The sequence below is a fragment of the Ranitomeya imitator genome, chromosome 3 (genome assembly GCF_032444005.1).
Source record: "Ranitomeya imitator isolate aRanImi1 chromosome 3, aRanImi1.pri, whole genome shotgun sequence".
Taxonomy (NCBI): Eukaryota; Metazoa; Chordata; class Amphibia; order Anura; family Dendrobatidae; genus Ranitomeya; species Ranitomeya imitator.
This window is the reverse complement of record NC_091284.1, coordinates 28301085-28373173: the sequence shown is the minus strand read 5'-3', so window position 1 is coordinate 28373173 and position 72089 is coordinate 28301085. Positions and strand designations below refer to the sequence as shown.

The window sequence follows — 72089 nt, the reverse complement described above, 5'->3', positions numbered from 1 at the left end:
ATAGTGATAACTTTGATTGCTCTTTGTTCATTTTTACGATCTTGAAATGTGACATAATATTATTCTTTCCTCTACATTTTAGAAACTTCCCTGTGTTTTTTTTCTCCACCCGAATTCTGTGATATCAAACTTTGACGAATGCCAGGTCCTTTGTTAGGTGACATCCGGGCAGAATGTTTGGACGTATGTGTCTGTAATCTGAAGGATAATACATGAAAATTCTCATTTATTATGGCACAGAACAGTGAAGATAAGATCCATGAAATGCTTTTTTATCCCCTTTTAGACTTGTTTTGCATGGCGAATAAGGTCACACTTTAGAGGCCAAATATCGGGAGTTCTTCTGGCCATGGAGTTCCGTGTCTCATTTGGTGCACTAGACCCCTAGTTGTGAGGATATTGAGATACCATTACAGAGGCGGACTATATACCATCACATGAAGAAAAATCCAGAAACCTGAGATTAAAGCCCCCCCCCCCCCACACACACACACACACATTGGGCCGAAGTCTACAGTCTAATGTGTATGTACAGTTAGGTCTATATATATTTGGACAGAGACAACATTTTTCTAATTTTGGTTATGGACATTACCACAATGAATTTTAAACAAAACAATTCAGATGCAGTTGAAGTTCAGACTTTCAGCTTTCATTTGAGGGTATCCACATTAAAATTGGATCAAGGGTTTAGGAGTTTCAGCTCCTTAACATGTGACACCCTGTTTTTAAAGGGACCACAAGTAATTGGACAATTGACTCCAAGGCTATTTCATGGACAGGTGTGGGTAATCCCTTCGTTATGTCATTCTCAATTAAGCAGATAAAAGGCCTGGAGTTGATTTGAGGTGTGGTGCTTGCATTTGGAAGGTTTTGCTGTGAAGTAAACATGAGGTCAAAGGAGCTCTCCATGCAGGTGACACAAGCCATCCTTAAAGGGAACCTGTCACCTGAATTTGGCGGGACTGGTTTTGGGTCATATGGGCGGAGTTTTCAGGTGTTTGATTCACCCTTTCCTTACCCGCTGGCTGCATGCTGGCTGCAATATTGGATTGAAGTTCATTCTCTGTCCTCCGTAGTACACGCCTGCACAAGGTAATCTTGCTTTGCGCAGGTGTGTACTACGGAGGACAGAGAATGAACTTCAATCCAATATTGCAGCCAGCATGCAGCCAGCGGGTAAGGAAAGGGTGAATCAAACACCTGAAAACTCCGCCCATATGACCCAAAACCAGTCCCGCCAAATTCAGGTGACAGATTCCCTTTAAGCTTTGAAAACAGAAAAAACCCATCCGAGACATTGCTACAATATTAGGAGTGGCAAAATCTACAATTTGGTACATCCTGAGAAAGAAAGAAAGCTCTGGTGAACTCATCAATGCAAAAAGACCTGGGCGCCCACGGAAGACAACAGTGGTGGATGATCGCAGAATAATCTCCATGGTGAAGAGAAACCCCTTCACAACAGCCAACCAAGTGAACAACACTCTCCAGGAGGTCGGCGGATCAATATCCAAATCTACCATAAAGAGAAGACTGCATGAAAGTAAATACAGAGGGTTCACTGCACGGCGCAGCCACTCATAAGCATCAAGAATAAAAAGGCTAGACTGGACTTTGCTAAAAAAAATCTAAAAAAGCCAGCACAGTTCTGGAAGAACATTCTTTGGACAGATGAAACCAAGATCAACCTCTACCAGAATGATGGAAAGAGAAAAGTATGGTGAAGGCGTGGTACAGCTCATGATCCATAGCATACCACATCATCTGTAAAACACGGCGGAGGCAGAGTGATGGCGCGGGCATGCATGGCTGCCAGTGGCACTGGGTCACTAGTGTTTATTGATGATGTGACACAGGACAGAAGCAGCCGAATGAATTCTGAGGTCTTCAGAGCCGCCATACTGTGTGCTCAGATCCAACCAAATGCAGCCAAACTGATTGGTCGTCGTTTCATACTACAGATGGACAATGACCCAAAACATAAAGCCAAAGCAACCCAGGAGTTTATTAAAGCAAAGAAGTGGAATATTCTTGAATGGCCAAGTCAGTCACCTGATCTCAACCCAATTGAGCAGCATTTCACTTGTTAAAGACTAAACTTCAGACAGAAAGGCCCAGAAACAAACAGCAACTGAAAACCACTGCAGTGAAGGCCGAGCAGAACATCAAAAAGGAAGAAACACAGCGTCTGGTGATGTCCATGGTGATTAAGGTTCCTTCAACCTTAATAACTATGTAACTATGTAACTATGAAACACAGGGTCTGGTGATGTCCATGAGTTCAAGACTTCAGATACGGTGCCACACAAAAGGTTGATACGTAAAATGAGAATAATGGGGATAGGGGAAAATATGTGCAAGTGGGTTGAGAGCTGGCTCAGGGATAGGAAACAAAGGGTGGTTATTTATGGAGCACACTCGGACTGGGTCGAGGTTAGCAGTGGGGTACCACAGGGGTCAGTATTGGGCCCTCTTCTTTTTAACATATTTATTAATGACCTTGTAGGGGGCATTCAGAGTAGAATTTCAATATTTGCAGATGACACTAAACTCTGCAGGGTAATCAATACAGAGGAGGACAATTTTATATTTCAGGATGATTTATGTAAACTAGAAGCTTGGGCTGATAAATGGCAAATTAGCTTTAATGGGGATAAATGTAAGGTCATGCACTTGGGTAGAAGTAATAAGATGTATAATTATGTGCTTAATTCTAAAACTCTGGGCAAAACCGTCAATGAAAAAGACCTGGGTGTATGGGTGGATGACAAACTCATATTCAGGGGCCAGTGTCAGGCAGCTGCTACAAAGGCAAATAAAATAATGGGATGCATTAAAAGAACCATAGATGCTCATGAGGAGAATATAATTTTACCTCTATACAAGTCACTAGTTCGACCACACTTAGAATACTGTGCACAGTTCTGGTCTCCGGTGTTTAAGAAAGACATAGCTGAACTGGAGTGGGTGCAGAGAAGAGCGACCAAGGTTATTAGAGGACTGGGGGGTCTGCAATACCAAGATAGGTTATTACACTTGGGGCTATTTAGTTTGGAAAAACGAAGACTAAGGGGTGATCTTATTTTAATGTATAAATATATGAGGGGACAGTACAAAGACCTTTCTGATGATATTTTTAATCATAGACCTGAAACAGGGACAAGGGGGCATCCTCTGCGTTTGGAGGAAAAAAGGTTTAAGCATAATAACAGACGCGGATTCTTTACTGTAAGAGCAGTGAGACTATGGAACTCTCTGCCGTATGATGCTGTAATGAGTGATTCATTACTTAAATTTAAGAGGGGACTGGATACCTTTCTGGAAAAGTATAATGTTACAGGGTATATACACTAGATTCCTCGATAGGGCGTTGATCCAAGGAACTAGTCTGATTGCCGTATGTGGAGTCGGGAAGGAATTTTTTTCCCCAATGTGGAGCTTACTCTTTGCCACATGGTTTTTTTTTGCCTTCCTCTGGATCAACATGTTAGGGCATGTTAGGTTAGGCTATGGGTTGAACTAGATGGACATATAGTCTTCCTTCAACCTTAATAACTATGTAACTATGTAACTATGAAACACAGCGTCTGGTGATGTCCATGAGTTCAAGACTTCAGGCAGTCATTGCCAACAAAGGGTTTTCAACCAAGTACTAAAAATGAACATTTTATTTAAAATTATTGAATCTGTCCAATTACTTTTGGTCCCTTTAAAAACAGGGGTGGCACATGTTAAGGAGCTGAAACTCCTAAACCCTTCATCCAATTTTAATGTGGATACCCTCAAATGAAAGCTGAAAGTCTGTACTTCAACTGCATCTGAATTGTTTTGTTTAAAATTCATTGTGGTAATGTCTATAACCAAAATTAGAAAAATGTTGTCTCTGTCCAAATATATATGGACCTAACTGTATGGGGGACTCTGGATTGCCGATCACATTGTTCTCTAGAGTTAAATCGCCAGTGTACGACTTCCCAGTGGAGAACACAGGAGGACTCTGGATTCTCCTCTGATAGATGATGTCGGGGTAGAGAATGATCCAGCCTTTTAGATTGAAATGACAACCTTTTTTGTTTTGGTTGGAGATCAACCATGGTGAAGTCTGGCGGAACCAATCTAAAAGCCCCCGTAAACATTAGACTAATGTCAACCAACCCCCCCCCCCAATATCGATGAGTTCAGCCAACAGTATAATGTGTATGGTGGCACCAACCGACTGATGGCCGGGGGAGATGTTAATTGGACATGTCTGATTTTGGATTGCCGATCACATTGTTCTCTAGAGTTAAATCGCCAGTCTACGACTTCCCAGTGGAGAACACAGGAGGACTCTGGATTCTCCTCTGATAGATGATGTCGGGGTAGAGAATGATCCAGCCTTTTAGATTGAAATGACAACCTTTTTTTGTTTTGGTTGGAGATCGACCACGGTGAAGTCTGGCGAACCACTCTAAAAGCCCCCGTAAACATTAGACTAATGTCAACCCCCCCCCCCCGCCCAATATTGATGAGTTCAGCCAACAGACAGTATAATGTGTATGGAGGCACCAACCGACTGATGGCCGGGGGAGATGTTAATTGCACATGTCTGATTTTGGATTGCCGATCACATTGTTCTCTGGAGTTAAATCACCAGTCTATGACTTCCCAGTGGAGAACACAGGAGCGCTCGGCCAAACGAGATGTATGATATCTCTTGATCCTCTTCCACTTTAGATTACTTCATCTCATCCTGAATCCTGCATTTGCATATTGACACTTTTTTGATGTTTGACTCCAATTTATTGCAGTTGCTATAAATAACGCACACCATGTTGCTGTCAGAGGTTGCAGGCGGACAGCACACAAGCAGTGTGTCAACCGGTCCAGAGCAGTGGTGTTTCATCCCAAGGCTCATGACTTCATCTCAGGCTCCTTGTCAGCCTGACGTGAGTTTCCTGACACGTTCTTAGTAACGACCTGTAGATCCCCTTTGTGTACCTCGCTCACCTATATGATGGGATCATATTTTTCACTGAACCAATGACAATAATCCCGATTCACTATTACATTTGCGCCTGATTTTTGTTTTGATTTTTGTTTTGTGCTTGTGCCAAAACTCATCTTTCAATTTGCTGTTTTGAAGTTTCTTTTATGTGTGTTTATCACTTTTAAAATGTTAAAAAAGTTGCTAAATTTGACTCAAATGAACTCCAGTAACCTCCTTCACCCACTACTCCTCTCCGGAGTGATTTTTTTTTGTACGCCCAATATTAATGCACAACTTTTGTAACATTTTGCAAAATGTGCACTTTTTTTCAGATAAAAAAAAGTTGGAGAAATGGTTTTACGATTGAAAACAAACACCATTTTTGAGTTTGGGCAAAATGGCCTGTGCCATTTTGATGAATTTTGAACAAAAAAATCAGCGGATTTCAAAAACATAAAAGTGACAAGAAAAAGAACAAATGATGAATGGGGCCAAATGTCGACTGCTGCCAATTCTTGGATCTGACATCAACTACCTATTAGTAGCCCACATCTGCTTGACCACGCCTTTGGCTGAACTCACTATCTGTAACCATTTCACCTGTTAAGGACTATCCCGAGTGCTCTGACCAAGGAATCCAACTGGTAAATGCTACAAATTCTTGTAGAAAATAAGGGTGAAGAATGCTACAATTCTGAATCTGATTTATGTCTGCACCAACTCAGTACCAGTCTCTGCTTATTGTTAAGCTTTTCCTGCTCTTCGCCCAACCCCCGAGGTACCTCCTACAAGCAAGTCAAATCCCCTAAGGACCGAATGTGCTCTAGCTACCCTCCAGATACAACCCTGGATCTACAGTATATAGATAAAGCAATATGGATATCACCCCCCCCACACACACACACACACACACACACTAATCCATCCGCTCACACAGAGAATATTTTAAAAATAGAAAGTAAATATCTGCAAAATTTATGTTAGATGTACACATACAGAACACTAACTTTTCAAAGATAAGAAATCCATTTCAGGATGCGCTTTGTTCTGTATCTTTGTCTTCTAAGCTCCTACTTAATCTCATTTCCTAAATCATCTGTAACAATATAAGTGATGAAAAAACGAAACGACTGAAGTGTCTGCATCTTGTTTAAGTAAGTGTTATTTCTGGAACAGAGCAGTAAGTTTACATCGCTATCATCGAGGAGCAAATCTCGATCCTAACTTTATATAGTATATAAATATAATCTAAATTTCCTACATCTTTATAAATGTTCTACATATACTATAAACACTTACTAGCAAGCATCAGCACTGTCCGTGTGTTTTTCCGTTTCTTTCTCACTCTGCTCCTTCCTTTCCTTTCATAGACTAGATAAATGTTTATCTCTCCCCAGAGCTGGATTCACAGCTACACTGCTTAGTACTGCTGTATAATGTCCGCCATGCTGCTGTTGCTGCCTTTGAACATGTGTTACATAAAGAGTGGAGAGCAAGATTCAGGGTGAATCAATTCACCTGTTTTGACATTTTGTCAAGTTCTGAATCCTGATAAAAAAAAATGGAAATATCCATTCACTTTTTTTTCTCATATTTTTTACAAAAGTAAAGGAGGACATGGCTGCTTCTAAATGGTTAACCTACTAGAAAATTAATTAGCTGCTCCTGAATAGGAGGACAGAACTGCTTTCAAAAAGTTTTGTTACTCGCTCCTCCTGGATCTAGAGCCGGGCAATGGGTCCTCCTACTTCCGCCTGCTCTCTGCTGCCCAGTGTTACACACCTGTCCCAGGTCTGGATTTTGCTATACTCTCCCTGGTTCACTCAACTCTGTTGTGCTCTGCGTTGGGCTTTGCATGTGGCCCGGTATGCTCCCATGTGATAACCTGCTTAGACCTAGTCTTGGTATTAACACTCTTAGTTTAATTTGTGTTCTGTCTGCCTGAGGCCCCCAGTGCTTCCAGTATCTGCTCCATATCCATAACTGCTTTCTGATGTCTGCGGTCCCCAGTGATTCCAGTCCTTGTATCCAGCGTTGGACTGGGGTGTCTGGGGCCCACCAGAGGAATGGACTGTAGGGGCCCACCCTACAGCTATATGCAAATATCTGTCATTATAGTGGAGCATCGGCTGTAAAACACCGGCGGCTGCTGCACATCTACCGTGTGCCCCAATAACTGGGATGTATAATTACGGTAGTTTACATTAATGGGGTTCTTGGTTAAAACAAGTTATCACCGATCCATGGGCTCCACAGAATAGGTGATCGCTTAGGTCCGACCATTAGAAACTGCACCGATCTTAAGAATGGGGAAGTTTTATCCCTGACAGGACACTTTTATCACTATTTTAAAATGCAGCAGCAGGTGGGATTTCTGACCGCAGCTCCATTCATTCTCTTTGGGGCTTCCAGAAAAAAACAAGTGCAGCCACTGAGGGAATGAATGGATCAGTGATCTAGTCGGACATGCCACTCCAGTCTAATGGGGATAAAAAGTTCCACATTTTGCTGAATGGGTCCAAGCAGTCAGACCCCCACCAATCAATACGTTATCACTTATCCTGTGGAGAGGTGATTACTTTTTTCCAGAGGAAACCCCCTGTAAGTGCATCTCCGCCGCTGTGTACAAAGCATTAAAACTCTAATGGAAATAAAGAATCTTCTCCTAATTAATATCAAAGAGAACAAATGACCACCATACACAGCACAATCCACTATACCAAGACCAATAATACCACATACAGGAAGAAACACCACCACACCATGACCAGACCGAATAATACTATATACAAGGGACAAATACCGCCACACCATGAACAGATCACATATTACCACCACTTGGTGACCAAATAGCACATACAAGGGACAAATACCATCGCACCATGGCAAGACCACATATTACCACCACTTGGTGACCAAATAGCACATACAAGGGACAAATACCACAACACCATTTCCAGACCACCTATTACCACCACATAGTGACTGAATACTACAATACTGATCAGTAATAAAAAAAAATAAAAAAAACACAATACTATCACCATAAGTGCCAGTATTCACAGGAGATCTGCACTTAGTATGCAGTGTCTGTGTAGAGGTAATACAGAGATCACTGGTGACATTGTACACAGGAGCTCTGTATATAGTATACAGGGTATAGTGTCAGTGTATAGGTAACACTGACTCACCAGTGACGTCTCTAGGTGAAGTCCTTCATCTTTCATCCAGCACAGACCGCCATCATTTATTCCAGCCAGGACTCGTCTCTGCAGGAAATAACACAGTTATCTCGAGCTCCGCTTGCAGAACACATTACTTAATTTTTCACAACTTCTACATTACACCACATGAAGAAAAAAAGGCAATATAGTGTCACTCTGCACAGTAACAGGACCGCCCCCCATTTAAAACAGTATACTCAAAAAATAAAATAAGAACATCACTACAGTAATAATATCCCTTAATTAGCCCCTATGTGCAAAAAACTGTAAAGCGCTGCGGAATATGTTAGCGCTATATAAAAATAAAGATTATTATTTATTATTATGGTAATAATATTCCCCACCCTGGCCGCGCTTATCTCATTCCTGGCGTCAGCCATATGTTCTCGCATCCTGCCCTCATGAGTATCCATTCTACCCCATATGATCTCCCCATCCTGCCCCATCAGTCTCCATCGTATCTATCCTGGCCCATGATCCAATCCTGCCTCATGTCTTTCATTCTGCCCTGTGTCTCCAATCATGCCCCATATCTACATTTTGCCCATGCCTCCAGTCCTGCCTCCAGTGTGTCCAGCAATCTGCCCAAGTGTGTCCAGCATATTGCCCCAGTGTGTCCAGTATTGCCCCCAGACAGTGTGTCCAGCAATCTGCTCCAGTGTGTCCGGTAATCTGCCCCAGTGTGTCCAGCATATTACCCCCAGTGTGTCCAGCAATCTGCCCCAGTATGTCCAGCATATTGCCCCAGTGTGTCCAGCATATTACCCCCAGTGTGTCCAGCAATCTGCCTCAGTATGTCCAGCAATCTGCCCCAGTATGTCCAATTGTCCAGCATTGCCCACAGTGTGTCCAGCAATCTGCCCCAGTATGTCCAGCAATCTGCTCCAGGGTCTCCAGCATTGCCCCAGTGTGTCCAGCATTGCCCCCAGTGTGTCTAGCAATCTGCCCCAGTGTCCAGCATTGCCCCAGTGTGTCCAGCAATCTGCCCCAGTGTGTCCAGCAATCTGCCCCAGTGTGTCCAACACTGCCCCGAGTGTGTCCAGCAATCTGCCCCAGTGTCCAGCATTGCCCCAGTGTGTCCAGCAATCTGCCCCAGTGTCCAGCATTGCCCCAGTATGTCCAGCAATCTGCCCCAGTGTGTCCAGCATTGCCCCCAGTGTGTCCAGCAATCTGCCCCAGTGTCCAGCAATCTGCCCCAGTGTCCAGCATTGCCCCAGTGTGTCCAGCATTGCCCCAGTGTGTCCAGCAATCTGCCCCAGTGTGTGCAGCATTGCCCCCAGACAGAGTCAGACATAAAGAAAAAAAAAAAAGTTAAATCCTCACCTCTCCCGTTCCCAGCGCTTGTCCGGTACCCTCAGCGTCTCTCCGACTCTGCAACGCTCAAGACAGAGAGGCTGAGCGCGCAGTGATGATGTAATCGCACCCTCTGCCCTGAGACGTCGCAGAGTCAGAGGGCGCTGAAGACGCTGCAGCTGCCGCAGAAACCAGGAAAGGGGAGTATTAGAAGGGGGACCCAGCGCCGGCACCGGGGAGGGGGCCCTGGTCGTGGCGGCGGTCGGCGCCGCCCGACGATTTAAAGGGCCTGCGTCCTTTTTTTTTTTTCCTCCTCCTGTCTGGGTCGGGGCCCACCAGGCATTTCACCGGTATCCCGGTGGGCCAGTCTGACCCTGCTTGTATCTCACGTACCTTACCTGCTGCCCTGACACCCGTGTGCCCACTGGAACCAGAGGCTTGGAGGTTCCACTTCACTATGTGAGCTGAAATACATGCTGCATAAGAAATGGAGATCTGGACCAAGGACTTCGAGGATTCAGCTTAAACTGTAAAGCACTGCGGAACATGTTGGCGCTATATAAATAAAGATTATTATTATTTTTATTATTAACCCCTTCATGACCCAGCCTATTTTGACCTTAAAGACCTTGCCGTTTTTTGCAATTCTGACCAGTGTCCCTTTATGAGGTAATCACTCAAGAACGCTTCAACGGATCCTAGCGGTTCTGAGATTGTTTTTTCATGACATATTGGGCTTCATGTTAGTGGTAAATTTAGGTCAATAAATTCTGCGTTTATAGTAACATAGTAACATAGTTAGTAAGGCCGAAAAAAGACATTTGTCCATCCAGTTCAGCCTATATTCCATCATAATAAATCCCCAGATCTACGTCCTTCTACAGAACCTAATAATTGTATGATACAATATTGTTCTGCTCCAGGAAGACATCCAGGCCTCTCTTGAACCCCTCGACTGAGTTCGCCATCACCACCTCCTCAGGCAAGCAATTCCAGATTCTCACTGCCCTAACAGTAAAGAATCCTCTTCTATGTTGGTGGAAAAACCTTCTCTCCTCCAGACGCAAAGAATGCCCCCTTGTGCCCGTCACCTTCCTTGGTATAAACAGATCCTCAGCGAGATATTTGTATTGTCCCCTTATATACTTATACATGGTTATTATATCGCCCCTCAGTCGTCTTTTTTCTAGACTAAATAATCCTAATTTCGCTAATCTATCTGGGTATTGTAGTTCTCCCATCCCCTTTATTAATTTTGTTGCCCTCCTTTGTACTCTCTCTAGTTCCATTATATCCTTCCTGAGCACCGGTGCCCAAAACTGGACACAGTACTCCATGTGCGGTCTAACTAGGGATTTGTACAGAGGCAGTATAATGCTCTCATCATGTGTATCCAGACCTCTTTTAATGCACCCCATGATCCTGTTTGCCTTGGCAGCTGCTGCCTGGCACTGGCTGCTCCAGGTAAGTTTATCATTAACTAGGATCCCCAAGTCCTTCTCCCTGTCAGATTTACCCAGTTTATTTGTGATAAAAACGGAAATTTGGCGAAAATTTTGAAAATTTCGCAATTTTCACATTTTGAATTTTTATTCTGTTAAACCAGAGATATATGTGACACAAAATAGTTAATAAATAACATTTCCCACATGTTTACTTTACATCAGCACAATTTTGGAAACAAAATTTTTTTTTGTTAGGAAGTTATAAGGGTTAAAATTTGACCAGCGATTTGTCATGTTTACAACGAAATTTACAAAACCATTTTTTTTAGGGACCACCTCACATTTGAAGTCAGTTTGAGGGGTCTATATGGCTGAAAATACCCAAAAGTGACACCATTCTAAAAACTGCACCCCTCAAGGTACTCAAAACCACATTCAAGAAGTTTATTAACCCTTCAGGTGCTTCACAGCAGCAGAAGCAACATGGAAGGAAAAAATGAACATTTAACTTTTTAGTCACAAAAATTATCTTTTAGCAACAATTTTTTTATTTTCCCAATGGTAAAAGGAGAAACTGAACCACGAAAGTTGTTGTCCAATTTGTCCTAAGTACGCTGATACCTCATATGTGGGGGTAAACCACTGTTTGGGCGCACGGCAGGGCTTGGAAGGGAAGGAGCGCCATTTGACTTTTTGAATCAAAAATTGGCTCCACTCTTTAGCGGACACCATGTCACGTTTGGAGAGCCCCCGTGTGCCTAAAAATTGGAGCTCCCCCACAAGTGACCCCATTTTGGAAACTAGACGCCCCAAGGAACTTATCTAGATGCATAGTGAGCACTTTGAACCCCCAGGTGCTTCACAAATTGATCCGTAAAAATGAAAAAGTACTTTTTTTTCACAAAAAAATTCTTTTAGCCTCAATTTTGTCATTTTTACATGGGCAACAGGATAAAATGGATCCTAAAATGTGTTACGCAATTTCTCCTGAGTACACCAATACCTCACATGTGGGGGTAAACCACTGTTTGGGAGCACGGCAGGGCTCGGAAGGGAAGGAGCGCCATTTGACTTTTTGAATGAAAAATTATTTCCATCGTTAGCGGACACCATGTCGCGTTTGGAGAGCCCCTGTGTGCCTAAACATTGGAGCTCCCCCACAAGTGACCCCATTTTGGAAACTAGACCCCCCAAGGAACTTATTTAGCTGCCTAGTGAGCACTTTAAACCCTCAGGTGCTTCACAAATTGATCTGTAAAAATGAAAAAGTACTTTTTTTTCACAAAAAAATTCTTTTTTGCCTCAATTTTTTCATTTTCACATGGGCAGTAGAATAAAATGGATCATAAAATTTGTTGGGCAATTTCTCCCGAGTACGCCGATACCTCATATGTGGGGGTAAACCACTGTTTGGGCACTCGGCAGGGCTCGGAAGGGAAGGCGCGCCATTTGACTTTTTGAATGGAAAATTAGCTCCAATTGTTAGCGGACACCATATCGCGTTTGGAGAGCCCCTGTGTGCCTAAACATTGGAGCTCCCCCACATGTGACCCCATTTTGGAAACTAGACCCCCCAAGTAACTTATCTAGATGCATATTGAGCACTTTAAACCCCCAGGTGCTTCACAGAAGTTTATAACGCAGAGCCATGAAAATAAAAAATAATTTTTCTTTCCTCAAAAATGATTTTTTAGCCTGGAATTTCCTATTTTCCCAAGGATACTAGGAGAAATTGGACCCCAAATGTTGTTGTCCAGTTGCTCCTGAGTACGCTGATACCCCATATGTGGGGGTAAACCACTGTTTGGGCGCACGGCAGGGCTCGGAAGGGATGGCACACCATTTGGCTTTTTAAATGGAAAATTAGCTCCAATCATTAGCGGACACCATGTCACGTTTGGAGAGCCCCTGTGTGCCTAAACATTGGAGATCCCCCAGAAATGACCCCATTTTGGAAACTAGACCCCCAAAGGAACTAATCTAGATGTGTGGTGAGGACTTTGAACCCCCAAGTGCTTCACAGAAGTTTATAACGCAGAGCCATGAAAAAAAAAATATATATATTTTCTGAAAAATGATCTTTTAGCCTGCAATTTTTTATTTTCCCAAGGGTAACAGGAGAAATTTGACCCCAAAAGTTGTTGTCCAGTTTCTCCTGAGTACGCTGATACCCCATATGTGGGGGTAAATCACTGTTTGGGCACATGCCGGGGCTCGGAAGTGAAGTAGTGACGTTTTGAAATGCAGACTTTGATGGAATGCTCTGTGGGCGTCACGTTGCGTTTGCAGAGCCCCTGATGTGGCTTAACAGTAGAAACCCCCCACAAGTGACCCCATTTTGAAAACTAGGCCCCCAAAGGAACTTATCTAGATGTGTGGTGAGCACTTTGAACCCCCAAGTGCTTCATAGAAGTTTATAATGCAGAGCCGTGAAAATAATAAATACGTTTTCTTTCCTCAAAAATAATTATTTAGCCCAGAATTTTTTAATTTTCCCAAGGGTAACAGGAGAAATTTGACCCCAATATTTGTTGTCCAGTTTCTCCTGAGTACGATGATACCCCATGTGTGGGGGTAAACCACTGTTTGGGCACATGTCGGGGCTCAGAAGGGAAGTAGTGACTTTTGAAATGCAGACTTTGATGGAATGGTTTGCGGGCGTCACATTGCGTTTGCAGAGCCCCTGGTGTGCCTAAACAGTAGAAACCCCCCACAAGTAACCCCATTTTAGAAACTAGACCCCCCAAGGAACTTATCTAGATATGTGGTGAGCACTTTGAACCCCCAAGTGCTTCACAGACGTTTACAACGCAGAGCCGTGAAAATAAAAAATCATTTTTCTTTCCTCAAAAATTATGTTTTAGCAAGCATTTTTTTAGATTCACAAGGGTAACAGGAGAAATTGGACCCCAGGAATTGTTGCACAGTTTATTCTGAGTATGCTGGTACCCCATATGTGGGGGTAAACCACTGTTTGGGCACACGTCAGGGCTCGGAAGTGAGGGAGCACCATTTGACTTTTTGAATACGAGATTGGCTGGAATCAATGGTGGTGCCATGTTGCGTTTGGAGACCCCTGATGTGCCTAAACAGTGGTAACCCCTCAATTCTAACTCCAACACTAACCCCAACACACCCCTAACCCTAATCCCAACTGTAGCCATAACCCTAATCACAACCCTAACCACAACCCTAATTCCAACCCTAACCCTAAGGCTATGTGCCCACGTTGCGGATTCGTGTGAGGTATTTCCGCACCATTTTTGAAAAATCCGCCGGTAAAAGGCACTGTGTTTTACCTGCGGATTTTCCGCGGATTTCCAGTGTTTTTTGTGCGGATTTCACCTGTGGATTCCTATTGAGGAACAGGTGTAAAACGCTGCGGAATCCGCACAAAGAATTGACATGCTGCGGAAAATACAACGCAGCGTTTCCGCGCGGTATTTTCCGCACCATGGGCACAGCGGATTTGGTTTTTCATATGTTTACATGGTACTGTAAACCTGATGGAACACTGCTGCGAATCCGCAGCGGCCAATCCGCAGCCAAATCCGCACCGTGTGCACATAGCCTAATTCTAAAGGTATGTGCACACGCTGCAGAAAACGCTGCGGATCCGCAGCAGTTTCCCTTGAGCTTACAGTTCAATGTAAACCTACGGGAAACAAAAATCGCTGTACACATGCTGCGGAAAAACTGCACGGAAACGCAGCGGTTTACATTCCGCAGCATGTCACTTCTTTGTGCGGATTCCGCAGCGGTTTTACAACTGCTCCAATAGAAAATCGCAATTGTAAAACCGCAGTGAAATGCGCAGAAAAAAACGCGGTAAATCCGCCATAAATCCGCAGCGGTTTAGCACAGCGGATTTATCAAATCCGCAGCGGAAAAATCCGCAGAGGACCAGAATACGTGTGCACATACTGAAACCCTAACCCTAGCCCTAACCCTACCCCTAACCCTACCCCTAACCCTAACCCTAGCCCTACCCCTACCCCTAACCCTACCCCTAACCCTACCCCTACCCCTAACCCTAGCCCTAACCCTAGCCCTACCCCTACCCCTACCCCTAACCCTAACCCTACCCCTAACCCTAACCCTAGCCCTAACCCTAGCCCTACCCCTAACCCTAACCCTACCCCTAACCCTACCCATAACCCTAACCCTAACCCTATTCTAACATTAGTGGAAAAAAAAAATTTCTTTATTTTTTTATTGTCCCTACCTATGAGGGTGACAAAGGGGGGGGGGTCATTTATTATTTTTTTTATTTTGATCACTGAGATATAATCTATCTCAGTGATCAAAATGCACTTTGGAACGAATCTGCCGGCCGGCAGATTCGGCGGGTGCACTGCGCATGCGCCCGCCATTTTGGAAGATGGCGGCGCCCAGGGAGAAGACGGACGGGACCCCGGCAGGATCGGTAAGTATGATGGGGTGGGGGGGGACCACGGGGGGGATCGGAGCACGGGGGGGGGGGAATCGGAGCGCAGCAGGCGTGGAACGGAGCAAGGGGGGCGTGGAACGGAGCACGGGGGGGCTGTAACGGAGCACGGGGGGGTGGAACGGAGCACGGGGGGGTGGATCGGAGTGCAGGGGGGGTGATTGGAGCACGGGGGGGTGATTGGAGCACGGGGGAGCGGACAAGAGCACTGGGGGGAGCGGAGCACTGGACGGAGGGGAGCCGGAGCAGTGTACCGGCCAGATCGGGGGGCTGGGGGGGCGATCGGTGGGGTGGGGGCACATTCATTAGTATTTCCAGCCATGGCCGATGATATTGCAGCATCGGCCATGGCTGGATTGTAATATTTCACCCGTTATAATAGGTGAAATATTACAAATCGCTCTGATTGGCAGTTTCACTTTCAACAGCCAATCAGAGCGATCGTAGCCATGAGGGGGTGAAGCCACCCCCCCTGGGCTAAACTATCACTCCCCCTGTCCCTGCAGATCGGGTGAAATGGGAGTTAACCCTTTCACCGGATCTGCAGGGACGCGATCTTTCCATGACGCCACATAGGCGTCATGGGTCGGATTGGCACCGACTTTCATGACGCCTACGTGGCGTCAAAGGTCGGGAAGGGGTTAAATATACATGGTTTATCTCTCATTACAGATGCCCAGAGTCCAAAGGCACACCATGGAGTAGAAGCTGTGTAAGGTTTTACCTCTGTAGCTATTTCTTCAAAACTCCTCTTCCTGCTTCTCCATATTACACAGGAATCCATCTTTTATTGTTCCATATATAATTTATCCAGCATAAAGACAGCAGCACAGACCCCCCCTGTGATTAAGTGTTGCTCACAGTGGTATCTATCATCCCAGAGGTTGGAAGTCTCACATAGCTGTAAAGATAGTAAGGCAGTGGGGAGCCAAGTTCAGTTTACTTTTCCTAATTATATATATATATATATATATATATATATATATATATATATATAAGAAAAACTTATATTTTGGTCTTATTTCAGCTCATGAAGTTTTCTTTTTTTCACCAATCAATATCTGGGTGGGCAGGTAGGAAGATTTCCTTATAGAGGGGTCTGTTTCCTGGGGGGAGTTGCAATGTCAGTCCTATTCATTATCACCCAGCCTTCCTAGAAATGTAGATATCTAATATTTATTTTAAGGGGAACACATCACTGGTCTGCGAATCAAAAGGTTAAAACTTGTTCCTCTGTGTGGAGAATACAATGGATGATTGTGACTGTTTATATTGCAGCGGCCTCAGGAAATAGGGTTAAATCCCAATAAGCAAGATGAGAGATGGAAGGCCCAGAAGACTGATTTATAGGCGGTCGGTAGCAATAGACGTGTTATTTCTATAGCGAAGATTAATTGTCAGTGACATTGTTAAAATAAGGAAATGGAGAGAGGTCTGGCACTGATTCTAGACATACATGGGAAGTGTGGTTCCTGCTAAGGAAATCCTGTGTGGGGGCAGCAGCTATGTACAAGTGCCATACTGCGATGCAAAGCCAGAGAATACATAGTGACATGGTCATCATGAGATTTCCAACACAGACTCAGATACATTTCATTACAACTATGATTCATATGCTGCTCCGCGTCTACGGAACACTGGATAACAAGTCACATTGACAATTAAATTCCCTATGAAAGGGTGTGTAGAGTGGCCCCTAACCAGGTAACTCTGACTACAACTGGCTGATGCACCATAATAGTGGATCTAGGAGAACCTCAGCAGCTGACAGAGCTGTTAGCAATTAAAATTTCTATACAAAGACCAACACTGATATTGCCGCCATAGAGTGACCATATAGTGGTAGATACCAGTCTGGCAGAACATACAAGTGATTATAATACAGTTATAGATGGTGACTTACAGCTGACGTTCTTTCTGAAGGAGTCGTCGCTTTTCACGTCTTTTCCATCTGGCCCAGACCGACATGATGACTTCTCCAGTCAGGACTCGTCTGCAGAGATTACAACAACACATCTGACTTCTCACATTTCAGGCACCGCCCCCATCTATCCCCAACTTGCACAACATACTCATCCTGCTGATACCCCAATGATGAACCGCTGCTGCCGTATGTGTCCCTATTACTGCCCCTGCTGTGTGGAACAGTCAGGGCTGTCACTAGGAAATTTGGGGCCCCATACTGGCAACATTTTTGAGCCCCCTTGAGACTCTGCCCAGGCTCCACCCCAGCTCCGCCTCCACCCTTCGAACCTTCCACAGTTCCACGGCGCTCTCTTGGAAAAACTCAATTTTCACACCACGTCCTCATGAATCACACATTAACAGTTCCCACCAAACACCAGATCACATACATAGCCAGCAGCTTTCGTTCTGGCCAAAATAATTTTTAAGCTGCCACCACGACACTGTAGACTCTTTTGGCCAGACCCTATGCTATTCTAACCTATTAAATATAAATATATTTTTATATATTTTTCTTTAAGGGAATGAGTCACATACATTTTTTTAAATGACCTTTAATACAGCATACAAGAGACAAATACCATCACACCATGGCCAGACCACATATTACCACCACATAGTGACCGAATAATACCACATACAAGGAAGAAATACCACCACACCATGACCAGACCACATATTACCACCATATAGTGACCAAATAACAGCACATACAAGGGACAAATACCACCACACCATTACCAGACCACATATTACCACCACATAGTGACTGAATACTACAATACTGATAATTAATAAAAAAAACAAAACAAAACTAAGTGACATTATATACAGGAACTCTGTATTTACTGTCAGTGTACAGGTAATACAGTGATCACCAATGACATCATACACAGAAGCTCTGTACATAATATACAGTGTCAGTGTACAGGTAATGCAGTGATCACCAATAACATTATACACAGGACCTCTGTATACAGTGTCAGTGTAGAGATAATACTGTGATCACTGGTGACATTATACAGAGGAGCTCTGTACAGAGTATACAATGTATAGTGTCAGTGTACATGTAACACCCTGACTCACCAGTGACATCTCTAGCTGAAGTCCTTCATCTCTACTTTTCTTTTTCATGCAGCACAGACCACCATCACTTGTTCCAGCCAGGACTCATCTCTGCATAAAATAACACAGTTACCTAGAGCACCGCTTCCAGAGCACATTCCCCTCTTTTTCCTTTTCTTCTACACTACACATTTGAATACAGATATGCACCCACCATTAATACATAATTGGTTATTATGTGGCCCACTATTCCAAATATAAATTATAAAACGCCACTGAGCCCCTTCTAGCTATACATAGCCACTTTCCCCACCTAATAAATATATGAATTAATTAGCACCTGTACGCTTTCCCCAAATTCATTATCAGTCACTGCATACTCAATGCCCCCACTACATACCTCCTGCTCCCCGACTCATTATATTTACATGCCCCTTTCGCCCCAATTCATTGTCATGTCTTCTCTCTCCCACCCTCTATTCATTATCAACAGCTCTATCCCCACAATCAATACATCAATTACTCCCCATCCTCAAAATTCATTATTTTTTGCTCTCTCCCCAGGTCACCATTTGCTCTCCCCATCCCCACCTTCACTTCAATTGCTGTCCCTCTTCCCTCACTCTCAATTCATCATTTGCAGTCTCGCTTCCCCTCCCCCCACTTCATCATATGCAGTCCCCTTCCCCCCACTTCATCATGTGCAGTCCCCTTTACCCCCATGTCATCCATTGCAGGTCCTTTTAACCCCCACTTCATGTGCAATCCCCCTTTAACCCCCTACCCACATCATCATGTGCAGTCGCTCTTTAACCCCCTCCCCACATCATCATGTGCAGTTCCGCTTCAACCCCCACATCATGTGCAGTCCCCCTTTAACCCTCCACATCATCATGTGCAGTCCCCCTTTAACCCCCTCCCCACATCATTATGCGCAGCGTGCACCACTTTGCTGCAGGATGGGGCTCAAGAAACAGTAGCACATAAGCGGGGCCCCGGACCTGCGGGCCCCTCTATGTACTGCTGTTCACCAGGCTCCATACAATAGTAAGGGCAGTAATGCCCTGATGGCGGCCCTGGGAACAGTGTGCCTCTAGATGGCAAAACAATCCAATATAGTAATGTCGTTTGCAAGCACCCTAGAAAACAGTGCCCACATTTTGCCCCCTAGAAAGTAATAGTGCCCCATGTGTCCCTTTGACAGTCACAATAACCTGAGTTCCCCTATAACAATAAGTGCCTGCATAAAATTTAATAATGTCCAGAGTGTCCCCCTGTACAGCTCCCCTATACACAGTATAATGACCCCTCACTGTATAGTACCACCCACACAGTATACTGACCCTTTAGTAGCCCCTAAATTGTTTGATGGCTCCTTCACTGCATGATGGCCCCCTCACTGTAATCCCCACACTGTATGATGGCCCCCTTAATAGACTACATATAGTATAATGCACAAGATAGTCTTCAATATAGTATAATGCACTCCCCATAGGTCCCCATATAGTATAAAGCACCCCCACAGGCCTCTATAGTATAATGCACTCCCCATAGGCAGACTCTATAGTATAATGCACTCCCCATAGGCAGACTCTATATTATATAATGCACTCCCTATAGGCCACTATATAGTATAATGCACTCCCCATAGGTCTACATATAGTACAATGCACTTCCCATACGCAGAATCTATATAGTATAATGCATCCCTCATAGGCAGACTCTATATTGTCTAATGCACTCTCCATAGACAGTCTCTATAAAGTACAAAGCACCACCTCAGGGCTGTATAGTATAATGCAGTCCCCATAGGCCTCCATACAGTATAAAGCACCACATAGACCTCCATGCAGTATAATGCACTCTCCATAGGCAGACTCTATATCATATAATGCACCCCCATAAGCATCTATAGTATAATGCCCTCTCCATGGGCCGACTCTATATAGTATAATGCATCCCCATAAGCCTCTACAATATAAAGCACCCCATAGTCAGACTCTATATAGTATCATACACTCCCCATAGGTTTCTATAGAATAAAGCACCCCCATAGTCAGACTCTGTATAGTATAATGCACTCCACATAGGCAAACTCTATATAGTATAATGCACTCCTTGTAGGCAGACTCTATATAGTATAATGCACTCTCCATAGGCAGACTCTATATAGAGTAATGCACTCCCGATAGGCCTCTATAGTATAAAACACTCCCCATAGGCAGACTCTATGTAGTATAATGTACTCCCCATAGTAAGACTCTGTATAGTATAAGCACCCCATAGGCAGACTCTATATAGTATAATGCACTCCCCATAGGCAGACTCTATATAGCATAATATACTCTCTATGGTCAGACTCTATATAGCATAATATACTCCCCATAGTCAGACTCTGTATAGTATAAGCCCCTATATAGTATGCACCCCCCATAGGCAGCCTCTATATAGTATAATGCACCCCATAGTCAGACTCTCTATAGTATAATGCACCCCACATAAGCCTCTATAGTATAATCCACTCCCCATAGGCAGACTTTATATAGTATAATGTATTCCTTGTAGGCAGACTCTATACAGTATAATGCACTCCCCATAGGCAGACTCTATATAAAAAAGGTTAGTTTAACCAATAGAGTCCAACTAATATCCTAAATAAAGGCACTTCATTCATCATAATTTTCACTAATTTCCAATCCCATCAGGATAGAAATATAGAAGAGATCCTTTGTTAAAAAAATAAAATTTTATTTGAATCAATTTTAAAATACAACAATAGCAAGAGTATGTCACAGAAAGGGACATCACCAGGATCCAGATATGTTACAACAATTATAACCAAAAAAAAAACATCAATTGACATTTTAATATTGGAGATATTGCATATATATTAATATGCCAGAGAAACAAATAAATAAATGCCACTTAATAATTTCACCATAATCAGTGTTATATAGTAATGCTCTACTTCTTCAATCTATGACAAATATCAGAAAGATGAAAACAATAAAGTAATCCCTTTCTGTGACACACTCTTGTTATTGTTGTATTTTAAAATTGATTCAAATAAAATTTTATTTTTTAACAAGGGATCTCTTCTATATTTCTATCCTGATGGGATTGGAAATTAGTGAAAATCTATATAAAAAAGGGAGCGATCTCACCATACTAAATCATTATGTGCCTGTTTCCATCTTGCAGAGTGCTGTATCCCAAGCTGCTGACCCACAGAGAAATCCATCAAAATATAGGAAATAGGAAGACGTCTCTGATTAAAAAAACTTCAAACTTTATTTCATATCAAAAAGGAAGAGTAAAATTTCATCATGTTGGTAATAAAACACTCTTAGAGTGGCTGCTGCCATCCCTGACTCAGCTTTTATACAGGCTGATAGACCCTTCTGATTGGGTATGCTATACAATGTTATGCGATAGCAGAAAAATTTTGCGAGACAGCTCACTCGGGCCACACCTAAGGTCGTACAAGCCTTCTGAGGCTGATTCAGTCTTTGGCAACGTGTAAAGCTGCAATGGCAATTCGTAACAATCAAATCGCTAATTATCCGAGTTCTTCAAATTTGGCAAATTCCTAAAAATCTGCAGTAACTTCTATTATCTTTGTATGAATTCCCTCATCTCTATTATGTGCAATGAATATTTTTTTCTGCTTTTCAGAACGAGTTGTTTATTTGCTATGGCGCCCCCTGGTGTTACATATTTGTTATGTTGTGAAAATCTGTGCTGTCCTCTCCTTGTAGATTGTGCTGCATGCAAATCCTTCTACAATGAATAAATTGTCCTAAAGTGACAGGATGCGAACGGCGACATTAACACAAAGCTGAGACTGAGCGCTGTGCTTGGCTCTGGGGTCCCAGCACCGGACTCTTCCTTCCTGCAGTCTGGCAGCTGCATAAGAAACCTGAGATAACTTGACAATGTCACCGGCTCTCAGCAGTCAGAATGGGGAGAGGGACATTCTGGAGTCATGTGGTTTTTGTAATCCCAGCAGTCCTCTAAGAGCTGCTAGTGATCCAATGGTCAGCAGTCAGAGAGTGCTGGGAACACAAATTGTCATCACTGCTTCCTCCAGACAGAAAGGGAAAAGGTGGAAAAAGAATAGTTACAAATAAAAAAAATTGCGTTGTGTCAAGGGCCCAAAAATATAACAAATCCAAGAGACTCAAGCATTATTTGTAATGCATTTAATTGGAATCTGTCTGCAGGTTTCTGCAACCAAGAGCAGAATAAAGTGACGACAGAGACCCTGATTCCAGCGATGTGTCATTTGTTGAGCTGCTTGCTGTCATTTTGATAAAATCCCTGTTTTCTATGCTGCAGATCTAGCAGTGCTCTGAATACTAAGCTGTGTATAACCCCGCCCACAACATTGATTGGCAGCTTACTACCTATGTCCAGTGTACACAGAAAGCAGCCAATCAGTGGTGAGGGCGTGGTTATACAGAGCTAATGAATATGGAGGACTACCTGGCTGAGGTTAATGTTCCTGTTACGATACACCACATAGTGGCTGTTTACCGGTATTGCAGCTCAGATGACATGCGCTTGAATAGGAGATGATCATGGGGGGGTGGCTGGTGTCTGATCCCCACAATCTGTAATTAAGGTCAGGTCATCGATATCATAAACCTGGAAAACTAGTTTGAAATTGAGAATCATTAGAAGATTAAAGGGATTCAACTCCTATAAACATCCCACTTGTGGCGCAGATTTTACTTTTTTTTTTTTAAATGTCCAGCTCAACAGTCTTGTAATTTTCTCCTTGTCCATCTCAACGGTTTTGTGATCAACTCCTTGCCCAGCTCAACAGTCTTGTGATCAACTCCTTGCCCAGCTCAACAGTCTTGTGATCAACTCCTGGTCCAGCTCAACGGTCTTGTTGTCAACTCCTTGTCCAGCTTAATGATCTTGTGATCAACTCCTGGTCCTGCTCAACAGTCTTGTGATCTACTCTTTGTCGAGCTCAACGGTCTTGCAATCTACTCCTTGTCCACGTGCACAGTCACATGAGCATGTGTTTGTGGCGCCCCTGAGGTCCGGTCGCCACAGAGGTACTGCACTTCATCCAGAGGTGTGGTATCCCACTCTCAGGTACGGAGGGGGCACTACCCAGTACTCTAACACCAGCATCCAACACCACACCACTCCAGTCAGGGCACCTGGGCGTACCCTATGGGAGGATGGCCTCATCCCAGACTGGAGATGGTAACTAGGTAGAGGGTGTAGATCGAGTGAGTAGTTAGGGGAGGAGCTAATTAGGAGGGAAAGTTAGTCAGATTGTGAGAGGAGCCGAATGGAGTAAGACATGCAGAAAAAGGCACCCTGTCAGAGGGAGCTAGAGAAAGAAGAGTACAGAGAAAGAAGCTTCAGAAGAGAAAGAAGGGGTCCTAGGGGCACGGGTAGTAAGCAATCCACCCATGGGGTCCGCATCTACGCTGACCATCGCCAAGGGGGACGGACTAGGTCACAGTGGGGAACCGGCCCCCAAGACTAGTGGAGAACTACAAGGCTCAGCTAGCCAGCTGGAGACTGTGGAATCTGTATGTCCACAGCCACATCCACGCACATTCGCTGAAAAGGCAGCCACATAGGACCCAGGGGACTAGAGAGAGGTCACCCGACAAGGTCTGCGGCTGCTGGCTTGGGACACTGTGTGTGAAGGCGCAGGGCAGGAGAGGTGGGAATCAGCACAATGAGATGACCAGGAAAGGAACATAAGAGAGGGGTCCTGGAGAAGTGTGCCCCAAATCATCTGTGGGTTGGCTGGACCATGGACCCGAAGGACACAGCACACGGCTGGAGACAGTAATTTGCAGAACTGCGAGTAAAGCGTTGAAAACTGCACCCAGCTGTGTCCTCTGAATTATTCCTGCATCACTTGCCCTGCACTACAACTACCACAACCACCATCATCACAATTAACACCTATACTTGCCCTGGGGACTAGCTCTGCCTGTGGAGAGCTGAAACATCTTAGCTGCGTCACCAACTGCCCCAGTGGATCTGAACTGCAGCGTCAGCCATATTGACCGAACACCATGGGTGGCATCACAAGCAAATTCCCCTTTTCCCATAAACTTTATTTTCCCCTTTTATCATCTTTTTCAATGGACGCCCAGGGCCACGGACCAGGTCACTGCTGCCGTGACACATCCCTTTAAGAACCGGCCCGTTACCGAGTATCCCCACGGCCCTGGCGGGCGCTCCATGTGTAGTGAACATTAAAGGGGGCATCCAGGACTCCATGAATGGACTTTATAAACTTGTAACTTTTATTTTTGGAACATAAAGATGAACATAAAGAAGGTAGCGTCTATTCAGCGCGTTTCAACCGGAAGGTCTTAGTCATGGTTATGGTAACCAGAGGCTAAAGTCTTACCCGGGACCTGGAGTCTAGGGAAGACCAAATAGATCTTTAGGTCCACATGACAAGACCAATTCTGTTACAGCCCCATGCCAGCGAGGGTCTCTGTTTGAGATTTTGCTTGATTTTTCTCCATTGGAAACTTCTCAATCAGGAGAGATTTCTCAAGATGAACTGTATGAATTACAGTGGGATGTCTAGAAATGCGGTGGACATGGTGACATTTTCCTGGGACGGGACTTTCTTTTCTCTCCAGTGGAAAGTTCCAAATTATCTCATCTGTAGAGGAAACCACTCCCTACCTACCAGGAGGAAATACCAGAAGCTGGCGGGGAAACTACCAGTGGGTCTCTCTTTTTTGGAGAGAGAATGCCCTTTACAGGGCCATTCCAAAAGGAAACAGTAGTCCCCCGTTCTGGTGATCGATTGGAGCCCCACCGATTTAGAAGTTCCCCCCTCTCCTATAGACAGGTGATAATTTCTTATTATCGCAATACCCCTTTCTGTGTGAATTTTCTGAACTACCTTTAAAATAAACGGACATATTAAAGGGGACGAAATGGTGAAAAAGTAATTTTGTACGCAAGTCAAAAGCTGAAAAAGGACCTGTCATGGCTTCAGATGGCTTTTGTTCCATGTGTTTCCAATCATGAGAGCGCTAGCTTGAAAGAGCTTGAGATTTCTTGTCTAACACTGAATATAGGGCAATAAGAAACATTCCTACAGTTTTTCTAGCTGTGTTTAATTGCAAGGAAACCACTACGATCTGTTAACGAGGCGTGTGAGACTCTAGCGTTCTTACACATGGTCTGGCCACATCTAAACAACGTTCACTCTTATATGTCCCGGAACACAAATTAGAAGGCAAATCAGACTCGTAGCTGATAGTCTGCTGAAAACGTCTACAAATTAGAGGCCCTTTCTAACAACTTCTTTCTATAACCTCTCAAAATCCCATTAGCTTCATGTCTCATCTTCAGTTTCCCAATGGATTTGATCCCATGATAAGTTTCTGAAGATGTGGAAGTTGTGGAACCAGCTCATGTCTCATCTTTTGCAATGTTTTTGTTCTTTTCAAAGTTTTCATTGACGTTCTCACTTTTGTAAGGTTTCTTCACTGGTCTAATTTCTTCGCCTCTACGTCGAGTTGCCTATGCAATATTATGAGCTCCTATCACGTCACTCTGCTGGCTCATTTAACCTGGTTCAGGTGGCAGGACATCGCCAGAGTATTTGGGTAGTTGCTAGTCCTGCCACTACACAGATCTGCTACATACAAGTGTTCATTAAAGGGACTCTGTCAACTGAATTTGGCGGGCTCTATTAGCAGTCCGATGGGCGGTGTTTTCTGTTCTTTCATGCACACCTTCCTTTCCCACTGGCCACAATATTGTTTTGAATTTGATTAGGTTTCCTCCGTAATACACGCGTGCGCAATGCAATCTCACCTTGCGCATGCACAGTATCCTTTGCCCAACTGCGGGCAAAGCCGAAAAGCATTAGTGCACATGCGCCGGCGCACTATGTCCCGGAAGTCTTTTGCTGTGTTCCAGGACATAGTGCGCCGACGCATGCGCACTAATGCTTTTCGGCTTTGCCCGCAGTTGGGCAAAGCATACTGCGCGTGCGCAAGGTGAGATTGCATTGCACACGCGTGTATTACGGAGGAAACCTAATCTAATTCAAAACAATATTGTGGCCAGTGGGAAAGGAAGGGGTGCATGAAAGAAAAGAAAACACCGCCCATCGGACCGCTAACAGAGCCCGCCAAATTCTGGTGACAGAGTCCCTTTCATACAGTTCTTCTGCTAGACTCTGCTACATACAAGTCTCCAACACTTCATTTAAGCTGCAAAGCTCTGCTGCTAAACTCAAGGCTCCACTGCTCCAGCCCTGCTTCATCTGAGCCTCTGTTACTCCAAGTCTTCACTGATCTGGTTTCGCTGCACAGCTCTACTACACCCAAGTCTTCACTAATCTGGTTTCACTACACAGTTCTGCCGAATCCAAGTCTCCACTGCTCTAGATCTGCTGCTTGACTCTTCTACATTCATGTCTCCACTAATCTTCTAGTCCACATCTCAACTCTACTACATCTAAAAGTCTCTACAACTCTGGTTGTTCTTCACAGCTCTACTACGTCCTGGTCTTCACAGGCTGAAGTCTTGCTTCTCAGGTCTGATGTATCCAAAGTTCTACAACACCAAGAGAATGTTCGGAACTTTAACAATGATGTCCTATCCTGAGGATAGTTCATCAATGGCTGATCGATGAGGATGCACCACTGTTCCTGGTGTCGACAGCGGTCTAACACCTTCTAAGGACACATTCAGAAGTCCGTTTTTACGTACGTGGTTGTTATGGATAGAACACATACCCGTTCCTCTCTATTGGGCTGTACACATGTCCGTATTTTCTATCAGCGTCACGACACCAATACAAGTGTATGGTCTGTGAAAATCACAGCATGCGGATGGTATCGGTGTACAATCCGTATGCTCTCGGAGGAGAAGCTCTCCCCTGTATTTATTCAGATGTAAAAACCTGGTGGTAAAAACTGACACACGGAGAAAACACTGATGAAACTCAGATCTAAAACACTGATCACACCTGGACTGTTTTTATTTGCATACGGGAAAATCACAGACGTCTGAGTGATTCCATGAATGAACTCTGGAGGAGGCGACCTGTCTATTGGATGATGGGTGGGGTGTAAAAGAAGGGTAACCTAAAATGTAACATACGTTCTTTCTTGTGGTCTCCATATTTGATCCTTTGTGGTTTTGCTGCCTTCAGTCTGAACCTACGATGAGCACAGTCCAATAAGAACAAGCAGAACCATTGCATGAGCAGGGGTGTCAAAAATTCTGACCGGTGCTCTAAGCATTAACATGAATACTCAGCTTTGGACTCCTTCCATAGAGAAAACATCTAGAACTTTCTAATATGGTTGTTAATTTCCTCATATCTCTGCTTGTTGTCAGTGAATGAGTGCAGTCTTGTGTCCATTCACAGGCAGTAGAGAGGGCCGCACCGTCCATAGCAGCAGCCCACGTGACCATCATGGGGCCCATGAGTCAGGGGCCCCGTGCTGCCCCGTCATCCCAATTTCAGCGGTACTTGCCTCCTCAGGACGTGTACACCGCTGATTAGAATGGTGGACCAGGGAGCCAATGGCGTCCTCATCTACCCTTCAGCCTGCAACTGTGAGTCTGAGACCCCGTGTACTTCAGGCAGGATGATGCCATTACATCGCGTCTGTAGTGTGGAGCGCCACTACTCACACTGCACAGAGCGTAGCAGCATGTCGAGGGAACGGGACGAGGTGAGTAGTGTTTTTTTATTGTCAGTACTTGTGGGCACATCATACTGAGAGATGGGGCTGGAGAGAGCAATTATTTTGGGTGGGAGGGTGATGGTGGCCATAATACTGATTGGGGCAGTTGTGTGGTCCATTATACTGAATGTGGGCTGGTGGAGGTCATGTACTGCGGTGGGGGCTGTGGGATAACCCACACTGAGTGACCACCCCCGGGTTAGCCCCCCCTTATTGAGAATTTGGGTAAAAAATTATTCCATTCGTTAGATCTTTGTTAGATCCGGTTTGGTATTACACAACAAAACTAAGATCATGTGAAAGAGGCCTTATATCCAATGGTCACATGCGGTGTTTGCGGTCACTGGGGTCATTTGCTTTTCCTATCTCTAGTCCAGACCGCCACAATGAATTTTCACAGCCGATACTTGTCTCTGTAGGATTTTGCATTCAGACAGCTACGGGTTAGCCCCCTCCCCCAGAAAAAGATCGTAAATATCTCAGGAACTAAAGGAGATCTAACATTAATTTTTGCTGATCAAATAATCAAACCGGATCTAATGAATATCTATCAGAATCCATCCACAAAATGGCAAATTTCAAAGTAGGGGGTTCTAACCCCTAGCTAACCACCCCACATGCCACCCCCAATATCTCGGGAAGGAAAGGAGATCTAACGTTAATTTTTGCTGATCAAACCGGATCTGTTATGACCTGGTGGTTAGGAGCACCCGAAAAGACCTGATGGTTAAACCAACAAAGGACAAGCTCTGGGAAGTGGGAGCTCTGCTGACCGCAACCCCTAATCCTATCACACACACTAGAAATAGCCGTGGAGCGTTCCTGACTCTCCCTAGACGCCTCTTCACAGCCTAAGAGCTAACTAGCCCTAGAGATAGAAAATAAAGCCTACCTTGCCTCAGAGAAATTCCCCAAAGGAAAAGGAAGCCCCCCACATATATTGACTGTGAGTTAAGATGAAAGTCACAAACACAGAAAAGAAACAGGTTTCAGCAAAGGGAGGCCAGACTTACTAAACAGACAGAGGATAGGAAAGGTAACTTTGCGGTCAACACAAAAAACTACAAAAGACCACGCAGAGTGTGCAAAAAGACCTCCGCACCGACTCACGGTGCGGAGGTGCCACTCTGCATCCCAGAGCTTCCAGCTAGCAAAGCAAAATCATGATAGCAAGCTGGACAAGAAAACAAAGAACAAATAATAAACTAGCAGGGACTTAGCTTCTGCTGGAGTAGACAGGACACCCGACAGATCCAAGAGCGAACTGAACCAGTACAAGAACATTGACAGCTGGCATGGAGTAACGATCTGAGTGGAGTTAAATAGAGCAGCCAGCCAAAGAATAAACTACGTCACCTGTGGAAGGAACCTCAGAAGTAGCAGCTCCACTCACAGCCACCAGAGGGAGTCCATGGACAGAACTCGCCGAAGTACCATTCATGACCACAGGAGGGAGTTCGACAACAGAATTCACAACACGGATCTAACAAATATCTATCAGATTCCATCCAAAAAACTGCAAATTTCAAAGTAGGGGGGGGGGGGGTTAGCTGCGGGTTAGCCCCCCTGAAATAGATCGTAAATATCTAATTTTGTAGGGGAGATCTAACGTTAGTTTTGGTTGATCAAACCGGATCTAACAAAGATCTAACGAATGGAATCATTTTTTACCCAAATTCTCAATAAGGGGGGGCTAACACGGGGGTGGTCTCTGAGTGGAGGACTGTGGTGTGCTGCGAAGGTCCTCATTCTGCGTGGGGGGCTGTGGAGGTCCTCATTCTGCGTGGGGGGCTGTGGAGGTCCTTATTTTATGTGGGAGGTGGTGGGGGCCCTAATACTGTGTGAGTGGCTGTGCAGGTCCTTATGTTTCATGGTGAGCTGTGGGGGCCATCATACTGAGTGAGGGACTGTTGAAGCCCTTATACTGAGTGGATTAGGGCTATTATACTGTGTGAGGGGCTGTGGGGGACTCTGAAGGACCTCATATAGGGTAGAGAACTGCGAGGGTCCCCATGCTGAGTGGTGTCCTGAGGTGATCTTTGTGGGAAGGTGGCGATGGCCCTAGTACCGTGTGAGGGACTTTGAGAATCCTCATACCATATACTTGCAGCCCATCATACTATGTTGGGGCCATCATGCTATGTGTGTGTGTGTGGGGGGGACTATGGGGATACAATATTATGGGGGGTCACTTTAGCAGCATCAGGCTGTGGGGGCATTATACTTGCAGGCCATCATATTATGTGGGGGCCATCATGCTGTGTGTGTGTGTGGGGGGGACTATGGGGATATAATATTATAGAGGGGCACTTTAGCAGCATCATGCTGTGGGGGCATTATTGCTGTGGGGGTGGAGCGCGGTAATTTGCTTTTTTGCACTGCATGCTGTGGCGGCACTGTCGGTCGAAGAGAGGGGAGAGTGGGTGTGGCTTACAGTGGCTGATGGGAGATTTGTATTCCTCTGCCTTTCAGTTGCCATCATGCAGTGGACACGTGAGGAGAGGTCATTTTGTGTTGAAGCGTATTTTTCAAATGCCCACTCGATCATTGCAGTGCAGCGTGCTTTTCGTTTACAATTCGCTGTTCCTCCACGCGGACGTGTTCCTGGACGGCAATCAATTGTAAATTGGGTGAATGCATTCAGAACAGCAGGGAATGTGTCATGTGTACGAAGGGGACCTGAGAGAAGGATTACAACACCACAAAACATTGAGAGAGTTAGAGCAGCAGTACTGCAATCTCCGAAACGCTCTGCTCGGAAGCAATCATTTGCTCTTGGCATTTCAAGACGTTCTCTCCACCGGATTCTTCATGATGAACTGAATTTTCACCCGTATAAAATGTGCGCGGTCCAACATTTGTCAGCATGGGACTATTTGACACGGCGGACCTCTTGTGAAGACATGTTAGCAACGATACCCCGTGACGCAATTGTGTTTTTTTCTGATGAGGCACATTTTCACCTCAGTGGGTGTGTAAACAAACAAAATATGCGTTACTGGAGTGAAACAAACCCCAGAGAAGTTCACGAGAGACCTCTGCATTCGGACCGCGTCACTGTGTGGTGCGCCATATCACGAGTAGGCATCATTGGTCCTTACTTTTTTCAGGATAATGGTCGTGCCATAACTGTGAACTCCGAACGGTACTTGTCTATGATACAGGATTATTTTCAGCCTGCTCTTGAGGCAATGGAACTAGAGGATACATGGTTCCCACAGGATGGTGCCACTGCACACACAGCGAGGGTTACCATGAATTGTTTGAGGCAAATGTTTCCTGGACGGCTTATCTCTTTGAGGGGAGATGTGAACTGGCCAGCACGCTCACCAGAGTTAGCCCCATGCGATTTTTTTCCTTTGGGGTTACCTGAAGTCTAAGGTGTATATCAACCGTCCCAACACCTTGGAAGACTTAAGGAACAATATTGAAGCTGAAATTGGCAGAATACCAGTGGACATGCTTGTTAGAGTTCATGAAAACTTCAGAAAACGTATGCAGCAGTGTGTGGATAGCGAAGGTCGACATTTGCCAGATACACTATTTAAAACCATGTAATTTAAAAATTCCATTACTGTTCAGTATAATTAAAATATAAAATACATTTTTCTAATGATCATAATTTTTTTATTTCATTCCCAAATCAGCAAATTACCGCGCTCCACCCTGTACTTACAGCCCATCATATTATGTGGGGCCATCATGCTATGTGTGTGTGTATGAGGGGGACTATGGGGATATAATATTATAGGGGGGCAGTTTAGCAGCATCATGCTGTGGGGGCATTATACTTACAGCCCATCATATTATGTGGGGCCATCATGCTATGTGTGTGTGTATGAGGGGGACTATGGGGATATAATATTATAGGGGGGCACTTTAGCAGCATCATGCTGTGGGGTATTATACTTTGTTAGTTGCTCTGGGGACATTATACTTTGTTGGAGGCACTGTGGAGTCATCGCAATATGTACTGAACGTGTGGGGTAAAACTGTGGGGGGGACTCCTGGGGGGGACTCCTGGGGGGGACTCCTGGGGGGGACTCCTGGGGGGGACTCCCTCCCTTTGGGAATACCATACTCGGTGTATGTTTGTGGGTGGGGATATTTTTGGGAACATCATACTCTATAATGGCCATAAAAGGGGATATCCCTGTCGAGGGGGCTTCAAAAAGGCCATAATTACCGTGTACGGGCTGCGATACGTGCTGGGAGACTGACCCCACCTAATGTATTTGTGTATATATGTATATATTCTGTGTACGTCACTGGCCGTAGTCCTCAGCATAACCAGTTATCAGATAAGAAATGTATACAATGCATACAGTGCAGACCATGCGCCATGAGAGTACAGACTGATACATTGTAACAAACCACCAGAGAGGTAGGTACAGCTGTCACACGTTGGTCTTCGTTACTTCTGTTAAATGATTCAGGATTCGGAAACCATGATGCGTGTAATAAAGTAACATGTTCATTCTCTGGGCGGCTCTCACTGGGAAGTGTGGAGAGAAGACGCTAGTGGCCGACCAGCTGCAAAAAACTGCAGCAAATTTGCTTCAGGAATTAGACAGCCAGTGATTTCCCTTAGCAACTTCTGGAAAGAAGGCGTTGTGTGCACAAGCCATGGAAAACCTGGAAAAAAAACTCCAAAGTCTGCACTGCGCTTCAGGCTGAAAAAAATCTGTGCTCATGTTAGAAAATAAATGTATTTAATTATTTATATGCATGTGCAGTACGTATGGCTAAAAATAATTTTTGCAATATTGTTTCATTAAAAATGTTGGACTGTTTTCATTCTATATCACAGTTTTTAGCAGACAGAATGTGCCAACACTAGTGATGAGCGAGTGCACTCGTGGCTCGGGTTTTCCAGAGCACGCTCGGGTGATCTCCCAGTATTTGTTATTGCTCGGAAATTTAGTTTTCATCGCCTCAGCAGCACGATTTACGACTGCCAAATACACTGAATACATGTGAGGAATGCCTGTTTGTTAGACCTGTCCCACACATCCAGATAATTCCGGTACCGGTGTGTCCGTGTGCTCACGTGGCACATCAGTGTGGCACATGTGCGGCATACGTGTGCCGCCCGTGTGCCGACTGGGTACCACATGCACCGTGCAGGAGACAGCGCTACAGTTAAGCGCTGTCCCCTGCATCTGGTGCTGAAGCCGCCATTCATTTCTTCTCTCCAGCAGCGTTCGCTGGAGAGAAGATATGAAAAATCTTTTTCTTTTTTTTGGGGTGTTTAAAAAAAAAGATCCCTGTCCCCAACCCCCTCTCACCCCCTGTGCGCCCCCCCCCGCTGTTAATAAAATACTTACCCGGCTCCCTCGCTGCTTCCTCTCCTCGCCGCAGCTTCTCCTGTATGAGCGGTCACGTGGTGCCGCCCATTACAGTGATAAATTTTCATATCTTCTCTCCAGCGAATGCTGCTGTAGAGAAGAAATGAATGGCGGCTTCAGCACCACGCTGGGGGGACAGCGCTTACTGTAGCGCTGTCTCCTGCACGGCACACGGACTGCACACGGACAGCATCCATGTGCGGTACGTGTTTTACACGGACCCATTGACTTTAATGGGTCCGTGTGATCCGTGCGCTCCCACAAACACTGACATGTCTCCGTGTTTTTTAAACGGACACACGGTCCGTGAAAACACGCTGACATGTGCAGAGACACATTGATTTTAATGTGTCTACATGAGTCAGTGTCTCCGGTACGTGAGGAAACTGTCACCTCACGTACCGGAGCCACTGACGTGTGAAACAGGCCTTAGGGAATTCCCACATGTATTCAGGCTGTCCAGCAGTCGTAAATCATGCTGCTGAGGCAATGAAAACGAAATCTCCGAGCAATAACAAATATTTGGAGACCACCCGAGCAACGAGTATACTTGCTCATCACTAGCCAACACTGAATCCACGAGTTTCTTCTGAATCATAAATCAACTTAGAAGATTGTTACCTGCTTACTATAACAGTATCATAGTGGCTGCCTGCAACAAAAACTAGGGCTGATCACTGAATACAGGAATGTACACCTATAAATCAACTTAGAAGACTGTTACCTGCTACTATAACAGTATCATAGTGGCTGCCTGCAACAAAAACTAGGGCTGATCACTGAATACAGGAATGTACACCTCAAATTACAACCAACTATACTGTATGTATAGATCTGTATGTAGTGAGCTCCCCCTAGTGGTGGCTGTACAGATCTGTATGTAGTGAGCTCCCCCTAGTGGTGACTGTATAAATCTGTATGTAGTGAGCTCCCCCTAGTGGTGACTGTATAAATCTGTATGTAGTGAGCTCCCTCTAGTGGTGGCTGTATAATCTGTATGTAGTGAGCTCCCCCTAGTGGTGACTGTATAGATCTGTATGTAGTGAGCTCCCCCTAGTGGTGGCTGTATAGATCTGTATGTAGTGAGCTCCCCTAGTGGTGGCTGTATAAATCTGTATGTAGTGAGCTCCCTCTAGTGGTGGCTGTATAATCTGTATGTAGTGAGCTCCCTCTAGTGGTGGCTGTATAGATCTGTATGTAGTGAGCTCCCCTAGTGGTGGCTGTATAATCTGTATGTAGTGAGCTCCCCCTAGTGGTGACTGTATAGATCTGTATGTAGTGAGCTCCCCCTAGTGGTGGCTGTATAGATCTGTATGTAGTGAGCTCCCCTAGTGGTGGCTGTATAAATCTGTATGTAGTGAGCTCCCTCTAGTGGTGACTGTATAGATCTGTATGTAGTGAGCTCCCCCTAGTGGTGGCTGTATAGATCTGTATGTAGTGAGCTCCCCTAGTGGTGGCTGTATAAATCTGTATGTAGTGAGCTCCCTCTAGTGGTGGCTGTATAATCTGTATGTAGTGAGCTCCCCCTAGTGGTGACTGTATAGATCTGTATGTAGTGAGCTCCCCCTAGTGGTGGCTGTATAGATCTGTATGTAGTGAGCTCCCCCTAGTGGTGGTTGTATAGATCTGCTTGCAGTGAGCTCCCCTAGTGGTGACTGTATAAATCTGTATGCAGTGAGCTCCCCTAGTGGTGACTGTACAGATCTGTATGTAGTGAGCTCCCTCTAGTGGTGACTGTATAGATATGTATGTAGTGAGCTCCCCCTAGTGGTGACTGTACAGATCTGTATGCAGTGAGCTCCCTCTAGTGGTGACTGTATAGATATGTATGTAGTGAGCTCCCCCTAGTGGTGGCTGTATAAATCTGTATGTAGTGAGCTCCCTCTAGTGGTGGCTGTATAAATCTGTATGTAGTGAGCTCCCCCTAGTGGTGGCTGTATAGATATGTATGCAGTGAGCTCCCCTAGTGGTGACTGTACAGATCTGTATGCAGTGAGCTCCCTCTAGTGGTGACTGTATAGATATGTATGCAGTGAGCTCCCCTAGTGGTGGCTGTATAAATCTGTATGTAGTGAGCTCCCCCTAGTGGTGGCTGTATAGATATGTATGCAGTGAGCTCCCCTAGTGGTGGCTGTATAAATCTGTATGTAGTGAGCTCCCCCTAGTGGTGGCTGTATAAATCTGTATGTAGTACATTCTCCATAGTTATGGCTACTATATTGCAGAACATCTATTACTTCATCAGCACATCTTTTTGAACATTAATACAAAAAGAACAGTAACTTTATTAAGACATTGCACATTTTTCGCAGGGAGTAATAGACAAAAAAAAAAGTTGAATAAAATATGCAGGTTGAATAAATACACATAAGAGAATCCAGTGTTTCTTGACCTCTCGTTGCTCAGTATCTATTGTTGTAGCAGCATCGTGTAGGACACTCGATAATGGACTTGGATTGTAGAAACATCAGGGCCAGAGATCATCGATCATTGGGGCGCACATATTTTCTCAAGATGCTGACACATATCATTGTCGGCGCATTCTGGTCTCTAGTGTTTTGAAAAACACTTGTTCACAATTAGCTCTTGCATTGATCCACGTGTCCATATTCATTCCTCCAAGCATTCATTCGTGCATTTCTTTCGTTTATTGATTGATTTGTTCTTTTTCACAGACATCCATGTAGTAATCATTCACATATTCATTCATGACTTCAATCATTTATCCATGTAGCCATTTGTTTGCTCATCAGTTTGTTCATCCTTCTCTTCACATAGTGAACATTCTATCATTCATTCATTTATATATGTATGTATTTAATAATCTGTCTATTTATTTATTTGTTCATTCATTCATCTCCCTATCCATCCTCTCTATCCATGGATTTATGGGCAGCACGGTGGCTCAGTGGTTGGCACTGCAGCGCTGGAGTCCTGGGTTCAAAACTCACCAAGGACGAAATCTGCAAAGAGTTTGTATGTTCTCTCCGTGTTTGCGTGGGTTTCCTCCGGGCACTCCGGTTTCTTCCCACATTCCAAAGACATACTGATAGGGAATGTAGATTATGAGCCCCATCGGGGACAGTGATGATAATGTGTGCAAACTGTAAAGTGCTGCGGAATGCGTTAGCGCTATATAAAGATTATTATTATTTATTAATTTCAATATTAGTCATTCATTCACTCATTCATTCATTCATTCATTCCAACTAGTCTTATGTTCATTCATTCACTTATTTACTTCCCCTCCAATCTCACTATCAATTTATCTATCAGTTCATTTATAGATTCACTCATTCATTCATTCAAATTCATTAATACATCTTTCCACATCCTTATTTATTTCTCTGTGCATCTATTTGTTCATTATTTGTTCATTCATTCATTCTTCAATCATCCCTTTGTCTGTAGTGAAGTAAATTATTTTTATGACTATGTACACATCATGGTGTCCTCTTTAGAAGCTCAGAAAAATCATTTTTGAGACCAGTAGACCTATTATGAGAGGATGGATTTGGCACCGAGTACCTAAAAGGCAAAAAAGAAAGAAAATTACCTAAATTTTCTTAAGATATACATAAAAATATCAATACTGGTTATTCAAACGTGGAAATTAGAATCAGTGCATCCCTTTACTTTCTCCTTGCTCAGCTATGATAGGTAGAGTGTAAGGAGGAGCGAATCTGCCGAAAATTCTAATTTAGCAGATTGGCTTGACCCACCTCATCCCTAACCTCACCACAGTCTTCATCCCAACCCTAACACTCCTCTTCAACCTCACCAATGACCTACTAACCGCCAAGAGCAAGCGACACTACTCTGTCCTCCTCCTCCTGGACCTGTCTTCTGCCTTTGACACTGTGGACCATTCCCTCCTGCTTCAGATCCTCTCATCTCTCGGCATCACAGACTTGGCCCTATCCTGGATCTCGTCATATCTGACAGACCGAACATTCAGTGTCTCCCTCCCCCACACCACCTCCTCACCTCGCCCCTTGTCTGTCGGTGTTCCTCAAGGCTCAGTTCTAGGACCCCTACCCTTCTCCATCTACACCTTCGGCTCATAGAATCCCACGGTTTGCAGTATCATCTCTACGCTGATGACATGCAGCTCTACCTATCCGGACCTGACCTCTCCTCCTTACTCACCAAAATCCCTCACTGTCTGTCTGCAATTTCAGCCTTCTTTTCTCGCTTTCTAAAACTGAACATGGACAAAACAGAATTCATCATCTTTCCCCCATCTCGCTCTACCCCTCCACCAGACCTATCCATCAATGTCTATGGCTGCTCACTTTCCCCAGTCCAGCATGCCCGGTGCCTCGGGGTGATCCTTGACTCTGCCCTCTCTTTCAAGCCACAGATCCAAGCCGTTGCCTCCTCCTGCCGTCTTAAACTCAAAAATATTTCCCGGATCCACACATTCCTTGCCCACGAAACCACAAAAACACTAGTACACACCCTTATCATCTCCCGCCTTAACTACTGCAACCTCCTACTCTCTGGCCTCCCCTCTATCACTCTGGCACCACTCCAATCCATCTTACACTCTGCTGCCCGATAAATCTACCTGTCTCCCCGTTATTCCCCAGCCTCCCCTCTCTGCCAAGCCCTTCACTGGCTTCCTATCATCCAGAGACTCCAGTTCAAAACCCTAACCATGACGTACAAAGCCATCCACAACCTGTCTCCTCCATACATCTGTGACATGGTCTCCCGGTACCTACCTACACGAACTTTTGATCCTCACAAGACCTCCTTCTCTACTCCCCTCTCATCTCTTCTTCCCACAACTGCCTCCAAGATTTCTCCCGTGCTTCCCCCCTACTCTGGAACTCTCTACCCCAACACATCAGACTCTCACCTACCATCAAAACATTCAAAAAGAACCTGAAGACCCACCTCTTCCGACAAGCCTACAGCCTGCAGTGATCCTCAACCTACTGAACCGCCGCACAACCAGCTCTACCCTCTCCTAGTGTATCCTCACCCTTCCCCTGTAGACTGTGAGCCCTCGCGGGCAGGGTCCTCTTTCACCTTCTGTACCGGTTAGTGCCTTGTTTTTGCTCATGTTTATTGTATTTGTCTATATTTGCCCCTTTTCATATGTAAAGCGCCATGGAATAAATGGCGCTATAAAAATGTAGAATAATAATAATAATTGAACAGTGGAAAAATTGCAAGAGGTCAGGTTTTTTAGATATAGAAATAGTGATATGGAAAATTCAATAAAATTAATAAAAAATTAAGTTGCATTTTATAAACACATCAAACTTGATTTGAACAATAAGTAATTAATTTTCCAATTACATATTCTGTATAAGTGGTGACAATAATCTGCATAATGCACCTATGACAACTCTGAGTAAGTAGGATACAATAGCTGAAGTTTTGTCATGGGTAAGAAAGCACACCACCAGCATTTTTGGAATATTAATCACCCCCCCCCCCCCCTTAAAGTGGAACACCCTGAAGAGTTAGAATGTTAGTAAGGTACGGACAGGAGCTCGGACTGCTGGCTTTAATATCAACTAGGGGCCTTTGGGGGCTTTGCTGGTGGTGACACATGGAGGTCCATCAGTGGTGGTCACATAGTTGCAGGCATAGCCTTTCTTTAGCAGATATGAGATGGCATTTTTTGGTTTTCCATCCTTTACCTGCAGACACGCTGACTATGGATTCTTCTCCTAAGTAGATGACTTTGCATTTTGGCATTTTCATCTGCTGAGTGTCCGGACTTCTTATTAGTATCCAGCTTGTAACAGTCAGGAATCCATCGTAGTTGGTGCCGTTAAGGGATCCCTCATCTGCATCCGCCCAAGAAATCACAGGACGGGGCCAGCTACGGGCCACGCATGTTATTCTAAGACACCCGGTGTCATGATCCTTCGTCACTGTTACGTTCAAAGACTCTAGAACAGAAAACAGAGAATCCACTTTTTTTTAGCTGTGTGACCATAGACCAAACGTGGGCAAAGTGCAGCCGGCGGACTGAGACAGCAGAAGGGCTATAAACATTGGCCCACAGGCCACATCATGCCCTCTGCTGCCTGCGTCTGGATATTATCGCTAGAAAAGATATGCACACAACTGGGATCAACCTTGAAAAATACACAATATTTATTATTTTCAATACAAAAACACAACAAGGCAGGACATATTATGTTAAAAACATTTAAAACCAGAAAAGATGGCTGATAGGCCACACATTCCCCCAGGTAAATACAAAAGTGTGTTAACAAAGCACTTTACAATAGCTAATTAGTCCGGACAAAAAATATATAAATATAGAGAATGGGACGCTCAAACCCCCTGCCTGTCTGCTGCCAGCTATACGAGAGATCCCTCTAATGCAACGCTCATGTCCTACAGTAAATACAGGGACAATAGTATATGCATATTTACCGGACACACTGCGCAGGAATCGGGTCCAAGAAAATATTAGAGAGAGACACCCCAAAGATGTCACAAGATACCGTATTTTCCGGCGTATAAGACGACTGGGCGTATAAGACGACCCCCAACTTTTCCAGTTAAAATATAAAATCTTCTCAAAAGTCGGGGGTTGTCTTATATGCCGGGTGTCGTCTTATAGGGTGGGTGCGGAGCAATCTGCGGTCGACGTATATAGTGGGGGGAGTGGTCCCGATGACGAGGTGAGGGAGCGCCTCACCAGGAAGGTGTAAGTGAAGCAAACTGTCAGCGTCTGGAATGCCAGGGTTATGCAAAAAAGAGAGAGAGCGGTGCTGTGCCTAGAAAACCACTCCTCTTTCACTCATCTGGCTCACCCTTGTATCCTATTATCTCCTTGTCTGCCTCTGCTTCACTTACACCTTCCCGGTGAGGTGCCCCCTCACCTCGTCATTGGGATCGCTCCCCCCACAATATGCGGCGACCGCAGATTACTCCGCACCTGCCCTATAAGACGACACCTGGCGTATAAGACGATACCTGACTTTTGAGAAGATTTTCAGGTGTTAAAAAGTAGTCTTATACGCCAGAAAATACAGTACTTATCAATGCTAATAGTCCGGACACCTTAATGAACCGAGGCGGTCAGATGGAGATTCAACGACCGATAATCAAGTGCTGACCATGGGGGGAGAAAAAGACCAAGACCCCACGCGTATCGACGCTATCAAAGCATTTTCATCAGGGAGAGTACCAGCACTTATCGGTCGTTGAATCTCCATCTGACCGCCTCCTCTGCAAAGAGGAGATTTCACATAGTGCGCTCCAGGAGAAACAAATGTAAATATCTCTGTAACGGGGCAACACAGCTCAAAAAGGAAAAGAGCGGCAGAGTCAGAAGAGCTCAAGGATTGTTTTTCAAGGTATTTGAAACACCACTCTGTAATGGTTTTTATATTCCACCACCGAAGCGGTATTGTAATAATGATGGACTGTTCTGCTGCGTTCCTACCTCTGAAGACAACAATCGCACAATGTGTACAGTGTTATGCGGTTTCTCTATGTAACGTGCATAGTGATGTGCATCTTTTTTATTGTATGATGGTAATTTACAGCGTGTAAGAATGTAAAGTATTAATGTATAATGTGAGTAGTGCATAGTGCAGGGAAAGCACACAGTTAAGGTACCGTCACACTAGACGATATCGCTAGCGATCCGTGACGTTGCAGCGTCCTGGCTAGCGATATCGTCCAGTGTGACAGGCAGCAGCGATCAGGCCCCTGCTGTGCTGTCGCTGGTCGGGGAAGAAAGTCCAGAACTTTGTTTCGTCGCTGGATCTCCCCACAGACATCGCTAAATCGGCGTGTGTGACACCGATTCAGCGATGTCTTCGCTGGTAACCAGGGTAAACATTCGGTTACTAAGCGCAGGGCCGCGCTTAGTAACCCGATGTTTACCCTGGTTACCATCGTTAAAGTAAAAAAACAAACACTACATACTTACCTACCGCTGTCTGTCCTCGGCGCTCTGCTTCTCTGCTCTGGCTGTGAGCAGCGGGCAGCCGGAAAGCAGAGCGGTGACGTCACCGCTCTGCTTTCCGGCCGCTGTGCTCACAGCCAGAGCAGAGAAGCAGAGCGCCGAGGACAGACAGCGGTAGGTAAGTATGTAGTGTTTGTTTTTTTTACTTTTAGGATGGTAACCAGGGTAAACATCGGGTTACTAAGCGCGGCCCTGCGCTTAGTAACCCGATGTTTACCCTGGTTACCGGGGACCTCGGGATCGTTGGTCGCTGGAGAGCTGTCTGTGTGACAGCTCTCCAGCGACCAGATAGCGACGCTGCAGCGATCCGGATCGTTGTCGGTATCGCTGCAGCGTCGCTTAGTGTGACGGTACCTTTAGACCTGAGATAGCATACGTACTGTTTGTATAGGTAAGTGGTTTAGCAACAGCATAGGACATAAGATAAGGACAGTAGGTTTATTCTGTAGGATAGGAAAGTAGAGTATAGATGGATAGATATTGCCCAGTGGGGACTAATGTTAATAAAATATGGACACTTCCTGGTAGTGTCAGAAGATAGGGAAGAACCGTGACAAGTTCAATTTCAGGTGGAGTGGGCTGCTAGGGCCAGCACAGGCCAATTGTTCGAGGCAGTGGAAGGCTGTACTGATATCTGTTGTGGATATTGCTGCAATGTATGGAGCCTAGAACTTGGGCCAGGTATCATGGAGAGGGCCTGGTCTTCTGACATCTCGAGGTTGATGGACGTCGAATCACGTGAAGGGCAGGTTGTTGGTCCCGATGCACTGCTGAAGAGGACAGGAAATTCCTGAGACTGATGGAGTCAGTGGGCTTAGGGATAGTCTAAGGCTACTTTCACACTAGCGTCGTACTTGGTCCGTCGCAGTGCGTCGGGCCGACGTACCGATGCATACTGTGGAAGCGCCGCACAACGGGGGAGTTGCGGGGAGGTGGGGGTGGAGTTCCGACCGCACATGCGCATTCAGAAATGGCGGAGACGACGCTAAAAAAAAAACGTTGCAAGCAACGTTTTTTTGTTCGGACAGTCCGCCACAACACGACGCAACCGTCACACTACGGTTGTGACGTGTGGCAATGCGCCGCAATGCGTCACTAATGTAACTCTATGGGGAAAAAACGCATCCTGCAGACAACTTTGTAGGATGCGTTTTTTTCCCAAAACGACGTCTCCCAAACGACGCTAGTGTGAAAGTAGCCTAAGACAAACGAGTGGTAGAGCTGAAGCTGCATTGTACTAAGGAAGTAAGAGACATGAAGTGCAGTCCCAGATCCCACTTGTTACAGCTTGATTAATGTGAACGTACTAGTAAACGTTTGTTCAAAATGAACTTTGCATGCCCTGAATTGTGTGCGGTGGCTCCTAAGGATCGAGGCCTGAAGACAGTGGAGGCCTGCGGTCTACAAGTGACTGTGATGCATCTCACACCTGACAGCACACTGGGACTGGAACACTGGTTTCCTGCAAAGTGTTAGAGCGTAAATGGTCAGCATCCCAGCCATGACCGTCATAGTAACATAGTAACATAGTTATTAAGGTTGAAGGAAGACTTTAAGTCCATCTAGTTAAACCCATAGCTCTCGCGCACTTTGCAGTATCACTAATATAAGTTCCTGCGCCTAGAAATATACTTATCATCTGCCATCTTCTTCTGTTCTTGACGCCACTTTGGTCGTCTTCTGCAGGGTGTGACCTGATGGACCGCTCCAGTGTAGAGCCAGAGGTCAATCGCTGTCATAGACTTACATTGAGAGCTTGTGACCATTACCTCTAAGTTTCGGTCAGTCAGACTCTGCGGCCACAAGGTGGACAAACGGGACTGGAGCGGCACTGGGAAGAGTGGAAGAAGTATAATTCTAGGGGCGGGGAACATGCACTAGTAATTACAATCCAGCGGTGAAAAAAAAGGCACAGATTGGTGCTTTAACTCAGTTTTTTTAAGTAAGGAACATATCTTCTTTAAACTTACCTACCAACTAAATGTATGTGAGTAAAAATTAGAGCTGGGACTGATGTTTAAGGCATAACAACTATAAATGAACAAAGCTTTTGAAATTCAAATTTGCCAGAATCATTGATTTTTTTTTTCATGGAAAACCCATGTATTGATTTACTGAAAACCAAAAGTACTCCAAAATAGCCAAATGCCCTAATAAATGTGTATATAGTGCTATTCTCTATTCATCAATTACTAATCTTTCCAGTTGAGCTGTCACAAACACTATCTGTACTTTTTAGTTAGTTTTTAAAGGGAATCTGTCACCCCATTTTTGGCCTATAAGCTGCGGCCACCGTCATCGGGGGCTTATCTATAGCATTCTGTAATGCTGTAGATAAGCCCCTGATGTGACCTGAAAGATGAGACTCATCTTTCTCATCTTTCAGGATACATCGGGGGCTTATCTACAGCATTACAGTTTCACTCTATCCAGTTTCACTCTAAAATGGCTAAATGGCCGCTGCATTCCTTGCCTCTGCTTTTATACAGACTATGATAATTTCTCCTGACTAGCTCTGATAGACCATATGATGTAATAGCTGGGAGTCATCTGTGAGAAAGCTAGCCTACATGTACAGTATAAACAAAGTAAATGGCAAATCAGTGATTTTCGGATTTGGGCTTTGAATCGATTTACTCATCTCTAACTTCAGCAGGAATTTTTAATTCAGGTAAAAGTTTGTAAAGTTTTTTTTACATTTTGTAGACATTTGTTTTGTGAGGTGGACATAGTTGTGAAGAGCAACCTTTGTTTTATTTTATTTTAATTTGCTTCTTTCTCCTCCTGGACTTATCTTTCATTCTCAAAATTCTAAATTTGTGGGTAAAATCTGTCCTCTGTAAATACAGACTCTCCCATTTCTGAGATAGGGGATGACGGTTGGTGTTCATAAAGTTCCATGGAGCTTACAGTAGAATATCTGTATCTGCCTTTAGCTCCTCCCCTTCTCCATAGAATGTCTGTGTCTGTCTCTAGCTCCTCCCCTCTCCATAGAATGTCTGTCTCTAGCTCCTCCCCTCTCCATAGAATTTCTGTGTCTGTCTCTAGCTCCTCCCCTCTCCATAGATTGTCTGTGTCTGCCTCTAGCTCCTCCCCTCTCCATAGAATTTGAAAAGCACCAACTGTCATCTCCCATATCAGTAATGGAAAAGTCTGTGGTTACCGAATACAGATTTTACCGATTTTGCCCATGAATTGAGAGTGAAATATCAGTCCAGGAGGAGAAAGAAGCAGATTTCTCTGATGAGATGTATTACAAAGTTTCTTATTTTCATGTCTACAATTCATTTATGAAATAAGAATTAAAACAACATTTACTCTATAAATCTAGCATTTGTTTTTTATTAGCCACAATAATAATTTAAAAAAAAAAGTGATTTCTCATACCGTAGACTTGCAAGGACGTTTCCCCCGCAGCCGATCCTCCAGGAAAGATATTGAACAGACATTTGTACTTTCCTTCATCGCTCACATTAACCCTTAACAGGGTGAGCACTGCTACGTCCGAGCCTTCCATCGTCACACTGATGACTCCTCGATATTCAGGCTCAATGTTCTCTCCATCCTTGTAAGTTGCGATGTTTTTGCCATTTTTCTGCCATGATATCTGTACGACTTTTTCTTTCTCATCAGATGGCTTTCTTTTCACGCACCTCAGTGTCACGGGTTGAAGGAGTCTCCCTACGTGATGTTTCTCAATGAGCACCTCGCCTGTGGAACCAATGAATTTATGACTTATTTTTTGTATAATGTAGACTAAAGTGAAAAATAATAATTTATATAAAAAGACAAAATCTAAAAAAATAATGCAAAATAAATACCATCGTTTGGGGAAAAAAAAAACTTCTATCAATGGAGCAAGCCAACAATCAGTCGTTAACCCCTTTCTGACATCGGGTGTGAATGTATGCCAATGACGGTCTCCCTCCCTTTGATGTGGGCTCCGGCAGTATCAGAAAGTGGAGCAACTTTTTTTTTTTTTTAACAAACTTTGGAATTTTTTTTTACCACTTAAATAAAAATGAACCTACACAAGTTTGGTGTCAACGAACTCATAGTGACCTGGAAAATCATAATGGTCGGGTTAGTTGTAGCATTTAGTGAACAAACCTCAAAAAACAACTGTGGGACTGCACTTTTTTTTGCAATTTCACAGCACTTTGGAATTTTTTTTCCCGTTTTCGAGTACACGACATGGTAAAAGCAATGGCGTCCTTCAAATGTACAACTCGTCCTGCAAAAAACAAGCCCTCACATGGCCATTTTGACTAAAAATTTAAAAAAAAATATGGCTCTGGGAAGAAGAGGAGCAAAAAATGAAAATGTAAAACCAAAAATACCTATGGTCGTTAAGGGGTTAAACATGGGTTCAGCTCTTGAAACCCCTACCGGGGGCTTCTATAGATATAAATGGGCTGAATCTGCCAAAAAGAGCAGTTTTTTTGTGGCTCTGGATCATGGATGGGGTTCCGAGAACATGGCTTTTCTTTTTCTGATGGTCATAAGCTGTACCCTAATATCATACATAAGTAACTTGCTGTAGTGAGAAAATCTCGGCAATGGAAAATAAAATAATAATAATAATAATAATAATAAAAACAATTATAAAAGCATTTTCTGATTTTTTTTCAAATAATGTGACTTTTGCATAAAGCTTATTGTAGAAACTGGAACAAGACCTCATTAACGGGGGGGTTTCTGCTAGTCCTCATTTGGCCTGACATCAGCAGTGTCCCCCTCTGGCCTGCTGGCATCAGCATCGAGTGAAAGGCTGCAGCCAATCAGTGACTGTTAGTAGCTATACCCTACTTATTCCACATGAGTCAATAATGTTATTGGCTGCACCGATCACGTAAAGCCCTCCTCCAAATTTTCATGTTGGCAGACTGATAGTACAGTTTTGGGGTTCTTTTTTTTTTTTTTTTTTTAGTTTATGGAGTTTACTTAAAACTTAGTGGAAATAACCTTTAACTTTTCCAAAAAATATTCAACAAATCAGGCATTGATCGCATATAAGTTCATTATCAGTCAAAAGTTTGGACACCCCTGTTCGTACAATGGTAGATTCATTCTGAAGGCAGCGAAGCACTTATTTCACTGTTTTGCCTCTACTCTGCATCTAACTCATCCCGAACCATCTCGATTGAGTCGAGGTCAAGTGAATGTAGGGGTTGTGTCATGGGATGCAGCATCCATCCCTCTCCTTCATGGTCACATTGCCTTTTTATCGCCTTTTATAGGTCATTGTCCTTGCATTACAAATTATGTAACCAGAAAAGCACCATCACACAAAGATCTGTTGTAGGCTCCACACATGTATCAATCGTCCGCTCACCTTCTCTGTGGCATACAAAAACATGGCAGTTGGTCCCAATATCTCCCATTTTGACTCATCAGACCTCAATAAAGATTTTCAATGATCTCAACACCAGTTCTTGTGTTCCTTGGCCCAGACAATTCTCTTCTACTTATTTGTGATCCTCAATAGCTGCTTCTTTGTGACCATTTAGCCATAAAGCAGCTTCTTGCAGTCTCCCCTGGACATGGTCAGATGATGTATGAACATACATTATCAGGGCTGTTATTTAAAGCGTTATCAATTTGCAGTTCCTGAGGTTGGAAACTTTGATGAACCTATCCTCTGCAGCAGACGTCATTCTGGGTCTTCCTTTCCTCATGACAGCCAATTTCATACCAGTGATTGGTGGTTATCATAATTGCACTTCAAGTTTCTATCAATTTTCTGGATTGATTGACCTTCATGCCTTAAAATAATGGTAGGCTGACATGTCTTTTTACATAGTTGATGGTTCTTGCCATATTCTGGCTTAGAACAGTTGTGGAATAGGACGCCGCACTGTATGGAGCTGTGGACCAACCTTGCCTCTGCAAAACAAACCTGATTATCACAAACACTTTCTGAAGGTCGGTGATTTTATCAAGGAAGTCTGGACAAGGCGACTTGTTCAATGGAAGCCATTCTAGGTTATAACCTTATGAAGCTGCGGGAAGGAATACCAAGGTGGTGTAAAGCGGTCATCAGAAGAAAAGGGGGTATTCTAGTTTGTTTCACGTGTCTCTTAACTCCTTTTCTCCATATGTGTCTCATCTTGGTTTTGCTGCCTTCAGTCTGAATCCATGCACATTTCATTAAGAACAAGGAAAGCCATTGTATGAACAGGTACGTCCAAACCATTTGGTTGCTACTTTTACAAACAAAGCTGCCATCTTCAGAAAACTGCCCCATGTCTGAATTTGGCAATTTTTTGGTTTTTGCACTTCAGCTCCATTCGCGTGAAGAAGATTGAGCGCAATACTGCAAATATCTCAAATACATTTGCGTGTTTTTTTCAGAACAAACAGAAATAGCCTAAAAGCAAACATCGTTGACAAAACTCTTGGAAACCTTACCAGGAATAGTAAGACAGGCTGCTTCCGTTATTGACCCTTTGGGGAGGTAATTAAAAGTACATCTGTAGCAACCTTCATCCTGAATGCTGGCTTTATTAATCGTGATTGCCGTCTCGTTAAGGCCTAAAGTGCTCATCCAGAGACGATCCTTGTAACCTTCACTGATTTCAGCTCCGGAGTCTGACGCGTACGTGGCTACAGTGGTTGTTCTGCCACTTGCCAACCTTGTCCATGTGACTTGCACGGGAAAAAAGTGCGGATATAAAATGCACTTTAGCGTTACACTTTTCCCGTACTCTACCGGCCCAACTTCAATTTTCACATCTGCAAAATTAACAAAAACTTCTCTATCAATTGTCGGAACTTCTCTTTTGGCATACAAAGGGAACTGTAAACAGTAATACATTTCTGCAATGAGCTACAAATGTAAAGTAGAAGATATTTTTTCAGGAACTTTTATGTATACATAGCCCCATTAATATCAGTCATTCGTCAGGACATAACGTACCGGTTAAAACTTATTTTACAGATATTTTTGAAAGAAATTTGGTAAGGCCAATAACACAGGATCACCCCACTGTCAATAGCACAGCTCTCCGCTACATTCTCCTGCTTTATAACTATTGCACAGGGAATGTTCGCTATCTTCTCTGCAGAAGTTAGTCATTTTCTGAAAGTACCTGGCAGCCCTGCCCGTGAAAATCACCGTCACCAAGGCATTTTTTCCTCCGATGAAATCTATTATCACTTGGTGGTAGAGAGGAGGGGTGTGACAAAAATTCTAACTTGCCTGTTCGTGCAGATTTTCCATTGAAATTCGATTCACAGAGAAGTTCTTGAATGGTCTCTCCAGACCTCAGAGCATGTAAGATGTAAAAAATTATTATACTTATCTCAATGCACACCTTACCAGCCACTTCCGCTTTTCCCTGAGTAGTGAGCTCTGTCTGGTGATGATGCCGCATCGCATCTCCGGCCCTTTATTCACTTTAGACTGGAACTTCTGGCCTGGAGTGAGCCCTGGAACATGCTCAACGAACTCCAAGGCCTACTCACGGGTGAAAACCTCAGCCAACAGTGAAGACTAGGCTACAATACAACTTCCGACCGCAAGCCCCAGAGGTCATTTGTAGTTAGCTCCGAGGTCTGCACACAGCTGGAAGCCCTGGCTTAGAGTGAACACCACACCTAAGATATGGTGCAATGGAGGACCAGATAGGTCCTGCTCCAGGCAAGGAGTAGTGGGGGGCAGTCGAAGAAGTAAGCGGCTGGAAAAAGGTTAAAAATAAAAACATACTCAGCTCACTGCTCACCTTTTTGGCCTTCCCTCTGTTCCCTACTTGTTGTTCGACCCTTCATGGCTTGGTCCTATTGCATCTCCGGCCCTTTATTAACTTTAGACTGGAACATCTGGCCTGGAGTGAGCCCTGGAACATGCTCAAAGAACTCCAAGGCCTACTCATGGGTGAAAACCTCAGCCAAGAGTGAAGACTAGGCTACAATACAACTTCCGGCCGCAAGCCCCAGAAGTCATTTGTAGTTAGCTCTGAGGTCTGCACACAGCTGGAAACCCTGGCTTAGAGTGAACACCACACCTAAGATATGGTGCAGTGGAGGACCAGACAGGTCCTGCTCCAGGCAGGGAGTAGTGGGGGGCAGTCGGAGAAGTAAGCGGCTGGAAAAAGGTTAAAAATAAAAACATACTCAGCTCACTGCTCACGTGTTTGGCCTTCCCTCTGCTCCCTACTTGTTCGATCCTCCATGGCTTGGTCCTTTTGCATCTATAGCCTGATATTCACTTTAGGCGGGGGCTTCCACAGTGAACTCTGTGGCCTTCTCACTGCCATAAGCCCCCACCTAGAGTGAATACCGGGCTGTAGGTGCAACGTGTTTTTAATCTTTTTCTTGCCCTCCACTGTTCAGAAAGATGGCGTCTGGCCCCCATTTTGCTGAAGTTGCGCTGAGCAAATGACAAAAAATATCTAAATTCTCCAGAATGCGGATTTTTTTGAACATTCTATTAATGTTCAGTTCCACTTGAATGAATATGCCCATATCTCCTTGGCGGCCATGTAGATGATTTTACAGAGCGTCTCTCCCAAGAACCCCCTCTATGATGACTATGCTCCTTTAAAGGGCATATGGGCAGAGGTTTGGTTCTTGAGACCATCCCCCTTAATGGGGTATTTTTTTGTGTCATTGCATTAAAGCAAACCTGTTACAGCAATTCAGGAAAGATAATCATGAATAAAAAGTATAAAAAAAAAAAAAAAGAGAAAATAAAAATAAAATAGAAAAAAGTTTTTAGCATACATTTTTAGATAATAAAATCGCCTAGTAAAGTCTCAAAAGATGCAAATAGATAAGTATTTTACTTACCAGAGCCATGGGCAAAGGAAAGTAAAATCAGGAGCCAGACAAAGAAAAAATACGACCCCTAAGAAAAGAAAAATAAGATAAATAATTAAATGGTCCTAAAACAGACTTCTATCTATAATCCATAAAGTAAAGTGAAATGAATCCATAACCTGACAGGGTCAGATTAGACTATCTGGAGCCCACCAGAGAATATGAGACGTGGAGCCCAACATCTGGATATATAGGACTGGTTCTTACTATACAAGGTAGCAAAAGCTGTGGGGAAACCTAACATCAAGTGTTAAGTTTCCCTACATCACACCCATAGGTGAAATGAAGAATTACACCATTAACAATTTTTAAATCATTGGATACTATCTTTATACTCAATTTTGCATATTTATTCCTGTTATATTTTGACAAATTTTAATAAATTAACTCACACAAAGCATTTCTGAAGCTCAGATTCCACGAGACATCCTGTGATGTATTCAACACTGAAGCAGATTTTATGTTAGTTCTTTATTTCTGAGCTTTTGTCCTTGGGGTCCTTTAATCTTACATGTAATGTTTATTTTCTTTTTTGACTTTTTTTTATAATTCAGGATGAAGAATTATACCATTAACTCACGTGAAGAATTTCTGAAGCTCACATTCCATATGAAATATCCTGTAATGAATCCAATGAATCCAATACTAAAACTTGATTGATTGCAGATCTTATGTTAGTCCTTTTATTTCTGAGCCACTTCCTTGAATCTTACAGGTAATTTTTATTTCCTTTTTTTGACTTTCCCATAATTCAGGGTTCCTGATAATTAAGTACATTTAATTTTACTGTATATGAACGGAATATTACTATACATGGTAGCATAATCTATGGTAGAACCTAGTAGCAAGTGCTCAGTTTCCCTGCAGCACACCCAGAGGTGAAATGAAGAATTACACCATTAACAATTTTTAAATCCCTGGATAATCTCTTTATTCTCAAGATAGAATGTTTATTTTAATCCTGTTGTATTTTGGCAAATTTTAATAAATTAATTTAACATGAAGCATTTCTGAAGTTCAGATTCCATATGAAATATTTTAAAATGATTCTCCAAAGAAAAAAAAGAAGTCTGAGATACAAAAGGGAAATGTGAAAGGAAGTGTTCTACAAATAGTACTATATTTACACAGCGTTATCATTACTGGGACAAACGACAAAGATAAAATCGCTCCACACAGGGCACACATTTACAGAATTACTAACAAAATATAACTACATCATTTATTTTTTATCTTAGAAAAACATTTTTTTTTCTTGCAGTTATTATTATTACTTTTTTTTCGTAGCAGTTGTAGTAATTATATTACCCCATCGCTGACACTGATCTTCTCTACAGTGCAGGCAGGCGACTAAATCTGCCCTTAGAGATGAGCGAATCCACTATTTGTAAATTTTATAAAAAACTACCGTACTTACGGTATCTGCTGAAATCTTAAATTTCTTGCAATCTGCTTAATCCCGTAAGAACCGGCAATGTTTTGTATTTTCACTTTTATTTTTTCCTCTACTTATTCCAAGAACCAAAACTTTTTTTTTGTTTGTTTTAATTCCATCAATGTAGCCATATGAGAGCTTGGTTTTACTTTTGAATGACCCCATCCAAAAAGAAAAATTCAAAGTGTGGCAAAATAGCAAAAAAAAAAAAGTGAAATTCCACAAAATTTTTTTAATTTTTTTTTTTTTACAGTATTGATTTTATGTTGAAACTGACCTGGCAATATGATTCTGTGGGTCAGTACAATCACACAGATACTAAACATGTATAGGTTTTGGTTTTATTTAAGTGGTGGGAAAAAAACCATGAATTTGCAAAAAAAATTTTTTTTGCTTGTGTTGCCATTTCCTGAAAGCCATAAAGTTTTCAATTTTCTGGATATGGGGCTGGCTGTGCAATGGTTTGTTTTTTTGTGCCCCGATCTGATGTTTTTATTGACATCATGTTGGGGTAGATACGATGTTTTGATCGCCTGTTATTACATTTTCTTCTGTTGATGCAGTATCCGAAAAACAGCAATTCTGGCGTTTTGATTTTCTTTTATTGTTACAGCATTTACCGATGTAATTAATTTTATTTCTATTTTGATAGTCCGTAATTTTCTGAATGCAACAATACCAAATGTGTATTTTTTTATCTCTTACATTTTAACCCTGGAGGGTGATTTGAACTTTTATATTTTTTTATTTTATTCATATTTTTTACAACATTTTTTTTGCTTTTCACTGTACTTGTTATCCCCTTAGGGGACTTACACCTGCAGTCATCTGAATGCTTGGGCTATATACAGCAATACTGTGGCATTTCTGTACATAGCATAAATCACAGCCTCCTATGAATGCCAGCCACAGACGAACAGTAATAACAGTAGACCCCTGGTTGTCATGCATGTCAACACATCGGCATCCCACGATCACGTCTTGGGAGCACCGATGAGGGGATAGAACGGCACGCCTCCCTGCCGACACGCATTCAATGCGGCTATCACAGATTTACAGTGGCATATAAATAGTTAACAGCAACAAGTGGAGCTTTGCTCTGGCAGCGGCTGTTAAAGGCATATTGTCACGATATGGTATGAAATATCATAAGTAGTTCTCTTGCTCAAGGCTGTGGGCTAACAAGCCCCCCTTCCCTTTCATTCAGCCAAGAGCTGCTTTGCCCCTGCACTGGGGGAAGTTTTATGGCCGAGAGGAATTTACGGCCAGGGTAGAATCTCGCTCCAGCTAGAACAGGAAAATGGCTCCAAAAATTCATGAAAGATTCTTTGTTTAGTTTTTGTTAGATATTAGGCAAACGATTTAAGCTAGAAATACGAAAATATATATTCGTAGTCTCACTCCGTGTATTTACACATCCCATGAATCTTGGGTTTCTAACTCCATCTGGTAAAGAAGTAGGGTTTTCTCTGTAAATATGTATCCCAGATAGGACATATTTGATCTCATTAGAATGCTCACGTTAATCCGAGATGAATTATGGGTTTGGTATGACTCTGTCATGTTTTGTAGTGAAGTTATAGAAATTAGAGAGAATAGTTTAAAGTTTAGGCAGAATGTAGAGAGAGGAGGGTCTGGATAAGCCAGCCTTTCTGTGATGTCACAGCCTTAATGTTTTAAGTGTCTGGCAGGCTCTGAGGAGTCTCTTTTTGCTGATTTCTCCTTCTGGACTGCTTTGTCCTATTGTCCTGGAAGAGCTGGTACATCCCATGGACTGGGATGTATGGAAACTGCACTAGCCTGGTTGCTTGTCATGCTTTAAACATGTAAGTGTTGCTTTTCTCATTTATTCCCTTTATGTTATAATTACCCATGTACATATTTGCAATTGTCTCATTTATAACCTCTTTATAAACTATTTTTGATAAAGCATTGCCTAATTATTTTTAATGGGATATACTATTATATATTAGTTCGTTCTCCTGCTCTAAACCGTACCCTAAGTCTCTTGAAGGGAAAATACGCTACTGTTACTGTTGTGTTGGGTTAGCTTCGGACCCGTTTAATCGAAGCTGGTGGCAGCGAAAGTGTGCTGACGGTTGGATTCTGCTGAAGCAACTGCGGGTTTGATAATTATTGTTCCTGCCTGTGTGGGAGTAGTTATCGCGTCGCTGCAGCGTGCCCAATAGCCAGTACATAGCAGGCAGCCTTTCTGGCGACTAATTACCCAGGGTGCAGTACCTAATCTGACCTGAGAGTAAGGGGGCGCCAGAGAGCTGCAAGTGTTAAGTGGAACTGTAAGCGGGATATACATAAATCCCTGCAGTTCGTGGTATATAGAAAAGCAGTGGGATACCTAGAATAAGCCCCTGCTGTAAACTAAGAGGTCAATAGCCTTGTGTGTGGTTTTTCATCACATTGTTAGCAGTGGAGGGATAACTAAGATAAGCCCCCCTGCACATGTGATAGCCGTCTGTTGGCCTAAAGTCACCCTGATCCGTGACGTAGGGGTGACGGTCACGGTGTGAATCCTGACCCAGTGGTGACAGCGGTCAGGGGAATCGTGACAATTGGTGGCAAGGCGGTGGGATATCTTAGAGCATTAGTGATTTGGTTTGAGTAATCATTCCTCTCACTAAAAACTTGCAGAAAGTTCTTGCGAGGACTCTGCGCAAATAAGTTTGGAGAACGAACTCAGTGCTTTTTAGTTGTGAGACAATTGCGTACTGGTAATTATCCCCTCCCTTTCTCTTCGTTTTTCTATCCTATCTTTTATTTGGCAACCATGGTTGGGCTGGGAGAAACCTTTTATGAGCAGCAGACCAGAGACACCCTTGTTGCCTTATGCAAGACACAGCACATTGACTTTGCAAGCAAAAACAAAGCCCAACTGGTCGCAGATCTGGTGCAATGGGAAGCCGCTCGAGACCAATCTCAGAGCTCAGAGGCCGCAGAAGCCAGCACCAGCGAACATGGTGCTGCAGCAGAGGTCCAACCACTGAATGCTGGCCCTGTTAGTAATCCGGGCGAATTGGACCCCCACCTGCAGGCGGCCTTGAAAGAATTCCCCATTGACGACCATGAGGGACGTCGGCAGCTGATTCAGCAATACCGGCAGGAGGCCCAGGCAGCCGAGAGAGAGGCCCGAGCTGAGAGAGAGGCCCAGCGAGCCGAGCGGCAAGCTGAGCGGGAGTACCAGCTGCAGTTAGCCCGACTGCAAATGCAGGGGTTGTCTCAGACCAACCGTGAGCCTAGCAGCGCTCAGACACCGAAGCCCCGGCCTGATCACTTTCCTGTTATGGAGAAGGACGGAGATTTGGACACTTTTCTGCGGGCCTTTGAGAAAGCCTGCAGGCAGTACCAGCTGTCTACAGATGAATGGGCCCGATACCTGACACCAGGGCTGAAAGGTAAAGCTCTGGAGGCGTTTGCTGCCCTCCCTCAAGAACAAGATGGTGACTATGAGGCCATCAAGCAGGCCCTGATAGCCAAGTACCAGCTTACACCCGAGGTGTACCGTAGAAAGTTCCGGACCCTCCAACGTGGCCCACACGACAGTTACAGTGATGTGGTGCATGGACTGGGGACCCACTTTGACCAGTGGACCCAAGGACTGTCAGTGACCACCTTTGCACAGCTGCGAGACCTGATGATCAAAGACCAGTTTTTTCATCTTTGCCCAGCTGAGGTGCGACAGTTCGTGATGGACAGAGAACCCAAAGACGTGACGAAAGCAGCGCAGATTGCCGATGCCTATGAGGCCAACCGTAGATCGGAAGCGCGGAAGCCAGTCACCACCAGCTGGAGAGGGGGTAAGCCTGCAACCAACGCCAGTACCCCTGCCAGCCAGCACACCCGAGGTCCTGGCCCTGTGGCCAACAGCACCAGACCTACCACCGAACCTCGCACGTGTCACACCTGCAAGCGGCCTGGGCATATCAGTACCTTCTGTCCAGACAGGCCGAAGAACCCCCCAGCCAAGGCCCCAGGGCCTAATGCAGCAGTTCTTTTGGTGGGTGGTGTGGTTGGGAGGGTGTGTGACAACGTACAGCACGTCACTGTGGGAGGCCATGTTGCTACAGGCCTCAAGGACACCGGGGCTGAACGAACCCTCATCCGACCCGAACTGGCGGCCCCTGAAGAAATCATTCCGGGGAAAACCCTAACTGTCACTGGGATTGGGGGCATTAGCTGTCCCTTACCGATGGCCCGGGTTTTTATTGATTGGGGTGCTGGGAGCGGGGTGAAGGAAGTGGGGCTGTCGGATAATTTGCCCACTGATGTTTTGTTGGGAACTGATTTGGGGAGGATGTTTGCATACTACGTCCCTGACACCCCTCCCCAATCTACTAATAAGGGTGACGTTAACCTTGATGATGATGATGATGATGGGAAATCGCATGTGTTACCTGACCATGCTTTATCTTGTAATGATGCATCTAATAACCATTTTTTCCCTAGGATTGAGGGTGAAAATGTTGTACCTGTGCCAGCGGAACCTGATAATGATTTTTCTGTGAAGGTTAATGTGTCCATAGGTACAGGCGTGCCCAGCCACGTCGCTCTGCGGAGTGAGACGGCTGAGGAACCCCTAACAGGGGCAAGTGTCGGTGCTACAGGAAATGGGGAGATGCATGGGAACCGTGAGGAAGGTGACGCCATGAAAGTGACCAGTGCCACCGAGGAAGGTAACTGGCCCATAAGTAGCACTGCCCCTGGAGTGTTGGGGGTGGATGGGGAGGTAAAACCCATAGCAGCGCCGGCTGATGGGCCTGTAGAAACCCCTGGGGAGACAGCCTACGTAGCTGCTGTCACCCGCAGTCAGAGTGCCCGGAACGCAGATAACTGTCGGCCTTCCGGACCCTCCTCAGTCATCACTGTGACTGAACCAGAGGTGGACCCAGAGCAGGTCCAAGAGGGTTCCCGTGGGGAAGGGACCCTGACGTCGCTTTTGGCTTCCCCTAGCCAGGAGTTTCAGGCCGCTCTGCACACAGATGCGAGCCTAGAGAGTTTGAGACAACTCGCCGGGACGCGCTTCTCCGAGACTGATAAGGAGAAGGTGTTCTGGGAACAAGGAAGGTTGTACCGGGAGACAGTACCCGGAGAATCACAAAAGGAGTGGTTGAGGGAGAGACAGCTGGTCGTCCCGCAGCAATTCCGGGGTGAGTTGTTGCGGATTGCCCATGAGATCCCGCTAGCTGGACACTTGGGGATCAGCAAAACTAAGGCCCGGCTGTCTCAACACTTCTATTGGCCTAAGATGGGGACAGATGTGTCAAACTACTGCCGCTCCTGTGTCACCTGTCAAAGAGTGGGGAAGGCGGGGCCTGCTCTTAAGGCTCCCCTGATCCCTTTGCCAGTGATAGAGGAGCCTTTCCAGAGGATCGCGGTGGACATTGTGGGCCCGCTGGCCGTCCCCAGCAGCTCTGGAAAGCAATACATCCTTACTGTGGTAGACTACGCTACCCGGTACCCAGAGGCAGTAGCTCTGTCCTCAACTAGGGCAGATAAGGTGGCAGATGCCCTGTTGGCCATCTTTTCACGTGTAGGATTTCCCAGGGAAATGCTTACTGATCAAGGGACCCAATTTATGTCTCGCCTAATGGAGGCTCTCTGTAAGAAAATGCAGGTGAAGCACCTGGTATCGAGTGCGTACCACCCACAGACCAATGGCTTGTGTGAACGCTTCAATGGTACCCTCAAACAGATGCTACGCATGCTGGTTGAGACTCAAGGGCGCGACTGGGAGCGGTACCTCCCACACCTGCTGTTCGCTTACCGAGAGGTTCCGCAGGCCTCGACGGGGTTCTCCCCCTTCGAGCTCCTGTACGGCAGGCGAGTTCGGGGACCCCTTGGGTTGGTAAGAGAATCCTGGGAAGAGGAGCCGAACCCTTCTGAAGTGTCCATAGTGGAGTATGTCATGCGCTTCCGTGACAAGATGCAGACCTTGACGCAGTTGGTGCATGACAACATGACGCAGGCTCAGGCTGATCAGAAGCACTGGTACGACCAGAACGCCCGGGAGCGGACCTACCACGTGGGTCAAAAGGTGTGGGTGCTGGTCCCCGTACCAACGGATAAGCTTCAGGCAGCCTGGGAGGGCCCGTACGTCGTCCACCAACAGCTCAACCCGGTCACGTACGTGGTCACGCTTGACCACGCTCGGGGTAGGCGAAAGGCCTTTCACGTCAACATGATGAAGGCTCATCACGAACGTGAACCTTTCGTCCTACCGGTCTGCAGCTTGCCCGAAGACGGTGAGGAAGACACCCTCCTGGACTTGCTGGCCCAAGCCAAGGCCAATGGGTCCATCGAGGATGTGGAGGTAAGCGCCTCGTTAACTGAACCCCAGCGGGTGCAGTTGCAAACCACACTGGAACCCTTCCGGGTCGTATACTCCAACCGACCTGGGAGGACTGAGTTAGCCGTCCACGAGGTGGACACCGGGAATCACGCCCCACTACGGCGAACACCCTATCGAATCTCTGACCAGGTGCAGCAGACTATGCGCCAAGAGATCGATGAGATGTTACAGCTGGGGGTGATTCGAAGGTCAAAGAGCGCGTGGGCATCGCCTGTAGTTCTCGTGCCAAAGAAAGACCGGACCACACGGTTCTGCGTGGACTACAGGGGGCTCAACGCCATCACAGCCTCGGATGCGCACCCAATGCCGCGCATCGAGGAGCTGCTTGAGAAGTTAGCTGGCGCGAATTACCTAACAATCATGGATCTGAGTCGAGGATACTGGCAGATTCCCCTGAGCCCCGAGACGCAGGAGAAGTCCGCCTTTATCACGCCCTTCGGACTGTACGAGTCCACGGTCATGCCCTTCGGCATGAAGAATGCCCCTGCCACTTTCCAGCGGATGGTCAACCGCCTGCTTCAGGGACTGGAGACGTACGCCGTGGCGTACTTGGATGACATTGCCATCTTCAGTTCCTCCTGGGAGGAACACCTGCAGCATCTCGAGGAGGTGCTCAGGCGAATTCACCAAGCAGGACTGACTATCAAGCCGGGAAAGTGTCAGATGGGCATGAGGGAGGTTCACTACCTGGGAAACCGGGTAGGCGAAGGCACCATGGAACCAGATCATGGCAATGGTGATGGGTTGGCCCACCAGGGTGAACCTGCTGAGGTGCGCATGGAGGAGAACCATCAGGTCCTGCCTCCCTAGCGCACACCAAAAGGGGGAGGTGTCACGATATGGTATGAAATATCATAAGTAGTTCTCTTGCTCAAGGCTGTGGGCTAACAAGCCCCCCTTCCCTTTCATTCAGCCAAGAGCTGCTTTGCCCCTGCACTGGGGGAAGTTTTATGGCCGAGAGGAATTTACGGCCAGGGTAGAATCTCGCTCCAGCTAGAACAGGAAAATGGCTCCAAAAATTCATGAAAGATTCTTTGTTTAGTTTTTGTTAGATATTAGGCAAACGATTTAAGCTAGAAATACGAAAATATATATTCGTAGTCTCACTCCGTGTATTTACACATCCCATGAATCTTGGGTTTCTAACTCCATCTGGTAAAGAAGTAGGGTTTTCTCTGTAAATATGTATCCCAGATAGGACATATTTGATCTCATTAGAATGCTCACGTTAATCCGAGATGAATTATGGGTTTGGTATGACTCTGTCATGTTTTGTAGTGAAGTTATAGAAATTAGAGAGAATAGTTTAAAGTTTAGGCAGAATGTAGAGAGAGGAGGGTCTGGATAAGCCAGCCTTTCTGTGATGTCACAGCCTTAATGTTTTAAGTGTCTGGCAGGCTCTGAGGAGTCTCTTTTTGCTGATTTCTCCTTCTGGACTGCTTTGTCCTATTGTCCTGGAAGAGCTGGTACATCCCATGGACTGGGATGTATGGAAACTGCACTAGCCTGGTTGCTTGTCATGCTTTAAACATGTAAGTGTTGCTTTTCTCATTTATTCCCTTTATGTTATAATTACCCATGTACATATTTGCAATTGTCTCATTTATAACCTCTTTATAAACTATTTTTGATAAAGCATTGCCTAATTATTTTTAATGGGATATACTATTATATATTAGTTCGTTCTCCTGCTCTAAACCGTACCCTAAGTCTCTTGAAGGGAAAATACGCTACTGTTACTGTTGTGTTGGGTTAGCTTCGGACCCGTTTAATCGAAGCTGGTGGCAGCGAAAGTGTGCTGACGGTTGGATTCTGCTGAAGCAACTGCGGGTTTGATAATTATTGTTCCTGCCTGTGTGGGAGTAGTTATCGCGTCGCTGCAGCGTGCCCAATAGCCAGTACATAGCAGGCAGCCTTTCTGGCGACTAATTACCCAGGGTGCAGTACCTAATCTGACCTGAGAGTAAGGGGGCGCCAGAGAGCTGCAAGTGTTAAGTGGAACTGTAAGCGGGATATACATAAATCCCTGCAGTTCGTGGTATATAGAAAAGCAGTGGGATACCTAGAATAAGCCCCTGCTGTAAACTAAGAGGTCAATAGCCTTGTGTGTGGTTTTTCATCACATTGTTAGCAGTGGAGGGATAACTAAGATAAGCCCCCCTGCACATGTGATAGCCGTCTGTTGGCCTAAAGTCACCCTGATCCGTGACGTAGGGGTGACGGTCACGGTGTGAATCCTGACCCAGTGGTGACAGCGGTCAGGGGAATCGTGACACATATGATGGCTGAATATCAGAGCCATCATCTGCCGGAAAAGATGCGAGCTCGGCGTGCGAGCCTGCGTTAAAGGCAGGTGAGTTGTCATATGATGGACCTATTCAGTCATAAGTCTTTAAAGGGTTAAACCAGCAAAATGGAGACAGGATGGCAGCAATATTGCTGGATTCTAAAAGGATGGTAAGTTGTTAAAAAAAAGCTTACCATCTATGCCTCCACATAGCTCTCCACCAATTCCTTCAGCCCTTTTTTTGGCACCTTCTGGTCTTCTTCCAGGTGCCACTGGTCTATTTCCATCTTCACCTCCTAAATAACTGACTTGGCCTCATGTCTTTATGTTATACGCCATCATACATCATGACCTTGTCTGAGGCCTAGTTTCTGACTAGTGCTCATATGCTGACATGATATGTGCTGAAGGTATGAAAGACCACATGAAAGATGACTGGCGGCACCAAGAAAGAACACTGAAGGACCAGATAGGAGATGAGCTGAGTGACAGGTGAGGACACAGAAGACGTGAGTGTATATGCTTTTTTTTAGGTCTATGTTTGTTATACTCTAACAAACTGTTCCCCAAGTCCGGTCCTCAAGAGCCACCAACAGGTCATGTTTTCAGGATTTCCCTAGTATTGCCCACCTGTGCTATCCTAAGGAAATACTGAAAACATGACCTGTTGGTGGCTCTTGAGGACCGGACTTTGGGAACACTGCTCTAACGTCTGATGAGATTTCAGAGGATAATAATGCATATTCGATTCGAATAGGTTCAGAGGCAAATCAAATTTCCTGGCCAAAATCAAACAGAATCACTCATCTCTATTTCCCCTGTAACTGGGGCCAATATGCCATGCCAAGTTATAGGGGAAATCAGCCATAAAAACGCATGAAAAAAGCCCTTGCCTGTCCGAAATGCTATTTCTAGCCCCCTATTTGATGAATAAATAAATAATATCTGATGTATAAAATTAATTCTAACAGAACAGAAGGTTTAAACCATATTTTACTGCCACTTTTGTGCTTTTAAAGGGCAACTACACTAATTATTATTCATGAAATGCTCTGACGATCGACGGGACCCTTGCTCAAAACATTTGTTAGAAGTGCAATGCTTGGGAAACAGAGTTCTCTATGAGACACTGACATACATATGTGTGCGTGTTTCTGCAGTAGAAAAGTCCGGAAGGAGCGTACATCTAACAAATGTTCTCAGCAATTCATAGGTGATTCAGAACCTGATCCTCCACCGAACTACAGGACATCTCATACGGTGTCATGTAATAAAAAATAATAAATCAGTGTTGAATAAAAAAAGAAAACAATGGAAAATAGACTCATTGCCTATTTTTACTTTATATCTTCCCTGTGATATTGGGATAAAAAATAAAGATTAAAAATATAAAAAGGAACGAAAAGTTAGGTCTCACGTATCACAAAAGAGAGGCAAAAACGCATTGAATAGCAAATGAGAAAAAAAAAATTTGAGCTCTTAAAATCGCATGGACTTGAACTGGTTAATAATATCCGTAAGAACAATAAAGCAAAATCATTGAGCCGCTAGAAAGATAATACCTAATATTAAAGGCTCCTAAATACTTTTTCATAAGAATTTTCTTTGATTGTTATACAGTAGGTGCTAAATATATTCATACAGGAAACTCCGGGACGCAACAACTATCCCAAACTTGTAAAGCTGATGTTTTTAACCCCTGGTGGGGATGATTTTCCAAAAATGATTTTAATTTTTTTTTTCATATTGGGAATATTATTAAATTTCAATTAAAATGTAACATTTGTTCAAATAATGTTTTTATCGGTTTTCTGGCACCAGAAAGTTAAAAATGTTAAACTTTTTTGTCACTTTTTAAATGGGAATAGGAAGGTAAGATCTGTGCAAAATAGGTGTAAGTCAGAATTAGAAATGGGAATTTTGTAAAAAGTTGCAGTTCTCACTCCCGTAGGGGGTGGTGTAATAAAGGGTTAAATATTTTAAGACAAAAGTGTTATATCAAAATATGCCCAAAATTTGTCAAACTTCGCGCAATACTTAGAATAAATTTGACACAAATAACAGGCAACACGCCCCAAGCAAAAGTTGCTTAAAAAGTTCCCTACGTGATAAATTCCCTTCCTAGTCTTTACAAGGCAGACATTTTTTTTTTCTTGCAGACACGGCTGCAATCGTTCAGCTTCATTATCTCACAAAACTAACAACAGCAGAAAACAAAATTAAAACAAAAACAGAAAAGTCGTAGCCAGCTAAGATCTTACCGTCTTATCCATTGTAAGCCTCACATAGTTCTAACAGCTACTTCCTCTGGAGTTCAGAATTCAGAAACAAGACCCCGTACTGCCATCTGGAGGTCAGTGACTCCCAGAAACTCTTGGTGGGTTTGAGATCGGGGAAGTTGTACTACTTTAAAAAAAAATGTTGTGACCAGGGATGAGTGGATCATGTGAAAATCGAATTAGCAGGCTTTGATGAATTTTCCCTAAAAGTGTTAATCACTTTACTGAAAAGCATCTAATTGACATGAAAATAGGTGTATTAGTACCCCTCTTGGAGGTCGAGGTGTGTATTGAACCCATTTTTAAGCTTTCTACTCCAGATAACTAAGAACATTGTTCCCACTGCCTCTCCATTTGTAAGAAAATGCCTAATTTGATTACCTTGGCTTATCTATGGACTCATCACACTTCCCACCCCCTAACAAATGTCCTCCTGTAGTATTCTTTAAATGTTGTGCTTGTTTCTTATTAATCTATTTGTATTCTTGCCTGAAGAAGGAGCCTCTGTGCTCTGAAAGCTTGCAAACATATTATTTTCTGGTTAGCCAATAAAGGTATCACTCCTAGAATACTTCTGTCATCATTGGGCAGAAAAAATATTCACATTAAGCTTTCTAGAAATGTTAACCAGTGGTAAACAGTATCCCATAGTCAAGGCCTAAAGTGTTAGCACCCTTGCAAAAGTTTCAGAAAATGAAGTATTTCTCGAAGAAAATTATTTCAATTACACATGTTTTGTTATACACATGCAGCGCCCCAGAGACCTGGTGGTTGCAGTAATGTCACTCTGCCGCTAAGGGGAGTGATGGTACGTCTGATGGCACTAAAGGAGTTCATCTGACCAGGTATCACCAGCACACAGTACACTTCACACTCCGGCCACTAGGGGGAGCAAAGGGTTTTATTTATTAGGCCACTCCTCACACTGGTAAAACTAGGGGTTGGATAGGAAGTTAGTCAGAAGCTGACTGGGTTTTGTTCAGGCAACATCCCGCGGCAGGGGGTGTTGCGGAGGGAAGATTCAGGGGGGTCCCTGTCAGGCGTGGGAACCTGGCAGGCACCTAGCGACAAGGATAGAACGTTACAGAGCCGCGCCTGCGCTATCTGCGGCGGCATCCAAAGAAAGGACACGAAGCGAAGGATATTGTGGACAGTGAGAAACGAGATCAAAGCACAAAGGAGAGCCAGTAGGAGTCGTGCCTGGAGAACGGCAACATCCTATAGAGGCGCGTAGCCGGTGCCCGGAACACCGAGGAAATAACTGACTTTATGCCTTACTTCAAATACTGCAGGACAGTTAATTATAGGTTGGCTGTCTACCTTACATCACCTAAGCAGACATAGGGGGCAACGCATGGAGAGGGGCATCTCTAGGGCCCCGGAAGAGCTCCGAACCTACCCATCATGCGTCCTAACCATAACAAACCTGGGGGACGAAGAATAGAAAGAACTAGAAAGAACTGGAACGAACGAGAACAGAAGTTGTGAGGACTATCCCGAATGCTCAGCAGGGAAGCACTACAACACACAGGCGCTAGTGGTAGGCCACGATTTCCACCAGCAAAGGGAACTTTGGATGTGCCTTCGGACCGGCCGGTTTCAGACAGCCCTGTTAACCGTGCTCTGGATTGCGGATCCTGAAGTCTTCAGTAAAGAGGAAAAGAGACTGCAACCTTGTTTCCTCGTTATTGACTGCACCTCACACCATCGCCATCTACATTATCGTGAAGCCCTGGGGGCACACTTCACCTGTGGGAAGGTATACCATCTACATGCCATCACATCACCCCAGTGGACCCCAAGCAGTGTCGGTCTCACTGGCCGAATACCACAGGTGGCGTCACGAATCCTTGACAAACTAGCAGGGTCACGGACTGGGTCCAGCCACCATGACAACCCCAGAACTGAGACAGAGAGGACCGGTACCGAGTAACCTGTGGCCCTGTGTCTGGGGGTGCTCCACACATGTTTATTTCCGTTGTGTGTACTGGAACAACACGAAAAAAACAGGGAAAAAAGAGAGATTGGATATAATTTTACACAACTTCAAAATGGGTTGGACAAAATTGTTGGCACCTTTCACAAACTGTAGCTTTGCTTCAAGCATGTGATGCTCGTTCAAACTCACCCGTGGCAAGTAACAGGTGTGGTCAATATGAAAATCACACCTGAAACATGATAAAAAGGGGAGAAGTTGGCTCAATCTTTGCATTGTTTGTCGGTGTGTGCTGCACTAAGCATGGAGAAAAAAGGAGAAGAGAACTGTCTGAGGACTTGAGAAGCAAAATTGCTGAAAAATATCAACAATGTCAAGGTTACAAGTCCATCTCCAGAGATCTTGATCTTCCTTTGTCCACAGAGCTACAAAAAATATACACGTGATGGTGTCTCCGCGGTGTTTGGATGTTTTGGTCTCCCCGAGGCCAATCATCTGTGCCTTTATAGCCTTTTTACTAGGCACTGCTCCTAATAGCCAGATTCCTACTCCACACTGATGAGGGGCAAAAACCCCGAAACAGCTGTCTGTGGATGGATACCATGCTTGGCATAGGTGGCTTTCCTTCATAGGATGCTGCCCTTCCCGTGGTTGTTCCTTCCCGGGGAAAGGCCTGGCTATTCACTGCTTGCGTCGAGAAACACGTGATGGTGTCTCCGCAGCTTCTTTACATGCATCTGCATATTTCCCATAAGGGATGGGGGCAGTGTTCTGGAATCACTGCGTTGAGAAACACGTGATGGTGTCTCCGCGGTGTTTGGATGTTTTGGTCTCCCCGAGGCCAATCATCTGTGCCTTTATAGCCTTTTTACTAGGCACTGCTACTAATAGCCAGATTCCTACTCCACACTGATGAGGGGCAAAAACCCCGAAACAGCTGTCTGTGGATGGATACCATGCTTGGCATAGGTGGCTTTCCTTCATAGGATGCTGCCCTTCCCATGGTTGTTCCTTCCCGGGGAAAGGCCTGGCTACTCACTGCTTGCGTCGAGAAACACGTGATGGTGTCTCTGCAGCTTCTTTACATGCATCTGCATATTTCCCATAAGGGATGGGGGCAGTGTTCTGGAATCACTGCGTTGAGAAACACGTGATGGTGTCTCCGCGGTGTTTGGATGTTTTGGTCTCCCCGAGGCCAATCATCTGTGCCTTTATAGCCTTTTTACTAGGCACTGCTACTAATAGCCAGATTCCTACTCCACACTGATGAGGGGCAAAAACCCCGAAACAGCTGTCTGTGGATGGATACCATGCTTGGCATAGGTGGCTTTCCTTCATAGGATGCTGCCCTTCCCGTGGTTGTTCCTTCCCGGGGAAAGGCCTGGCTATTCACTGCTTGCGTCGAGAAACACGTGATGGTGTCTCCGCAGCTTCTTTACATGCATCTGCATATTTCCCATAAGGGATGGGGGCAGTGTTCTGGAATCACTGCGTTAAGAAACACGTGATGGTGTCTCCGCGGTGTTTGGATGTTTTGGTCTCCCCGAGGCCAATCATCTGTGCCTTTATAGCCTTTTTACTAGGCACTGCTCCTAATAGCCAGATTCCTACTCCACACTGATGAGTGGCAAAAACCCCGAAACAGCTGTCTGTGGATGGATACCATGCTTGGCATAGGTGGCTTTCCTTCATAGGATGCTGCCCTTCCCGTGGTTGTTCCTTCCCGTGGAAAGGCCTGGCTATTCACTGCTTGCGTCGAGAAACACGTGATGGTGTCTCCGCAGCTTCTTTACATGCATCTGCATATTTCCCATAAGGGATGGGGGCAGTGTTCTGGAATCACTGCGTTGAGAAACACGTGATGGTGTCTCCGCGGTGTTTGGATGTTTTGGTCTCCCCGAGGCCAATCATCTGTGCCTTTATAGCCTTTTTACTAGGCACTGCTCCTAATAGCCAGATTCCTACTCCACACTGATGAGGGGCAAAAACCCCGAAACAGCTGTCTGTGGATGGATACCATGCTTGGCATAGGTGGCTTTCCTTCATAGGATGCTGCCCTTCCCGTGGTTGTTCCTTCCCGGGGAAAGGCCTGGCTATTCACTGCTTGCGTCGAGAAACACGTGATGGTGTCTCCGCAGCTTCTTTACATGCATCTGCATATTTCCCATAAGGGATGGGGGCAGCTTTCTGGAATCACTGCGTTGAGAAACACGTGATGGTGTCTCCGCGGTGTTTGGATGTTTTGGTCTCCCCGAGGCCAATCATCTGTGCCTTTATAGCCTTTTTACTAGGCACTGCTCCTAATAGCCAGATTCCTACTCCACACTGATGAGGGGCAAACACCCCGAAACAGCTGTCAGGAGTGAGGTTTTCTGGAGGAATCCAGACTCTTTTGCAGAGAATTCTGTTTTTTTTTTCTGTGGTAGTTTATACCGACAGCTTTGAAGATGAGTTATGTGAAGAACACCATCCGAGTGACGTTGGAGCCATCTATCCGGGCAAGGAACAGCGTGGTCTTTATCGTTCGTGACCTTATTGAGGAAAAGGCTGGAGGAAAACGGGAGAACATCTTTAGTATCAATGAGTTCCCTAATCAAGGTAACTACGATGTTACTTTTATGTCGGAGCATTATTGCCTGAATGTCTATGAGTGGTTTCGGAATCATGCCGGAGATCCCTGTTTGAAGGGAGTCAAATGTGAACCACTGTTTGGTCTTCAGGAAAGGCAGGTGACTATCACTGTCTATAACCCCTTTACTGAACCTGCATTGTTGGAGAGCTTCCTCTCACAGTATTGTGACTTTGTTTCAAAGGGAGAGAAGCAAGTGAACTGCTTAGGAATCTTTAATTGTCGATACAAGTATCGTGTAAGGTTCAGAAGAGATCCTGGCAGTGTGGGTGGGTTCAGACACCCTCCGGCGAACTTCTCTGTGGCAGGGCATAGGGGTTTCCTCACGTACCCTGGGCAGCCTCTGTTTTGCAGGAGATGTTTCTCTTTTGGACATGTCCAGGCAGACTGCCAGAAGGGGCAGTGTTGCCGAAACTGCAAGAAGGAGGGACATATGGCTGGTGATTGCCCGATGGCTAAGACCTGTGACGTGTGTGGTAGTAGTGACCACATGTATAAGGATTGTCCGCGGAGGGCGCCTAGATGCTCAGAGAGTGAATGGAGAGAGGAGGAGGAGAGAAGGAGGACGTTGGCGACTATCAGAAAGGAAACTGAAAGAATGGAGAGAGAGGAAAGGAGGGAGAGGGAGAGGGAAAGACGCTCTGTGACTCCAGATGACATTGTGCTAGCACCCCGTGGTACTATGAGTGATGCACAGAAGGAAGATAAGGAGTTTTGGTTGGCGGCAAAAAAAGTAGAGAAGGGGTTTAAGAAGAAGGAAGAAGATCAGGAAGAAGATGAGGAAGAAGATGATGACTCTACTGTGCCTGAAATGTTTTCTCTTGAGGAAGCAATGGATGCAACGGAGGAAGACGTGCGCATTTCTGAAGCTGAGAGCCCTGTGCACCCCTCAGATCCTCAGAATATTAGAGGGCTTTCTTCAGATGAGGACAGGGGTGCGAATAAGTGTCAGAGGGAGGAGGATGGGGAAAGTGATGAGGCATGCACTAGTATGCCTAAGAGGAAAATTGGGCCAGCTGAAAAAAAATGGAGTGAGCACGAAGGGGCTAGTGGTTCAGAGACTTGCTGTTCAGTCCGAATGGCAGAGGAGGACAATGGTGATACTGGGTAAAATGAAAGCTCAGTGGATCTGTTGTTTTTTTTTCTCTCCTTTCTGTGAGTCTTGACCTTTGTCAAGGGCTTTTTGTGTAATGTGTGTAGTTTTGTGGTAATTTTTGCATTGTTTTTTGTTTTTATAGTATGGGTTTTTCTATAGTTTCTCAAAATGTGAGAGTTTTTAAGAAAGCGAGGAGGAGAGCAGCAATTTTGGATTTTTTAGCTATGCAGAGTGCATCTATTTTTTGTTTGCAAGAATGTGGGATTGTGGATGGTGTGAAAGGGGATGAGTGGTCTTATGGTGCGTCTGTATGGTCTGGTAGTGCAAATAATAGAAATGATGGTGTGGGTATTTTAGTTAAGGGGCAGGAGGTGGTTTTGAATAATTATTTGGTGGTGGAGGTGGGGAGGTGTATCTTAGCAAATTTTGAATATAAAAATGCTAAGTTTTGTGTTATCAATATTTATGCGCCAGTAGAAAAAAATGAGCGTAAGTTATTATTTGAAAAAGTGAAGTTTTTTGTTCCAGGAAGAGTGCCTGTGGTGATTGTGGGTGATATGAATTGTGATATGGGGGGAGTGAATGTGGATGTGTCTGGAAAAGTTTTGCTGGAGTTAGTTACTGACTTTGATTTGAGTGATATGTAGCGTGTGTGTAAGGTTAACCCTTTGTTAGATACCTTTTTTTTCTGATAGTGGAAGAGCACAGTCCAGGTTGGATTATTGTTTTATTTCTAAAAATATTATTCCTGTTGGATATAAGCAGGATAGGGTCGTTTTTTCGGACCATGTTTGTGTGTTGTGCGAGTTAGATATTAATGTTAGTGGTGTGTTTGGAAAGGGTTTGTGGAAATTAAATGTGAAATTGTTGGAAAATGAAGCTGTGAGGAAGGAGTATGTGAGAAAGTATGAACAGTGGTGTAAAAGTAAGGAAAGTTTTGGGAATGTTTGTGAGTGGTGGGATTGGGTTAAGAGGCAGACAAAAAAGTTTTTAAAAGTGTGGGGTATGAATTTGCGGCAATTAAGAGGGAAAAGTTTGTTAAGTTGAATGCCCGTTTATGTTTATTGTATAAATTGAGGGAAGGAGGAATGGAGGTGGAGGAGGGGATAAAAAAGGTTAAAAAAGAAATTAAAGAGTTTTTGGAGGAGAAAGGGAAGAGTATTATTTTTAGGGCAAAAATTGATAGAATGGAGCAAGATGAAAGGTGTTCGAGGTTTTTCTTTAAAAAGGTTTTTGGGAAAAAGCAGAGTATGAGTGTTTTGAATGCAGAGGATGGAAGAGAGGTAAGTGGGGAGGATATGTGTGAACATGTGGCTAAGTTTTATGAGGAGCTGTATGCAGTGAAGTGGAGGGATGAGGCTTTGGAGGAGGATGTACTAAGTGTATTAGAAAATAAATTGAGTGAGATGGAGAGAGAGAGAGTGATGGGTGAGGTGACAGGTGATGAGGTATGGAAGGTAATGAATAGCATGGCGTTAAATAAGACTCCAGGAGAGGATGGACTTCCTATAGAGTTTTATAGGGTGATGTGGCATGTGATTGGTAAGGATTTTGTGGATGTGTGTAAGTATATGTGGTCTAGTATGGAGGTGGCTGAGAGTATGCGTGCAGGGATGGTTGTGTTAATACCTAAAAAAGGAGATTTGAAGAGTTTAAAAAATTGGAGACCGATAACGTTGTTGAATTGCGATTATAAGATCTATGCGAAAGTAATGGCGAATAGGATGCGTGATGTGATAGAGAGTGTGATTGGGGATGAACAGTGTTGTGCGGTGCCTGGGAGACGTATACATGAGTGTGTGTGTATGTTGAGAGATTGTTTGTGGGACTGTATGAGTCGGAAGAAGAGTGTATTTGTTTTGAGTTTGGACTTTGAAAAGGCGTATGATCGGTTAGCACATAGTTTTTTGTTCCGGGTATTATTGAGAATGGGGTTTCCGCCTGATTTTGTTTGGAGGGTGAGGAGCTTATATAAAGACATTTATAGTTGTGTTTTGATGAATGGTTCTGTGGGTAGAAGAGTGAATGTTTTTTCAGGTGTGCGACAAGGTTGTCCTTTGTCTCCTGTGGTTTTTATTTGTGCGATTGAACCGTTGCTTTGTATGTTGAGGAAAGATAAAGTGATTAGAGGAGTACAAGTGCCAGGAGGTGGAGGGAGGGAATGGAAGGTTAGTGCTTATATGGATGACGTGTGTGTGTTGTGTGATTCAGAGTATTCTGTGAGGCGGGTGAAGTTATTAGCGTCTATTTTTTGTGGTGCGTCAGCATTTAAGGTGAATTGGGAGAAGAGTGAGTGTAAGGTTTTTGGGGGAGGGGTTTTAAGTAAGGATGTAGGAGTGAATGAGGTGACTGGGTCTATTAAGGTTTTGGGTGTGAAATTTTCAGAGAGTTTGGATGGGAAAGAAAGTTGGGATGATGCAAAAGGAAAAGTTGAGCGGAAGTTATGTTTTTGGAAGATGAGAAGTCTTTCTTTTTTTGGAAAAATCTTAGTTATTAAAAGTGTGATTTTGCCTATTTTCTTATATATTGCAGTGGTCTTTCCGCCGGGGTATATGTGTATGAGAGGGTTAAATAGGATTCTGTTTGTGTTTTTGTGGAATTCTAGAATGGAGAGGGCTAGGAGGGAGGTTTTGGTGAAACGTTTAGAAAAAGGTGGGTTGGGTTTTCCAAACCTTGAGGTGTTTTTTGGTGTAAATATTGTGGTTTTTGTGTTGAGGGTGATTAGGATGGATGGGAAGTTTTCTTGTCTGTGTAGGTTTTTGTTTGGGGCGTATTTATTTCGTTTGAGGTGGCGAGAGAGGGATCTGAGGTATTCGGTTGCTTTTGACGTGCCTAGATGGTATGTGTGGGTTTATAAATTTTTGGTGAAGTATGAGTTATGTGATGTGGATGTTAGGTTGTTGAGTAATAAGAAGGCTGTATATAGGATGATTGAATGTAGAGAGACAGAGTGTGGAATAAACATGGTAAGAGGGAATGATATAGAAAAAGTATGGAAGAAAGTGCGGTTGGACGGTATGACGAATAGGCAGAGTGAGATTGTGTGGCAGTCTTTGCATGGAGTGTTACCAGTTAGAGAATTTCAGAAGAATCGTGGGTTGGGGAGAAATGATATGTGTCCGAGAGGTGGGTGTGGTGGAAGGGAAAGTGTAATACATGTGTTTTGGAATTGTCATTATGCTAGGGAGGTGATTGGAAGAATGGGACCGTTGTGTAAAGAATTGTGTGGTGTGAGCTTGTTATCATTCGAGTTGTTCATGTTTGGCTTGGGAATGTGTAATGGAGTGAAGGAGAGAGTGTTGTGGTTAATAGTTGCATGTATAAAAGAAGTATTATGGGATGTGAGGAATGTGTATGTTTTTAAGAGAAAGGAAATTGTAGTAAAGAATTGTCTAAAAGTGATTTTGGGGAAGATGTATGTGTGTTTTCTATGGGATAAAAGAAGAAGGGGGGAGGTGGATGCCGAAGGGATTTGGAAGGTGAAGAAGTGGAGATACCTTGTAAATATGTCTTGACTTGTTTTTTCTGATGTTGTATTAAACTGAAATTTTCCGATGATGATGGGAACAGCTTTTGTGTTTTGGATTTGACGCAGCTGTGTGGGATTTTTCTTTGGTCTTGGATTTCTGGACCGTGGATTTTCCCATCTGAGGGAAAAAAAAAAAAAAAAAAAGAAACAGCTGTCTGTGGATGGATACCATGCTTGGCATAGGTGGCTTTCCTTCATAGGATGCTGCCCTTCCCATGGTTGTTCCTTCCCGGGGAAAGGCCTGGCTATTCACTGCTTGCGTTGAGAAACACGTGATGGTGTCTC

The 72089-nt window shown here is 44.5% G+C and overlaps 1 protein-coding gene across 2 annotated transcripts; it reads right to left on the bottom strand.

The window, feature by feature from the left end:
- Positions 1–35743: 35743 nt before the first annotated feature.
- LOC138672551 (OX-2 membrane glycoprotein-like) lies at positions 35744–62693 on the bottom strand. 2 transcript variants are annotated; one of them, XM_069760638.1, is made up of 6 exons: positions 62597–62693; positions 50220–50277; positions 47841–48164; positions 44817–45140; positions 39136–39390; positions 35744–37006 (listed from the first exon to the last, which is right to left on the bottom strand). In XM_069760638.1, exons 1-6 carry the CDS (start codon positions 62606–62608, stop codon positions 36936–36938), a joined length of 1044 nt encoding a protein of 347 aa, XP_069616739.1. In that variant the 5' UTR covers positions 62609–62693; the 3' UTR covers positions 35744–36935. The 2 variants fall into 2 exon arrangements, with proteins under 2 accessions (XP_069616739.1, XP_069616740.1); XM_069760639.1 differs by lacking the exons at positions 35744–37006; positions 39136–39390 and adding an exon at positions 42881–43260.
- Positions 62694–72089: the final 9396 nt, after the last annotated feature.

Bases quoted from the DNA above. Each gene is read 5' to 3' on its own strand.
- LOC138672551 (XM_069760638.1), bottom strand. The intron at 48,165-50,219 runs GTAAGTAAAATA...TTAATTTTGCAG, and splicing joins TTCCTTTGCCCATGGCTCTG to ATGTGAAAATTGAAGTTGGG. The intron at 39,391-44,816 runs GTATGAGAAATC...TTTCTGTTCTAG, and splicing joins AACGTCCTTGCAAGTCTACG to AGTCTTTGAACGTAACAGTG.